We start from the raw sequence: 72,089 nt of genomic DNA, 5'->3' as shown, positions 1-72,089 counted from the left end.
AATTCCATCTTCTGCAAAGGAAAAACAATATTAAACTTTATTATAGTTATCCGATCATAATAGCAACATCGAAATAATACGATAATCAATATATACAATAATAATCTCGCTACGTTAAAACAACGTAGCCTGGAGACGGCATTTCACTTCAATGCAGTCACTCGTTCCTCGCTACTACCGCCTACTGCGATAACGATTGTGGCAAGACTCCACGTCACTACGGTGGCGTCTACCTAGGCATAGTTCCGCCTCACAAACGGCGCATCTTTGCCAGGCCAGCTGAAGCTCGTTCAATACGCGAGGCATCAGCTGTTGAGCCATAGTAAGTTCAATACACGAACCATGACTGATTTTCTCATTCTCCTAGCTCGCCTTAAATATGCTCTCGATGCCCTCTCCTTCGGTTTCCCCCAGCGGTGCCGTGAAGAAGGAATGCGCAAACACGGACACTCCATCAGTCCCCTCCGGTAACAGCAGCTCATCGCCCGCCGAGGCATCACATCGTTACATCCTTACTGAGTTACAGGGTGTTTTATGTAAAAATTTAAAAATTATTTTTGCTCAGCATTTTAAAACTATTCGACGTATCCTTTTCATACTTGGCATAAAGTATAGGTACTGTACACACTACTAAATTATGTTAAACAAACGTTTCTGGCTATTACCAGAGGCGTACGACGGGGGAAAGTGAATGGTTGACCCTTTCCAAATTCTACGCCACTGGCGAAATTGCTATTTTAGTTCAATTTTTGGATTCTCCAATACTTTTTATGAAAATAATATACTCTTCATTCGTAACGATAAAGTCATTAGTTTTCGAGATCTTTGAAGTTAAAAATGAAACGACACGGTTATTTTGATTAATGTATGTATTGTGTCGCTTCATTTTTAATTTCAAATATCTCTTATCGTTACGAATGAAGAGTATATTTTTTTCATAAAAAGTATTGCAAAATCAAAAATGTACACTAAAATAGCAATTTCGTCAGTGGCGTAGAATTTGGAAAGGGTCAACCAGCCACTATCCCCTGTCGTACACCTCTGGTAGTAGCTAGAAACGTCTATTTATCTTAATTTAGAAGGGTTTACAGTACCTACACTTTCTGCCAAGTATGATAAGGATACGCCAAATAGTTTTACTGTGTACAAATAATTTTTAAATTTTAATCATATGAATCATAATATCATAAATTAATCAAAATAACTGTGCCGTTTCATATTTAACTTCAAATATCTCGAAAACTAATGACTTTATCGTTACCAATGAAGAGTATATTATTTACGTATAAAGTATTGGAGAATCTAAAAATATCACAAGAATGGTAATTCCTCCAGTGGTGTAGAATTTGAGAGGGGTCAACCATTCACCATCCCCTGTCGTACGCCTCTGACAGTAGCTAGAAACGTTTTTTTATCGTAATTTGGTAGGGTGTCTAGTAGTCGCACTTTCTGCCAAGTATGAAAAGGATACGTCGAATGGTTTTAAAATGCTGTGCAAATATAGTTTTTAAATTTTTAGATAAAACACCCTGTAACTCAGTAAGGAACCACATTTTATTTAGGTGTTTTAGGTTAAATCTTCGTATTTTGTGCTAAGGTTTCTCCAGTTACTATATGGACAATTATTAATGAAACACCCAGTATAGAACTCTGAGAACTCTTCAGAGCAGAGCGGTATATAGAGTAAAGATAGTGATAATGATATCCCACCTCTGATTAGGAGACGGCACTTAAAGAAGAAGATAGTGAGCCGATGCGTAACCAGGGGGGGTTTTGGGGGTTATAACCCCCCCCCCCCATTGGGATGCACTTTGAGCTTTATACGCTTAACACCATACCCCTCAGAGACCTTCCAGTAGTTGTAACCCCCCCCCCCCTTAGGATCATCCTGGTTACGCCTATGAGTGAGCGTGCAAAACAAAAAAGTAATTTAAATAATCAATAATTTCCCCTTCCTGTTCGTTATTTATTCTTCATATCTTGATGTGTCGTCTTCAAACGAAGGTTGGCTATCACTTCTCTTTTGCAACGTGAAATATCTGTTCAACACTGAGATCAGTCCAATCTCTGATATTCCTCAACCAAAATTTCTTCTTTCTTCCCAAACCTTTTCTTCCCTTTACTCTTCTTGCATGATGATATGTAGCAGGGAGTATTTATCGTTTAGAGGTATGTGGCCCAGATACGATGTTTTCCTTATTTAAATTGTGTTCATAAGCTTTCTACCATGTCCAATTCGTTTTAACACTTCTTCGCTTGAGACTTTTGCAGTCAAAGGAATTTTTAGAATAAGCCCACATAGCCAGATTTCGAATGCCTTCAATTTTTTTACGGATTGGGCTTTCAGAGTCCAAGCTTCTACCCCATATAGTAGTTGCAACCAAACATAATATTTGACGAACCTTTGGTAGAAATTTGATAGCCCTACTCAATTTCATATTTTTCTTGTAAACATGACTTGTATTTTATGAATCCTTTTCGAGCTATTTCTATTCTGACCTTTATCTCCTCATCTTGATCTAACTGTTAGTTTATATTTATAATTGTTCCGAGGTATTTATACTTGTCGACCCTCTCTAACGGTTTACCCTACAATGTTAGATGTTTGTTGTCAACAGAGGTTTTCCAGATCATCATGTATTTGGTTTTATTTATATTTATTGTCAGTCCCTTCTATTTGCTTCCTTTATTAATGATATCTAAAAGAATTTGTATATCGTCTATATTCTCTGTCATAATTTATATCGCCTGCAAATTTTATGTTATTGATGATGCTGACTCCAATCCTTACACCATCATCGGTTCCTTCCCATAGTGCCTCCTGAAAAATTAGTTGGAAGTACCTACACATTGTATTCTTTGTATTCATTGTATAATTTCTACTTGCTTTTTATCACTATCTTCCACCGGTAAGACCCCTGTTTAATTGTAGTATAGATTTTTGATTAAATTAATATCCTTGAGATCTAGGTGTAGGTATGTTATTTCTTCATTTGTTAAAAATATGTGGATATTAAATATAATCCGTAAGATAAGGTGGAAGCTATCGTGCTAAAAACTGAATGGTCCCACATCACGTGGCCGTTAACCCGCCATCACACGCGCTATGAGGGAATCCCTCACCATATTTGTTTATAACTAATGAAATTGTGTAAACTAATACGACAACCTTAAGCACCCAGGAATGCCTTTAGCATGGTTCATGAGAGGGTATGAAAAAGTTATAGAATATTTCAGGCGGTCAGTGTGCTGTGTGATAGTTGAAAGAAGAGACATCCCTCTTCAAGTGAGGGAATTCCTCACTGCGCGTGCAATCACGGTGAAATCACGTTTCTGTTATCTCAAAGAAACTTTACAGGTTTTTATTTAATATTTAGGTAGGTTTAATTAAAATATTATTGTTTGAATTAGGTTGGGAACAGTGGCACACCGAGGGGGGTTTAGGGGTTAAAATCCTACCCAGAGCATATAGAAATATATATAAAAGAAAGTAGGAAAATGTAACTTGTCTTTCACAAATAATACAAAAAACTTTCGGTGCTCAAGCAAACCCCCCTCCCCCACCAGAGGAAAATTCTAGGTGCGCCACTGGTTAAGAACCCATTTTTAAATTTACCTATTCTAACTGGGAAATAAGCCACAGTTTATTCGCGTAAAGAACGTTAATTTCTTCAGTGGCCTGCTGAAATTGAAAATTAAGAAAACTTGCTTTTGATTTATATTATTTTTACTTTTGTTTTGTTAAATTAATAAAAAAAATTGGTTTACGAGACTTTCTATAATATGTGAGTACACACCATTTTATATTTATACATGTTGACATTCATTCTTCCTCGAAATAAGTCGAATTTATGTAGGTGAGGGCGACGCTCATACGCGTGCAACCACGTCACAATAGAAGACGCGTGTAACGGCGGGTTAACGATGCTCTTGGGACACTGAGCGAAATCCCATTGAATATCAGTCTTGTTCCTGTACTCGTAGGTATACTCCTGTATCTATAGGAATCGATCAACGGTCTTCAGCTACTTGAGGGAATAAATATGAATACTCACCAACATAGGGAAGCACGGTGTTTAAATGCCAAAATCTCGACCACTGTAAACCAACCAAGACGAGGACGTAGACTTCATGGAAGACGTCGAAGAGCAAGAAGAAAGACCAGAGGACCCAGAAGACATCATCCCCCCAACATCACCGGAAGAAATACACGAACACATAAGAAACAGTTCACCGAGAAAAGCGCCTGGTCTAGACGAAATATCAAATAGAGCCTTAAAATACCTCCCCAGAAGAGCTATAGTGTCTTTTATAAACATAGTAATCGCGATATTAAGATACAAAATATTCCCAAACAGATGGAAAGAGGCCATGTCATCATGATCCCAAAACCTGGCAAAAACCACACGTTCCCGCAGAACTACAGGCCAATCAGCTTACTCCCAGCGATCAGCAAGATAGTGGAAAGAATCATCCTCAGCAGACTGCAAGCGGAAACAAACAGATTAGAGATAATCCCAGAAGCTCAATTTGGATTCAAAACAGAGCACTCCAGTGAGCTACAAGTACTCAGACTAACTGAGTACATAGCAGCTGGTTTCAACGATAAGCAGTACACTGGAGCAGCATTCCTGGACGTAAGCAAAGCTTTCGACAGAGTATGGCATAAGGGGCTCATATATAAAATGCGAGGCTATGGGTATAGCGGGGCGATGACGAGACTGATCTCTTCGTACTTGGGCGGCCGGAGTTTCAGGGTTCGGATAGGACAAGTCCTGTCCGAGCTCGGGAGCCCGGAGGCTGGAGTACCACAGGGAGCAGTCCTGTCACCCCTGATGTACACAATATACACCGCCGACGTACCTAGAACACCAGGTACCCTTATGAGCCTCTACGCAGACGACACAGCGATAGCGGCCAAACACAGAAACGTAGACATAGCAGTGACCAACCTGCAAACAGCGTTAGAAGACATCGAGGAATGGAGTATAAAGTGGAGATAGCCATCAACTAATCAACTGCGATAAAACGCAAGCGGTACTATATAAGAAAGGTAGACAACAGCCAGAAGAACAACTGACGGTGCAGAACACCCCCATCGAGTAGAAAGACGAAGCCAAATACCTAGGAGTCATCAAGGACAAAGAATTAACCTTCAAGAAACATGTAGAAGCCACAGTCCAAAAAGCCAACATGGCAAGAGCAACACTAAGAGGACTCACAGGAAAGAAAAGCAAAATAAGACTGACAACTAAAATAAGGCTTATAAATAGTATAATACTTCCGATATTAAGGTACGCATCTCTCGCATGGGGACACGTGTGTGATACAACAAAAAAGAAGATACAGGTAGTCCACAACAACAGCCTAAGAGAAGCAGCCAAAGTCCCAAAATACGTAGCCGAACGATTCCTCTTCAGAGAACTACAGCAAGTTAGAGTCACGGAGATAATGACAGACAAAGCCAGGGAAAAATTCGCGGAGCTGGAGCACCATACAAGCCCAATACTGCGAGAGATGCTAAGGTACGACGCTTTCCACCGGTGGAAGCACAAACGTCCTAAACAATAAACAGTGTAAAGTGAGATAAATAAGTAAAATAGTGAAAACAGTGAACGGTTCGTAGCTCGAAAACAATAAGTGCCGAAGAAAAACGTAACACAAACGTAGGTCCAATACCACGATCACCTTAGGGTAAGACAATTATAAAAAATATCCAAAAAACAAATAAGAAAAAAAAAATTTTAGGAAACGCTTTTCTTTAGTTCCGAGTGGCTAAAATTAAAAATATTAAAAAATCTACTAAAAAGCAAAAAATAAAAAAATTGAAAAAATCCAACACATTCGTCAAAGAAAAGCGTGGCGCGTCTTCATCGAATAAACGGTTTTTGCCCCACGCTTTTCTTTAACGAATGTGTTGGATTTTTTCAATTTTTTTTATTTTTTGCTTTTTAGTAGATTTTTTAATATTTTTAATTCTAGTCACTCGGAACTAAAGAAAAGCGTTTCCTAAAAATTTTTTGTCATATTTTTTTATTTTTTACTTTTTAGTCTTACACTATGATTACATATGATGTACAAACATAAAAAGTAGTCGGAATCGGCAAAAAATTTGAAACTTCATTGTTTATTTGTGAAGCATAACGTAAACAATTAACGTAAAAAGTGAAATTATGTATAGTTCATATCATTAGCTACAATCCGTAAAAATTTCAAATTTCTACATTGTAAAAAACAAGAGAATTTAAGCATTTTCCATTACAACCTTTTTTTTATTTAAAAAATTATTAAACATAAACAAATTTTTTTATTGACTATTCGTGTATTGTTCCCGCGAATGCATATGTCTGCAAATTTTCATTCATTTGCATTGAAGAAAAGGCAGGCAAATTAACCTCTAAAGATTTGACGCAAACTATTGAACTAAAGAAAAGCGTTTAAAAAAAAGAAGAATGTGTGTAACTTATTAAATTTAAATTAAAATACATTTTACTGCTGTCAGAAACCAGACAAAAATGTTTATATCAAAAATAATCATTGCTTTTCGCTTAAATTGAATGTTAAAACTTCCAAGAGGCAGGTGGCCGGCGGGAGCTGGCTTGAATATTTAATTTAATCGAAAAGCAATATTTATTTCTGAAATACACATTTTTTCTGTTTACGGGCAACTGTAAAATGTATTCTGAGTTAAATAAATTACATACATTCTTCTTTTTTGTCAAATAATTTAATTAAAAAATTATTTTTGGACACCCTGTACAAATAATTATATAAATTTTTATATTACTGAATAAATAATTGAATGACCTTTCAAATGAGCTATCCCGTGTCCCCTATTCTCATTTAAAAAAATCATCGATTAGTCATCGCTCCCAGATGGATGACGTCACTAGTATGACATATATGCCAAAATATCGTAATTTAAAAATAAAAATCGACCTCTTTCGGGATTTTTCCTTAAAGTCGCCTTTTTACGAAATAACGAATTTATTCCTTTCATTTGCATCGTACTGTATAAACAAATATATGAGAGTTCAAAATTTAAAACTTTATTGTTTATTTATGACTCATAACGTAAAAAGTGAAATTATGTATAGGTTATATCATTAGCTACAATCCGTAAAAGTTTCAAGTTTCTACATTGTAAAAAACAAGAGAATTTAGGCCTTTTTCCATTAAAATCGTTTTTTTCTTATTTAAACAATTAATAAACATAAACAAAAATTTTTTGTTGTCTATTCGTGTATTTCTCGCGAATGCATATGTCTGCAAATTTTCATTCATTTGCATGGAAGAAAAGGTAGTCAAATTAACATTCAAAGATTTGACGCAATCTATTGAACTAAATAAAAGCTTGTAAAAAGGCGTAAGCCACCAAAAAAATCATAAAAAACAAAAAAATCATAAAATTCTTGAGTTCCAAGCCATTGGACTGAGCTCAGTGGGGCTTGGTACAGTGACTTGGGGCCCAAGCAAGCAATTTTAGTACCGCGGATAAGTAATTAGAAGATAAAGGTATAGAGCGCTTCACGCTGGCATAGTTTTTGCATTCGATTAGGGCACCACATGGAATCTTATTACCCAGGATTCCATTGTGAAGAGCAATTGGCTACGATAGTTGTGCCCCCATCACGCATCAGCGTGCTATGGGGGGAAAGGGATGGCCTGGGGCATTGGAGCGAGGTGGGGTGATCCCTGTTTTTACTCGGGTCAAAACAACTCGCCCCAATGAATTGTTACACCCGAATGTACTTTTTCGATAGGATGGACATCTCCCACAGGTCGGGTTATATCAAATTGCTTGCTTGCTTGCTGTAAACCAACCCTACTCAAGGTGAGACAGACATCGCCACGTATAATGCTCGGTCACTCTCTACCATGATACTATAAATAACGTTATTTATGTTCGTCCGCTACAACTTTTCCCATGCGTCACGATTCATTTTCAAACAAATTAAGTAAAAACATAAAGTGAAACGTACGCCAATGTGTGTAGTATATAGTATACAGCATTACAGTATACAAAATGTATACACATGGACGTTCGTTTCACTTTATGTTTTGACTTAATTTGCTTGAAAATGAATCGTGACGCACGGGAAAAGTTATAGCGGACGAACAATATAGTATCATGCTCTCTACTAATCAATACATAAATACAATACATCAAATAGTATGTAATATATTATATTTTATTTAAAATTATCTACAATTTTAGTTTAAAATACGTTAATTTTGACTGACTTCGGTCATCGTTTTCAAAATACAAATATCTCCATCTAATTTACTTACCGTTGCACGTCATCCGCGTCCATAGCCCGTGACGTCACATGATACCAACACGAACTATTTAGGGGGTAGGTGTGTTCTTTTTTAGAATCACTTTGCCGAGTACACTGGCATTTCAGCCACTAGGCATACTTTATTATATACGCGTAGAAATAATATTTAAAGAATTCTATTAATGTTAACTAATAAAATACACAATAATATGTTTCATTTAATTTGTATAAATGGATTATAAAGCGTTTGTATGAAGCACATTTGTTCGGAATACACGGTAACTATAATCGAACGAAGGTGATATTTTGGCATAAATTGGTAACATTTATTTGACAGTTGCGGTGATGACACTTCATATTTGTTTATGGTTTATATTCTTTACCATAAGTATTTGTTTCATTATATTTACTGTTTTTATTATGTACTTTAATGTAAGATTATAACTTAATTCTTGTTTTTTATTTCTAAAGTTTTTTTGTATAATCCACTTCCTCAAAAATTGTGTGACGTATTTGATTTAAAATTAATTCAAGAATTTTTTTGCAATTGGTAACAATGTCAACTTAGACACAGCATAATAAACTAGACGTTGCGTTTTCTATGCTGAGACTTAGATCTCTAACGTAGATAATGAAGATAATGACGTACAACGGTAAGTAAATTAGACGGACTGTAGATAAAAAAGTTAGGTACACGCTTAAACGTCATCAAGTCAGTAACGTCACTATTTAGCATGCACTTTAACTGGGTCGTGGTATTCTTGTTCTCATGATCATTTTTCAGTGCGTCACAGTTTTTCGATTTCTCTCTAATGCATTAAGTTAGATGAGACGGAAAAAGCGGTAGCTCAGTGATTAAACACAAAAATAATGCAGCATTACAATGGTTATATACATAATATGTCTATTCCTAACCTACCTTTGATTCGTTGATATTTAGAATGCGCGTTTTTTCTAGCCAATCAAATACACGTATTACAAACATTTGACAAAAACTTCGTCCATTTTGGCCATTTTTTAGAAGTGTCAAAGAGCAAGTGACGGTTATTATTCAGGTCAGTATTTTGTGTACCTGTCATTTTGAAATTTCGAATTAGACTTCACTTGTGTTTCACAACGTCTTTGTGCATTATTTTGTGTTTTGGTTTAGAATTTAGTTCGTTAAAAGTTAGTCATTGGCGTGAGGAGACTAGAGACATTCGATTTGTACCGAAGAGTGCTAAATATCTCATGAGTAGATAGAATAGCCAACGTGGAGGTAATGAGACTTACGCATAAGGAACGAGAACTAACAAATAAGTAGAAAACTGAGATATATGGGACATGTGATGAGAGATGTATATCTAATACTCCAGGTCATTATGCAAGAAAAAGATCCATAGTAAGGAGACGTAACTCATGGCTGAAGAACCTTATTAGGAACTGGTTTGGATGTAATAACAATTAATTATTTAGAGCCGCTGTTTCAGAAATAAAGATCTCTCTGATGATTGCTAACTTTTGAAGCGGAGACAGCACCTAGAGAAGAAGATAAAAACACAGTTTATGGACAGTTTTGTGTCATTTTTCAATGTTTCCATATTTATAAATTTAATTAACAATATGGTTTACTTTTTAATTTTATTCCCCTTTATAAAAAATACCTACATGTTAACATATTGTGTAAAAATCAAATCTACTAAATTACTAATTAGTTTAATTCCACAAGCTTTTCACCTATGGATTGTGGCCATAGAAAAAAGTGTTGTGTGATTTGGTAGAATGCGATCTTACTCTTTAAAAAATATGTCACGTATTTCAGCGCCATCTCAGCACCTGGTTAAATGGAAGGGTACTACAAATCTGGCCTCCACATAAGTGGTCTGTAGCTTCGACATGATAGGTGTGAAATTTTAAACGTTCTTGTTGTTGATTGGATAGGAAGAGTGGCGTAATCTAGCCTCCATGCTAGGTACATCATAGCCTCCATACGGTACTTCCAATATTTAATATTTTATTCAAATGGACAATAAAGGTACAACACAAACAACTTTTGTTTCTTAATTATTTATTTATTCAATAATGTGACATTTTACATAGAAATATGAGTATTTAATTTGGATTAAATATATGTTTACTCGTTGAATTTTTCCACCGTCTGCACACAACACCTGATGGGAGCCATTAGACCTAACAACAAAACGCGAAATAAAATGTGGATTTTAAAACTGTTGGATAAACAGTACCTACAATCAGAAAATCTCTACCTTACAATCAGAAAAACTTACCTTTAAAAAGGTACTCGATTACAAAATAACAAAAATATCAAAAAACACGACTGAATATCAGCTTTTTATGGTGACACAAACCATCACATAACCGACCATGACCATATCACAGCATAATAAACGAAACCAGCAAGGACACTCCCTGATGCCGCCTTTGAAGTTGAAAAGTACAGGGTCGCCATTTTTCGCGTAGTACATCTCAGTGGTGATGTGATGTGTTGGTTCATCAGTGTTGCCGATGTCACCAACTTTATTACCCGTTAAGAGATTCTTTTTAAATAATTTCTGGAATTTATGCAAAAGATTAACAATACAATCGCCATTCATCGTCAATTCGCTCTGAGCGTTAACAAAGTGTCAAAGCAAAATCGACCGACCTGCTCATGGTGGCGGTTTTTTGAAATTTTATAAGGACGCTTTGTGTATGTTTAAATGAGACATTTAAAAAAATGTCGTGTCACGCTAGTGATATTATGTATTAATATAAACAGAAAATAAAAACGCACTATAAATTCTTCACTTTCCAATATTGATTATCAGTTTGATTTTGTATGCATAACCTCACTATCGCAGTTTATGTCAATAAATATTTATTAACGAAAAAGAAAATATTTTGTTGCACTATAAATTACAGTATAAATTAATAACTAATGAATTCTAACAATTGTATTCGGTTATTATCACTACAAAATAAAATATTCAAGTTTAACAAAATAATCCCATAAGACTCAATGTTAAAACGTCCTTACAAAATCTGACAGCGTATCACGTGACTGTACGTAGAGGGGAGACGCACGGAGCCAATATTTTGTGTTATGTCCCAATTATTGACATAATTCCCACAGGCATACGTATAAAATTATGTTAAAAAATATGAATGTCATAAAGTTGAGTAAATCTGATAATTATGTACAAATCGGCAGCACTGTCGATTTTCTACATTGTCTGGTACTACGCACAAAATGGCCGACGATCTGCGCAGTAATAGTGCGCGAACTTTTCCCGCCTACTAGTGTGTCACTGCTGTTGCGTTTTCTATGCTGTGACCATATAAAAAAATATCTGAACGACAACGAACGAACGAACACGAACACTGAACACAGATTCACAGATAGCGCAGGATTTGTCAAAAGTCATGTTCCACCAATCACAATGCCGACATCAGCGCCTCTGACAAAATGGAAGGAAAATAAATACGATTACATGTTTTTTATTAGAGTGCGCGGGGCATGATTGTGGCATCTGTCAGATTCGTCAATAATTACATGAAATAAGTCTCGACACACCCAATACAGTATATGACGTCATAATTAATGACGCACTGAAAAATGATCATGAGAACAAGAATACACGCTAATTTGAGCCGCGTGTATGCTGTGGTAAATATCTGCGAATCTGCGATATCTGTAAGTATCGCAAGGGTTAGAGTGTGGTTAGAATTTTTCTAATCGCGTTATGTTTACACTTCAATATTGATTAGTAAAAAAATTTCTTATTTTTTATTTGTTAAGTGTTTTATTTTAATTATCTATGGAGTGTGGACAATTATTTAGTTCTTTTCAGCGGCGGCTCGTGGGTCAATCTTCAGGGGGGTCATTTTGGTTTGAAAACTTCAAACTGTTGATTTTTTAAAGTATTTAAAAGATCTTTTAGCATTTATATTTTAGATAAAAAATACAGACTTAGATAAAACTCAATACTATTTACCCTAGTTTTCCGAAAATTAAATTTGTCTTTTTTTAGAGTAAATCTTTTAAAAAATATAGGAAAAATGGTATGAACAGGTTATTGACTGATATATAGATAGGAATATTTATAGTATAATAAATTGTAAATTTATTAAAACGAAACTTACTTTAAATATTTTTATATTTTAAGTCAATTCTTCTATCCTTTAGTTCTGCAAAATAGTCTATGACCTTCTCATTGAACAAGCAGACGGTAACTAACTAAACGTGAGGCCGTCGACTCTACTACAGGTATACGACGGAAAGGTCACTCCCACTCTCGCCCACGAAATTGCTATCTGCCGTCTCTTTTCTATTTTACATGCATTTGTCCATAAGCCATAAGAACTGTATGTAGACAATTTAAAATACGGCCCAGCCACGGGCTTGTGTATAGCGCGAGGCGCGACGTTATTATATCTATTATATTTGTTTTGCCAATGCAGACTGCTGAGAGTATTTCAGAGTGAAGTTTTAGATAAAAGATATTTTTAATAAAATTGGTATTTTTATGAGATTATTTTAGGGGGGTCATTGACCAATTGACCCTAAGGAGGAGCCGCGCTTGGTTCTTTTTAATGAGTTTAACAAAATTCTAAAACAGTATGAAAAAGATAAGATACAAAAATTCGTAATTAAGGGTAGCCGAAGTATTAAGATAAAATATACAGGGCGATTGATTAGTGTGATAAAGCTCTATAGTAATAGATAGCAATAAAAGTTAGTAGCAAAAATTGTAGCAAACTTTGAGCTTCATATTACAAAATTAGTTAGAATGTTACAGAGCGTTCCATAACATATTAGCAGACCAAACTTATGTTTTTAAATGGAACACCCTATATTTTATTTAATGTTCGAAATCTTCTTAACTTCCCTATCACAAAAATATAAAGGTTTATTATGATATACAGGGTATTTAAAAGTTATAACCAATTTTCTATGAAAATCGTAACAAGTTAAGTTTGAAACATCTGAATAGTTCTGCTTCCATTCCCCTAATAACAAATATTTTTCTATCAAACAAACACTAGGGGCCGGTTGTTCGAACGCTAATCAACAATGATCACTATCAAATATTTAATTACTGTCACCAAAACTGTCAATGTCAACTTTTATTGGGTTGCTGAAAACATAATTGATTAAAATTATGGGATTAGTTAATCAATTAACATAACAATTATTAACATAATTGATTAAGTAATTTCATATTATGTTTTCAGCAACCCAAACAAAGTTGACATTGACAGATGGTGACAGTAATTAAATATTTGATAATGATCATTGTTGATTAGCTTTCGAACAACCGGCCCTAACATATCAAAATAGCATGTACCAAAATATATAGTCACTGCGCACGCTAAATAACGACGTCACTGGCTTAATGAAGTTCTATTCGTGTGTACCTAACTTTTTTATTTGCGTACACGTTAGCCTGTACCTAGACACAGCGGATCTGTGGTCACGTTTACCAAAGTCGGGCTGAATAACCCAACTGGTCTACATAGATATGTATAATGGAGAAGATAATTTATGACAGACGACAGACGACATATAGAATATACGTCAACGTCAAACTTTGAAACTTGAATACTTGAAAAACTACTAACCAAAATAACGGAAATATTTTTTGATTTTTGAATTATTCTATTAAACTTTTTGTAAAAATTACTTAGATGCAGTAATAAAAATAAGTTTTTATATGAAATATGTTTAAAAAATTGGACATTAATAAAGGACGCTAACAACAACTAGTTAAAAAATAAAGGGTAAAGTATTATTACTTACAAAAAATAACATGTAATAGTTGTTTTTAGCCAGTATATAATTTGTTTTTAATACATAGTTTATCATAGTTGTTAATTCTTTTTGTGAACAGGAAAAAACCTTAACATTTTAAGTAGTAAAACATAGGAGCTGTTGTAAACCAAAAAGAAGTTTTATTAGGTACTTATTGGGTTCATATTCTGATGATGTTGTTTCATTATATGATGTTTATAAATAATTATATATTTATTATCAAATATAACATGTAATCTTACGATTTTAGCCAAAACTTACATTCAATATGAGAAGATCAAGCAGTCAAAGCTGCATCCCCCTTCGCCTATTTGGTCCATCTACTAGTGCTAGCAATAGAGGACGTAGAGATAGTTCAAAATCCAGGTATGTTTATTGTTTAATAATTTAATCAACAATTTTCTATCTGTCTCTACTGTTACTAACGTGTCTGCCTTGTTCGCTGCAATATTTAATGAAATGTCCTGAGTTGGCCCTGCCTGCATGCAAATGTGGCTTATTAGCGGCAAATTCATTTTTTTCACCAGTCCTTTTGTTGTCTTCAAAGAGTTCACATGTCTGAGTAATAAAAATATATAATACAGTCCATTAGTCAGCAGTTTCATTCATTTCAGAACAAAAGGTTGCGTGGGCAACCTAACATGCCTACATCTGTCTTTACTGTAGACAAGAATTTCAGTAAAGAAGAGGATATTAACCCCTTAGAGCTGGACCATCATATGGCAAGTCGCACCTAAATAGGGATTCGCACGCTTACCGATTGGATTTGTGCATTTCACGAGCTGACTGTATCAGTTAAAATACAGTACCACACTACAATTATTTAAAGGTGGGTTTCCCCGCCTTTAGATTTGAATAAGAACATTCAGATCGTACAAAAATTTCTTAAATATAATGCAGACGGCTGCACCACCTTATATGATGAACACAAGCTCGTGATCCACCTGTGTGCATCACTGTACATCGTGGACAGTCAAGCATGATGCACATGAGTTCATCACCATATGGAAGGGGTTAAGCCAGAGTAATTTACTGGTGTATTTAATTCTTTCTGAAACCTTGATACATTGATAGATTTATTTATTCGTATTTTAGAGCATCGGGCCAAGATGGTTTATCCTCAAACAGACCTACAAGAGCAACATCACTGGATAGAAAATCTTATACAAATATGAAAACGCCCCTAACTAGACAGAAAAGTTTCCAAAGAACCACACCAATATCAGCAAGACCACAGTCAAGTGATAGAAAATCTCATGCTGTAAAACAAACTCCTAGACAAAATTTTCAAACAGCTACACCAAGTTCTATAAGAAGTAACAGTACCTGTAAATCATCAGTAAGTACAAAATTTTCCACCATATTATCTTGGCTGATACAAACCTACATATTTAAAAAAACAGAACTCAAATGGTTAGAGTAAATCACTGTTATTCCAACATTTTTCCTGTGACTTCAGGTGTATCCCAAGGTTCACACCTGGGACAACTAGTATTTAATCTATTGATTATTATCACCACTTGTTTTCCCATACAAAATCTCTCCTTTTCGCTGATGACCTTAAGTGCTTTACAATAATAAGATCTCATGATGATACTCTTGGACTACAATCAGATATTAATAAAAATTATCCCAGTGGTGCTCTCTTAATGGCATGGAATTAAATGTTGGTAAGTGTTATATTATGAGTTGCTGTAGGAATCACCATTTGCTAACACATGACTATACTATTAATGATCAAGCATTGCAATCATGCACACAAATCAGAGACCTAGGCATAATATTAGACTCTTTACTCAGCTTTAAACACCATATTAGTACCGTTGCCCAAAAGTCTATGAAAATTCTTGGTTTCATTAAAAGAACATCTCGTGATTTCACAGATATCAATTCAATGAAAATTTTATATTGCTCACTTGTTAGATATCATCTTGATTATTGTTCCTCTGTGTGGTCTCCATATTATCTAGTCCATAAAAATAAACTTGATAGAGTTCAGCATACCTTTCTCAGATATGTAGCTTTTAAAAAACATATACATTGTTCCTACACGGCAAACAGTCATTGGTCAGAAACCGTCTGCAAACAGTTGGTCAGTGAGAAAACATAATACAGTCACCAGTGCTATCCCCTCTACTCACACTGGTCCGCTATTCGCTGATGGTTTCAAACCGTTTGAAACTGATGCTAGAACAAACCTATTATTTATCAAAAGTAATACTTGCAGTACTTAATATATATCATTATTATTATCTTGTTAACAGACTTATACTTTTTAACGATGTAACTTTAAATACTTTCCTTTCGAATGTGTCGAGTTTGTTTTTGGATTGGTTAGGCAAATGCAAACTGGACAAGGAAACCTACTGACCAACCGAACGGTTCAACTGGCCGTTTATGCCGATGATATTAATATTATGAGTAGAACATTAACAGGAGCACATACCCAGAGTTACATACACAGGAAACATACCCAGAGTTAAAAACACAAACAAAAATGCTAGGTCTGGAAATTAACACAGAAAAAACAAAAATAATGACTCAGACGAGAAGAAATATAGTCCCACAAAACATTATACATGAAGATGACATTGAAACGGTTGGAAAGTTTACATGCCTGGGAGTAGAAATATATGCCGACGGATCAGAAGATGGAGAAATACGGAAGAGAATAACACAGGCAAACACAGCTTATTTTACCTTCTCCCATTACTCTGGGCTAATTAGCAAAATTCATGGAAAAGTTATTTACCAGCAATTTTATTGCTGGAATCGAATTATAAGATCCTATATATTAATAATATAGGTATGCAAAGTCCACAGATAGTGTGCTACTTTTTTTATAAACAAAATGGCGCCGACAAATCGTATTTTTTTCAATTATAGCTCTATAACTCCGAAGATTATAACTTTACAACCAAAACACCTTAATAAAATTCACCGCAATTAAATTCTGCATAGAGATATATTTTTCACGATTTGCTCCGACGAAAATTTTCCTCGGAAAATGCGGGTTTTCCTAACAAAAACTCTAATTTTCAAATAAAGTTTTAGGTAAGTAATTATTAATCAATAATTAAATAACTTAGTAACATCAAAGCTTTCTTGGTATAGATTGTAATTCCAGAAGTCGGTGAAAATTAAACGAATATTTTAGCAACAATTCAATTGTTAATTAACAAATTACGATCGCAATAATAACCAAAATAATCATGATACATTGATCAAACTTATAAAGATGAGATGCTTATTTAATATATTATTGACAAAATATAAATTTTTCTTTTTTTGCATAATCTTTCAATTTTGAAAAAAAAAATAGTTATAATACGCTGGTCTAATTAGTAAAGTACAAAGAAAGGTTATTTACCAGCAATTTTATTGCTGGAATCGAATTATAAAATCCTATATATCATTAATATAGGTATGCAAAGTCCGCATATAGTGTGCTACTTTTTTTATAAACAAAATGGCGCCGACAAATCGTATTTTTTTCAATTATTGCCCTATAACTCCGAAGATTTTAACTTTACACTAAAAACACTCAAATAAAAATTCACCCCAATTTAATTCTGCATAGAGTCATGTTTTTACCGATTTGCTCCGACGAAAATTTTCCTCGGAAAACGTGGGTTTTTCCAACAAAATCTCGAATTTTCAAATAAATTTTTTGGGTCAGTAATTATTTATCAATAATTATATAGTTTGGTGAAATAAAAGCTTTTTTGTTATAGATTATAAATTCAGAAGCCGGTGAAAATAAAACGAATATTTTAGCAACAATTCAATTGTTAATTAACAATTTACAGTCGCAATAACAACCAAAATAATCATGAGACATTGATCAAACTTAGAAAGATTATAAAGGTGTGATGTCTATTTAATATTTTGTCGACAAAATATAAATTTTTCATTTTTTTGCATAATCTTTAAATGTTTAAAAAAAATTGTTATAAACAAATTAAGATTTCTCAGAAATTGTTTATTAGATTCTAATTTAAAAAAATACTTAAAATGCGTATTTCATAGGTCTTGAAAATGAATGCTTTAAAAAAATTTTCCAACCATTTGCAAAAAAGTTATGAAACAGCAAAGTAAATATACCAAATCTCCGTTGTTTATAATTTGTTTTAATTGTTTCAAAGCTTAAAAGTTAGTCTATGGTACAACCTAATTACTCACAAAGAATGTTGAAAATTAGTGCAATGGTTATATTTTAATCAAAGATTAAAAATACTTTTTTTTGTAATTTTTAGCGCAAACGTAGGCCTGATACAGAGTCGGAGCTAAAATGTTCACTCGAAGCGACTGACACGCAGCATGCATTATTTATTAAAAGGGTACATCACGCGGCCAGTCGTCGCTCCGAGTGAAAATTTAAGCTACAGTACTGTGTTACTCTACTTTCGCGCGTGTAAATTACAAAAAAATATATTTATAATCTTTAATTAAAATATAACTATTAAACTGATAATCGATATTTTTTTTGTAAATAATTAGCTTGTACTTTAAACTCACTTCTACGCTTTGAAAGAATTAAAAAATATTATAAACACAGTAGTAATTTTATGTTTACTTTGCTGTTTCATAACTTTTTTATAAATGGTTACAAAAAAGTTTTAAAGCATTTATTTTAAAGATATTTAAAATTCGCATTTTAGCTATTTTTTAAAATTATAATATAAAAAAAACTTTCTGAGAAACGTTAATTTGTTTATAACTATTTTTTTTAACACTTAAAGATTATGCAAAAAAATAAAAAATTCATATTTTGTCGACAAAATATTAAATAGGCATCTCATCTTTATAAGATTTCAAAGCTTGATCAGTTTATCATAATTATTTTGGTTATTATTGCGACCGTAAATTATTAATTAACAATTGAATTGTTGCTAAAATAATCGTTTAATTTTCATCAACTTCTGTAACTATAATCTAAACTAAAAAGGCTTTTAAGTCACCAAATTATTTAATTATTGGTAGATAATTACTTATCTAAAACTTTATTTGAAAATTAAAGATTTTGTTGGGAAAACCCGCATTTTCCGAGGAAAATTTCTCGGAGAAAATTTCTCGGAAAATTTCTCGGAGTAGATCGGGAGAAACGCGTCTCTATGCAGAAATTAATCACGGTGAATTTTTATTTTGGTGTTTTTGTTGTAAAGTTAAAATCTTCGGAGTTATAGAGCAATAATTGAAAAAAAACACGATTTTCGTGCGCCATTTTGTTTATAAAAAAAGTAGCACACTATCTGAGGACTTTGCATACCTATATTATTAATATATAGGATCTTATAATTCGATTCCAGCAATAAAATTGCTGGTAAATAACTTTTCCCAAAAATGGCCTATTCTCCGATAATCAGCCCAGACTACATATATTTCGGTCTAAAATTGTCCACCGAAATACAAAGATGAGAATCCATAAAACTTTAATTCGACCAATAACATGCTATGGCAGTGAAGCCTGGGTCCTGAAAGAAACATCCAAAAACAAACTTGACACATTCGAAAGGAGACTACTGAGGAGAATACTAGGACCTGTGAGGGAAAACGGAATCTTCAGAAGTCGATACAACAACGAACTTTATCAACTTTATAAGGAAGCACCCCTGTAAGACTTCATTAGAATACAAAGATTGCAATGGGCCGGACGTGTGATAAGAATGGGAGACGATAGGCTACCAAAAAGAGCACTGAATGCTAGAATGCAGGGAAAGAGACCGGTTGGAAAGCCAAGAAAGCGCTGGGAAGACACAGTAAACAGCGACACACAAGCCCTTTTAGGAGTCTGTGTATGGAGAAGAACAGCCACAGACCAACAAGGGTGGAGGCAAAAAATAAAGGAGGCCAAGGCTCAATTTGGGCTGTAGTGCCATAGAAGAAGAAGAACTTTAAATACAAGTAATAACTTTAAACACAAAATACTGCAAAAAGAAAGATAAATAAGTGATAAATGTGTCACTGTTCTTGAGCACATACGCAGATTGTTTTGAATAAAGTAATCACATGTACTGTCTTGACAAACGACGCTTTATACAAATCTGATATGGACAAATGTCTTGCACAAGTCGATATGTGACACTGTTTATGTTCAGTGCACCATTGATTTTGGATAATCGTATAATGAAATTAGTGTCATCTAACGATAAATACTTGACCCATAGACGTGACACTTTGTGAGATAGGAGTTTATAGTTTTATTAAACTGTTGGTGCAATAAATCGGATTTTAAATTTTTTTGAGTTATGACAGTTTTGAGCGGAGGTGTGATATGATTCTTTCATCACGACCAAATTTTCCCTCAAGTTCCAAAACCCATTTTGTCGATATAAAATGTAGATTTTCTAAAAATAAATAGGTAATAAAAAAATAAGGTACATTCCATGTCAAATCACTCAGGCAAAAAATTTTGGATTTCCGATTTGTCTGAAAATTGGTATATAGCTTCTGCGGGACGTAAAAATAAGATATTTAAGGTCAATAAATCTTCTTCTTTTTTCTCAAAATGTTATTTTATGCGATTTTACAGTGATTTGGTGTTTATTTAAACAAATTTGCATTTTCTATCGTAAAGTATCAATGAAAAACATAATATTATAATAGAAGGGACTCAAAAATGTCATTACATATATGGCATTATAACAAGTTATTTTGATTCAAAACAAGCTTTTGATCAAATTTTATAGTGTAGAAAATGTTAAAATACCGTTTTTTACATTTTGCTCCATTGCCAAAATACATCATCATCGATTTGGCTGAAAATTTGCCCACAGATAGTAAAAATATAGGACTTTAAGTGGTTAGAAGGATTTGAATTATATTACAATACCAAAAAAATTACATGCAGTAATATCAGACTCAAAAGTATATTAGTCCAATCGGGATACTTTTGACCTTGCATGCCGAGCTGCCCAAAATTTTATTTTTCTAATCTTTAGGGGAATCAATAGTAGTCTAAATTTAAAATCACGAATGAATTCCTCTGTTACGTTAGCCGCCATCTTGATTTTAAAGGAGAACCTGTTTTACTCAATATATCCGCCATTTTTAACTTTTCGACAAAAATTTTAGGAACTGGAATTGTTCCAAATAAATCGTATTTACAATTATTACAATTTCTTTTTAACAGTTTTTGTCGTGAGGTCGATATTTTCGAGTTAATTGTACTTACAGCAGACGCCTATATTTTTGACTATGATATTGCATGTAACTTTTTTGGTATTGTAATATAATTCAAATCCTTCTCACCATTTAAAGTCCTATGTTTTGGCTATCTGTGGGCAAATTTTCAGCTAAATCGATTATGATGTATTTTGGGAATGGAGAAAAATGTAAAAAACGGTATTTTAACGTTTTCTACACTATAAAATTTGATCAAAAACTTGTTTTGAATCAAAGTAACTTTTTATAATACCATATATTGACATTTTTGAGTCCCTTCTATTAAAATATTATGTTTTCCATTGATATTTTACGATAGAAAATGCAATTTTGACAAAATTTGACAAAAAAGACAGTTAACAAAATTATTCGAAATAATTTGCTGGTAGACGCTGTAGTGACATCTATTTAACACAACAACAAATCTAAGACCCAAAAATCTAAAACATCTAACATTGGAACGAAAATTCTTCAAAATTTAGGTTGTCGCCAGAATTTTGGCTATAACTTTAGAGGTCTTAGATTTTCAGATCTTAGACTTCTCATTCTGTTTAAATAGATGTTGCTACAGTGTCTACTACCAGCAAATTATTTCGAATAATTTTGCTTGCTAAGACAGTTGCTTTTCCTTTTGATTCAGAGCAATCTGCAGGCCTCTCTGAAGATCCTAATCAGGTGAAACGTGTGTAAGAGGATGATGATTGCCTCTGAAACAGAATGAAATATCAACTCTCTGTTATTTTCCCTGTTTTACTTATAATTTGAGTACAAGGAATCAAATCAAACTCCGATGGAAGTTTACCTAAATAAATTGACGGGTTGTGGAATGCAATTTTAGCTTCTCCCTAGTCCACTTGATCTATCTTTTGCCTTGCACATCTTAGAACACGCTAATTTAGGTTGTCACCAGAATTTTGTGTCAAGTAAAAATTGTTCAAATGTTCACACAAAAACAATAAGTTTTGCCCTGACTGTAATTGATTGAAGTCATGGTGTTTGTATGGGAAAATCTGCAAGGACCTCAGCCTTGAATGTACAGGATTTTATTATGCATAATTAGGGGTCGACAAGACAAGAATTCTTGTCTTGACAACAACTTCTTGTCTTGTCTTGAGAAAAATTCAAGAAATTTTAAAAAATCTTGTCTTGAGGTTTTCTTGTCATCTTATATCTTGTCTTGACTTAAGAAATTTCAAGATCTTGAAATTTCTGGATTACCCGATCCGGTGTTTCCCGGCGACCTTTTTATTGCGTTGCGTGCTGACACGGCCTCGACTGTCACTGGGGGGGGGGGGAGTCCCCGAACTGCATTTGTGTCCTGACTAACGAAAAATTGATGTGTACTTGCATGCTTAAAACAAGCATTTTGTATAGTTCGCACATACCTATTCGAAACTTAGCTGTCCAGGATTTCATAAAAATTATTGAAACAAATCGAAACAGTTAGACATCGAAAAGGGTTTTGATTATTTGGAGGATGAGATCGAAGTATAAAATGATAGAAATGATACTGCTCTAGATTTCAATTCTTCTGTAAGTAAAATTAAATACCTCTTCTCAAAAAAGATCAAACACTCAGGGCAAATGCAACTTAAACTTAACAGTGCTTGCGAGGCCATAAATTATTGTAAGATGACTATGTCAAAATTAGATGTGCCTACAAAATGGCATTCAACTTTCGAGATGGGGTTTAAGTGTAAAAAATGCTGTAACTACATTTTGCGACATCGAAAATCTAAATAATTGCAAAATATTAGATAAAGAATGGCTTCTGATTTGTAAATTTTGTCAGTATCTGAGAAGTTTTAAAACACTTTCTTCAATACTCGAAGGGGGAAAATATTGCACACTCCCATTAGTGGTAGGTCTGGATCCCGCGTATGAAAAAAAAGTTGATTAATAGCAAGCTGAAAATTTGTTAATAGCTTAAGGGTGTCTAGTCGCATAAACTTTGATATATGGGAACACTGGAACAGGGGCAGTTTTAATTGTGGAACAGGTTAAAAATTTGGAACGGTCACACCACGAAAACGGCACATTTATTTTGCCGACAGAACAGACTAAACCTCTCCGAACAGAGATTAAACTCTCATGCAAACATCAGACTGCTATTTATCACCTGTCATAATTCCTGTCATTTGACATATTCTACATGTTCCACTCATTAAAACGCCCATTTGGTGATAAATAGCAGTCTGATTTTTGCATGAGAGTTTAATCTCTGTTCGAAGAGTTTAAGTCTGTTCTGTCGGACAAAATACATGTGCCGTTTTCGTGATCTGACCGTTCCAAATTTTTAACCTGTTCTTTCCCTGTTCCAGTGTTCCCATATATCAAAGTTTGTCCGACTAGACACCCTTAAACTATTAACAAATTTTCAGCTTGCTATTAATCAACTTTTTTTCATACGCGGGATCCAGACCTATGGCAATTGGGGTAAACTTACTTTTAGACAAACTGGAAATATTTTCAATCTGCGAGAGATAAAATAAAATGAAGTGTTCAATAAATTAAAATATATTATGTTATGTTAAAATAATGTTATCTTTTTCACTAATAAATACGTTTTAGAGTTTTCATTATTAGTCAAGATATTGACATAAAACTTCTTGTCTTGTCTTGAAATCTAAAATTACTTCTTGTCTTGATCTTGTCTTGAAATCAAGACAAAACATTTTCAAAAAGTTGGAGACCCCTATGCATAATATTCATAGTTAAAATTTATAAAATAAAAATGTATACCATTCTAAAATGTATACCAACTACTTCGTCCTTAACTTAAAAGGGCCTAGCCGGGTAAGATGGTGAAAAGTGCCCCCAAGCCGATTCGAATTCCATATAGGCCACTTTTTAGCACATATAGAGGATATCACTTTCTGAAATTTTTAACCCCCTAGGTGGTCACGTGACCCCCCTAGAGCCTAATTAAGCTTTTTATGTTTTTATTTTTTATCTCAGCCGCATCGAGAGCTAGCCAAAAACTTTATTTAAAAAATTTGTAAGTTTAAAAAAGATCTATATGAAAAAATTTTTTTTTTAATTTTTGGCGGGAAATTCGAATTTTTAGAACAATTTTAAACTTTTAAATAAGTCTGAAAAAAAAACTAAGACACTCGTTTTTACGAAAATCAATTATAATGTGTATTTTTGCACAATCTTTCACCCTGAAATTTTTCAGATTTTTAAAATTGGTGAAACGTACCTTTAGAAATGAAAAACCGCATTTTTTCGCTTTTTTCGGGTATTTTTTGAAGAAAATCCAGTATTAAAAATCAGAAAAAAAATTTTGCGCATTTAGCATAATTTTTAGATTGTTCAATACCTTCTATGTAAATAATATATTCTTCATTCTTAACGATAAAATCATTAGTTTAAGAGATTTTTGAAGTTAAAACCGAAGGGATATAATGCATTACTCAAAAAAACTCTGCGTTTCATTTTAACTTCAGATATCTCGAAAACTAACGATTTTATCGTTACGAATTAAGAATATATTATTTTCATACAAAGTATTGGAGAATCGAAAAATTGCACTAAAATAGCAATTCCGCCAGTGACGTAGAATTTAGGAAGGATCAACCAATCATTCTCCCCTGTCGTACGCCTCTGGTAGTAGCCTGAAACATTTGTTTAACATAATTTAGTAGGGTGTATAGTACCTACACTTGCTGCCAAATATGACAAGGATATGTCAAACAATCTTAAAGTACTGGGTACAAATATAATTTTTTAATTGATTAATAAAACACCTTGTAACTAGCCACATTTTATTTAAGTGATTTGGGTATTTGGTTATTGGATCTTAATCTTTTGAGCCCAAGAATCTACTATTAAAATATTTCTAATTATTAATGAAACACCCTGTATATTTATAAACGATATACATAATGAATACATTCTATAATAATATTATAGAACCCACTTAATAGTACGTATTAGTTATAACAGTATTTTAAAAAAGATATTTATTGAAGTTATTTACATAAGTGCAACAATATACATAATATTATAATACATAAATTGAATATACAGTCGACGCCGATGCTAGAAACTGTTACAAATCCTAGCCGGGACCAAGCCACTTGGACATTGTTCTATGTTATACTAGATGATGACGGAACACTATTTGGACACTATTGATTGAGCATTGGAGAGTTACGTCGAAATAATTGTTTGACCTCGTAATCTAAAATTTTTAACTTAATTTAATAACCTATGTTGAAAAAAGTTTTCCATTGCTAACATTAAAAAAAGTACTTACTTATATTTTTTGTAGGGAGCGAAATGGCCCTGTTGCAATAGTTTAATATCGTTTTTGCATTCAATCTTCATCACTGTCTTCATTTATAACAGGTATAACATTGGAATCAAATATGTTTGTTAGTATTTTTGCTGGATTTACAATTTTAGCTAGATATCTTGCATTTGATAAGTAGTAGATGATAGCGGCTACATGTGAGCAACATCCTATTGTTCTGGCACCATTTGCGCAATCGCAATAATGGCGTTTGATTCCACTGGTACCAATTGAATGAGGCTGATAGTGAATGTAACAGTTGTATGTTTTAGCCTTTATATGTCTCGAACGAACTTGAATTTTAATTATGTCTGCAGTTTCTTTCAAGAACTGTAGATCCACTTTATTATCTTCAGTAATTAACTCGGCCAAATATGAAATTGATTGTTTCAGTTGATATGTACCTGTGAAGAAAGTTATTAAATCTTGTTCTGTCATTTCGGGGAAATCTAAAACATCATTGGACTGGAGTGGTTGAAATAAAGTTTTCCGCCTACCCCATCTATTTTCTTCACATTCTTGAAGCAACGTATTCTCTAAACTTTTTATTTTGTTGATTTGTGCAATTATTTCGTTTTTACTTGAAACTTCGGAAACGTATCTCTTTCCAAATGTGTTTATCAAAAAACCCGCTATCTTACAATATAGAGCTGCGTTGGGAATCATCTTGTTATCGAACTGATTATGCAGAAGTTTATACTTTTGGCTTATTACACCATGTACAGCTTCGACAACCCAACGAACCATTGTAACCATACGTGACTCATTGGCTTCTATACTTGTGAGTTGCTTCCTTTTTCCCTTTAATGCAGGCATCAGTGCTTGAAATTGAAGGTTTGACAGTTTTTGTATAACGTCGCGGAACCCTCTATCCAAAAAAAATTTATCTCCTTCCTGCAAAAGCGTTATCAATCCATTTGGGTCATTGAGAATACTCTCAAGAATTTTAGCATCGTTGTCAGTTGCATAGTACGGGCCGAGTATGTCTATGATGTAGCCATTGGTAGTGCAAATTGTAAAAGGTTTACACAGAGGAGCTTTTTTTTGTCCAGAGTATGATTTTCTTTGATATTCATTATTACTGCTTTTCTCGTGACGGAAATATGTGCCATCACATACGAGACCTAGCTGATCGCCCCGAATATCATACAATATTTTGGCAACCGGCGCGGTTTGGTCGATTAAATGTTGTCGATTAGCAGCTTGAATTCCAAAACGAGATGGCAAAACATCTTTCTCAAAAGAACTTAAAATCGATGCAGAAAAATCCGATACTTGTTGAGGGCGCTCAAGTCCAAGTACAGCTGCAATTGTGTTGTTTGAGTTTCCTGATCGTAATTTAAAAAGAAATACGACCAATGCTTGAATTATATTTCTCGATTCCGTATTTCTCAGTGACGTCATCATATCACGTAGCATAATAATATTTTCCCAAGTTAAGCCAGTAAAAATAAGTAAACGCTCTTCGGATAGAGAGCACTCGCCAATTTTGTCTGTTAGTTCTTTGTCTATATCAACTCTCAAGTTTTCAAGAAGCTTTATGACGTCTGATTTTTTAATTGAACTATAATGTGTATATACTTGAATATTATTTATTTCATCTTCAAAAAAGCGTTTTTTTATTAAATGGGTAGAACAACACCGGTTGCCATCAGGAATAAATATTTTCTTGGATGTAAAGACTTGTTTGCGAGCATTAAAGGGTACATTGACAATAATAGTTGATTTTCCACATAAGAAGCAATATTTATGTGTCGAAATAGGACGAGGAAATGGCAATTCTATACACTCTTCTTCTTCTTTAGGATACTCTTCAAGTACGAACTCTGAGACATTGCTAGAAGATTGTGACAAAGTAATCGGTCCTGAACCTTGACTATCAGTTTGTGTACTTTGTGAACATTGTTCTTGTTGCGATGAATCCTGTTGTTCCTTTGGTTTTGGGTTTAAAAATTGAAACGTTGTATAACAAGATTTGCAGATGTAATCACCGAGTGCACTATTTAGATTCAAAACTTGGTTTATTTGATTGGCTAAAGAATCAGACACAATGAATTTTTTATACGACGTAGCTTTTCTTTCATCGGCACCGCATTTGATGCACTTTTTGTATGATTTGCCTTTACTAGTGCTATCAGACATTACTAACCTGAAATAAATAGATTAAAGTTAGTATTAGACTAAAAAATTAGCGCAAATTGAGATTCAATGAAAAATATTATATGAGACCATAAATTATATGCCACCTTATAAACTAATCAACATTTTTTTTCACTTACAATGTAAACAAACACACATTTTCATACAGGACTGCAATAAAGACAAGTCATTCTTTCGTAAAATTATTATAAAGAAAAATTATTTTACCAGTATTTTTTGTGAATGGATAAAACACGTAAACGACTGCTAAACGGCTTGGCTCCACAGACTCCAATTTGCTTTTTAACCACTTTTTGTTTTCAATATTTCAAGTGTCCAGATCTATTACTGAAATTAATTTAAATAAAAACACGAATTGAACTTATTTCAGTAAATGTTGCACAGTAAAAATGTTGAGAATTATTTTTATATAATCTGACTAAATGTCATTTTGGTGTCAATTTTATTCCACTGCTACCTAGATACATACGCGCATCATAGCCTACTGACTTGAGCGGTTGTCGATCCACAACCGGAATCAAGCAGTGTCGAGTGCAGTTATGTTTTGGATGGGTGACCACTTTTAATCTTTGGTATTACATATTTTAAAAATTTTTTTTTGAAAGTAGTAAGTATTAAAATTGGTCTAATGTTTAAACAAAATACAAATAAACTGTTTAGAATATATATATATATATATATATATATATATATATATATATATATATATATATTAAAAACATGAGATGTAGATCCTTGAAACACACTCAGTGATCAAAAGATCCAAGGTTAATGGTTTGACGACCACTCGTACGAAATCAAACAGATGAAATAGAGAATGTGGAAAAATCCCCTTACGAACAAGTTTTTTATATATATATATATATATATATATATATATATATTTCGTTGAAATCATATAATAGAAATATAACTTCTTCAGAAAACTTCGCTCTCCTGAGATGTTGCTATATATTTTGTTTTGATGGATTATATCACGCTGTGAAACTAAGCTGAATACGCCGAAATAATGTAAAGGCTGAACTCTAGAGTTTCATGGGGGCTTTTTTGTAAACATAGCATTATAAGAAATATTTGAAAAATCGATTTTTGATATTTTATGGTATCTATTTGACTATTTGATTGACTCTTAAAATATTATGGTCAAGAGTCCTTTATGTTAAACACGTGAGAAAGTGTTTTCAGAATTTTCAGTGCATTTTATACGAAAAAAAAAATTGAAAAAATTAGTATTTGATTTTTTACAGCATCTACAAACAACCATCTAGTATCTTTACCTAATTCAGAGCAGCAGCACTTCGTGTTAAATTCGCAAAACATTTTTTTTCTGATTTTGTTAGGTTTTCTGAAAAAAAAAAACGCGAAAAAATGAGTTTTTTTATTTTTAAAGCTACTTTTCACCAATTTTAAAAACCTGAAAAAATTCAAGGTAAAATATTGTGCAAAAATACACATTATAATTTATTTTCGTGAGAACGAGTTTCTTAGTTTTTTATAGACTCATTTAAAATTTTCAAATCGTTCTAAAAATTCGAATTTCCCGCTAAAAGTAAAAAACTGTTCGACATATCCTTGTCATACTTGGCAGCAAGTGTAGGTACTATACACCCTACTAAATTATGTTAAACAAATGTTTCAGGCTACTACCAGAGGCGTACGACAGGGGAGAATGATTGGTTGACCCTTCCTAAATTCTACGTCACTGGCGGAATTGCTATTTTAGTGCAATTTTTCGATTCTCCAATACTTTGTATGAAAATAATATATTCTTAATTCGTAACGATAAAATCGTTAGTTTTCGAGATATCTGAAGTTAAAATGAAACGCAGAGTTTTTTTGAGTAATGCATTATATCCCTTCGGTTTTAACTTCAAAAATCTCTTAAACTAATGATTTTATCGTTAAGAATGAAGAATATATTATTTACATAGAAGGTATTGAACAATCTAAAAATTATGCTAAATGCGCAAAATTTTTTTTCTGATTTTTAATACTGGATTTTCTTCAAAAAATACCCGAAAAAAGCGAAAAAATGCGGTTTTTCATTTCTAAAGGTACGTTTCACCAATTTTAAAAATCTGAAAAATTTCAGGGTGAAAGATTGTGCAAAAATACACATTATAATTGATTTTCGTAAAAACGAGTGTCTTAGTTTTTTTTTCAGACTTATTTAAAAGTTTAAAATTGTTCTAAAAATTCGAATTTCCCGCCAAAAATTAAAAAAAAAATTTTTTCATATAGATCTTTTTTAAACTTACAAATTTTTTAAATAAAGTTTTTGGCTAGCTCTCGATGCGGCTGAGATAAAAAATAAAAACATAAAAAGCTTAATTAGGCTCTAGGGGGGTCACGTGACCACCTAGGGGGTTAAAAATTTCAGAAAGTGATATCCTCTATATGTGCTAAAAAGTGGCCTATATGGAATTCGAATCGGCTTGGGGGCACTTTTCACCATCTTACCCGGCTAGGCCCTTTATAGTTTAAATTTTATATTTATATATGTAGCTTTTTTACAGGCCTTTTAGGCCCAGAGCTTTGTTGTTCTCTTTTATTGCTTTCTGTTATTTGTCAACTTCTTCCAGTCTGTTATTCCCTTTTCCTTTTCCTTTAGGTCTTCTACTACCGCCTCTCTCCATCGCTTTCGTGGTCTTCCTCTCTTTCTTTTATAATGTGGTACTCTCCTTGCTATTTTCTTGACCACTCTGTCATCGTTCATTCTTTCTATATGGCCCAGCCACTGCAACCTTCTTGATTTTATTACGCTATCTATTTGTGGTTCTTTGTAAATATTATAAACTTCCCCATTTGTCCTTCTCAAATACCCTTCCTCTGTTCTCTTCCCTCCTAATATTCTTCTGAGTATTTTCCTTTCCCATCTTCTTACTGTTTGTTTTGTTGTTTGGTTGAGTATCCATGTCTCATATCCGTATGTTGCTGGACCACTTGATTTATCTTTTGCCTTGCACATTTTAGAAGACGCTAATTTAGATTATCACCAGAATTTTGTGTAAAATAAAAATTGTTCAAATGTTCACACAAAAACAATAATTTTAGCCCTGACTGTAATTGATTGAAGTCATGGTGTTTTGTATGGGAAAATCTGCAAGGACCTCAGCCTTGAATGTACAATATTTTATCTCCAACCGTCACTAAAGTCATTCATTATTGTACTCATTTGCAGCAGTAAAGTAACACTTTATTGTACTGAAAGAAGAATTTTACTTTACCTGCCGCGATTAATCAAATTAACCGAGATTGAATGTAAGTGGTCGATGACAGTAATCGAATGGCGAGTATTTGAGTGGACTTAAAATTTATTTACTTTAATTATTAAAAATATTGTACGCAATTTGCGATATTATCAATTAAATTTATGTCAAAAAGTGAAATTCTGTAGTATTTTGTAATTATATTCATATAAAATAAACTAAAACTTTACCGATTTGGTAATTATTCATTATTGATAACTATCGATTAAAAATCGAAAGCGGCCATCTTGCAAGTTATCTGTCATCACTGCCATGAAATTATTATGATGTCTAAAATTTAAAAAGTTCTTAAATTGTAAATTGCAAGTAAGTGTTAAAACCAATATTAAATTATGTTGGCACATATTATTTTATATCAATAGAACATATCTTAACCGATTGTCAAATATACCAGCAAACGAGAAGTAAACTCAACCTTCCCAGGGACATATCTGAGCTTCTTAGAGACAATAGAAAGTTTACAAATACCAACAATACCATACGGTTTTTAACGGAAATAGGAATAAAAGACATTTAATTGTATCACAGATTTTTCAGGTATACTTTTTGTTAGTACATATGTATCTACTGTATTGTTATCGTTTATAACCCCAGTGGTTCGGACGACATTAAATTAAAAGAAAATATGTTGGCGATAAAATTTTGTATGCACCACGTCAGTAAAGACTCCTTATCGAACTCGTCTGTTACTCGCCTCGCTCTTTTCGTAATATCAGACTCGTTCGATAAAGATTCACTTTACTGACTTGGTACATAAATAACTATTATTATGCATAATCATAGTTAAAATTTATAGTTTAAATTTTATATTTATCCATATTTAATTTTTATATGAAATTTTCACATTTTAGAAATCTGTTTCAACGTTAAAGGAGAGAAAGACAATTCAAAAATTAAGTACTAATAAGGATTGGGTCCATGCACAGTATCAAAAGGTAATTTTTAATATTATTAAGTTTACATATTATGCTGTACAAGCTTAGTGATCGGTCTTTAGGAGTCGTTAATCTTGATCCAAACACAATATGCTTAGCATTCCAATCTCCTGCCACTATAAATCTTAAGCCAAGAGAGTGGAGGAAATCCGTATGTTCTTCCGATGATACAGCATGACGTGGTGTACTGTATACTGCTGCAATAGTCAATGGCCAGTCAAAAGTTTTCAGTTTTAAGATAGTTCCTTGGATTTTATTAGAAATATAAGACTGTAGGATGAAATATTTAATGGATGACTTGATGATAATTGCTGCTCCTGCATGTGCTCTTCCGTCCGGATGGTTTGCATAGTATATTTTGTAGTAGGGTAGTTTTATTACAGTTTCTTCGGATGCATGGCTTTCTGAGATTAAAAGAATATCGATTTTATTGATATTTAAGAAAGACTCAATTTCAAGAACGTGATTTTTTAATCCGTTGGCGTTCTATACAGCAATTCTTAGTAAAGAAGCCATTATTTAGCCAATTTATTTATTACTGTTGTAAGCATGGTTAGAATCATGCTATTCTGATTTAGTAATTGAGCAAACATGTTCTTAAATTCTCTACCATTTGTCTTTGGTTGTTTAGGGCTTGCGCATAAGAAAGAGCATTATGGTGTAAATTTTGTTGTTGGTCTGGAACCTGAACTTGCGAGGTATTGGAGCAGCTGGATTTTGATTAGCTATTCGATTTCCATTATTTTTGTATCTTACTTTAATTAAACCGTGATAGACAGTACATTCTTTATAATTGGCCGGGTGTTCACCATTGCATAATGCGCATCTTGCAGGAGTGTTTTTAGATTTTCAGCAGCTTTTTGTGTCATGGGATCTTCCGCAATAGGGAACTTGCACATTTTTTTATGACATAATAATGCTCAGTTTTGTATAAAAATGAGATTTTCAAAATTTCTCGCTTCAAAAACTCATAATAACTTAGAAGTACAAATTTAAAGTCTTCTGTATTTTAAAATAGTTCAAACGACCCGTGATGTCACATAGTTTAACTATATGGTTCCGTTTATGGTTATATTTAGGTATATTCTTCCGCTTCTTCTTTAGTTTATTGGCCTCCACCTACTTGGGTATTTGGCCAGCTTGTCGTCGCGGAATAAAGGAAAAATATTTATATTCTAATGACGTTTATCGTATGTCATTGTAATAATATATACCAGTTTATTCAGATTGAAGTTTGATATAGTTATTGAAGGAAAGGAAAGAAGGTTTACTATGGAAAATAAAACCATTTTGTAAAAATACAAATTTTCTATGAATAGTTCAAACACTTGCCCTACTAGTTACACTAGTAAACATATAGCCCGACGACGCGTTTTGGGCTGGCTGGTATAATTTGAATTTTTAATCGTCTTAGGGGCCAAACGAAAAACAAAAAAACTTTTTTATCTTTGATACATGTTTTAAATTATGTTCTGTTGTGATTTATAACATTTTTTCGAATTTAAAATTTTATGCAAATTCCCTATTGTTGGACTTTATTTAGAGATCTTTGTTTACACACTAACAACAAACATTTAAAAACATTGTTATGAAAGAACCTTACCTGTCTGGAGGAAATAGTGGTTTTCTGCAATATGTTTTGCTGTGTCCATAGTCTTGACAACGTGTACACTGTATGATGGTTATTTTTGTTTTTGTGCTACAATTCCGTAAAGGAGGCGCTGAGCCATATACAGTGAGGACGTTTGAGTTGGAATAAATTAATTTTCTCGAGAATGGACGACTCTAGAGAAAAATCCGACCGAAACAGGTTGATTTTTATTTTTAAATTATAATTTTTTGGCATATATATCATACTAGTGACGTCATCCGTCTGGGCGTGATGACGTAATCGATGATTTTTTAAATGAGAATAGGGGTCGTTTGTCTGCTCATTAGAAAGGTCATTCAATTCTCCATTCAATAATATAAACATTAATATAATTATTTATACAGGGAGCCCAATTTCTTTTTTTTATTATTTAAATTGAGACAAAAAGAATAATTTATGTAATTTATTTAATGCAAAATACGTTTTACTGCTCTCAGTAAACATAAAAAATGTTATTTTGAAAAACATTCCTTTTCGCTTAAATTAAATGCCCAAACTGTTAAGGGGCAGGTGGGTGGCAGCTTTAACGTTGAATTTAAGCGAAAAACAATATTTATTTATTAAATAAACATTTTTTTCTGTTTTCGGACAACAGTACAATGTATTTCGAATTAAATAAATTATATACATTCTTCTTTTTGTCTCAATTAATTTAATTAAAAAAAAATTGTTTTTTGAGCACCTTGTATAAATAATTATATGAATGTTTATATTGGTGAATAGAGCATTGAATAACCTTTGGCATGAGCTGTCACACGATCCCTATTCTCACTTAAAAACATCATCGATTACGTCATTACGCCCAAATGGATGACGTTACTAGTATGATATATATGCCAAAAGATATAATTTAAAAATAAAAATCGACCTGTTTCGGGATTTATCTCCAGAGTCGTCTATTCTTGAGAAAATGAATTTATTCCAACTCAAACGTCTTCACTGTATATAGGCGGTGGTTTATGAATAAGTTCATTATTATTTTTGATACTTAAATTATTATTATCAGGATTATTTCCGCTATCATCAGTATGGAGAGTTTGAAATCTGTTGGATATTTTGATTTGTTCTGGATTTTCCTTAGAAGTTTGGCGTCGTAATCTTTTTCATTTGTTACCTACAGTTTGCCATAGGCCTATTCGCGCTGTATACCCCGAACGTACCCAGAGGAAGAACGCCTGCGCATTACAAAATTGGACATTCAATAAGGTCGAATATTGACAACCCTCCGACAACCTAATGCGCAGGCGATCTCCCTCTGGGTAAGTTCAGGATACGTTCAGGGCATACAGCGCGAATAGGCCTCATGAGTGAGTTTTGCTAGCTTGGTTATCATCAGTTTCTTCACAGGAACTCCAGTCTTCAGAATCGTTGGATTCATGGTAGTCATGTTGCATGAGTTGACTTGAACTAGGATTTTGGTTTGTATACAATGAGGGCACTGGTGTATGGTTTTGTGGTTGGTAATAGCCTAGTAGTTGACCTTGTTGCAATAGTGGTAGATGCATATTTCGAATTTTATTGACTCATTCGATTTTGATAAATCTGTGACATCTGTACAGAGTTTGTAGGTTGCATTATGGGTAAGAGTTGTGAGTTTATATTTTGTCTGGGCTCATTTCGGTTGAAAACATTGTACTCATTTAATTTATTTGCATCCAATTTTTAGTTTTAAATTTACTGTGTAAACGTTGTCTAAACAAAAGTTCACATCATTAATTATAATAAGTAACTAATGAAAACAAAAAACACTAATGATAAAGTAAACAAAAACACTGGAGATAAGAGAGCTGCTTTTACGAATCTTTGTCTTTGGATATTCAAATGATATTTCCACAGATTATGAAATATTTTCTGAAATGGCTATTGGTAATTTTGAATAACAAATCAATTCCAATATTTATTTTAGTCATGTCGTCAGGGGGGTACAATGGTCTTCTTTATTCAGATGGACTTCCCAAGTTTTTTTATGTATTTTGACCCGTAGAACACGAATTTTTTGGGTAACGGTTGATCCGGATGTCGATAACATTGTTATAAACAAAGTACTTGAGGAATTACATAACAGCGATTTTTCGCAAAACAAAACATTTTTTTGTATTCTTTGGGTCATTCTAAGCAAAAAATGTTTTTACAAGTTTTTTCGTAGGATGCATAGATTTAGAGATAAACGCTGTTGAACTTTCAAAAAATCGAAAAATTGCAATTTTTAAACCCGAATAACTTTTGATTAAAAAATAAAATAGCAATTCTGCTTACCGCATTTGAAAGTTCAAGTCAAATTCTATCGGTTTTGATTATTTGCATTGCTAAAAATTAATTTTTTTATTGTTAAACAAAGCTATAAACACATAGTGCTTGAGTGATGTTTTCAATTCATTTCTCATTTAAAATCAAATGAGTAGGCGAGCCTACAAACAGGAAATTTCTACGTAACATGTATTAAAACGCATGCATTGGGCACGGGAAACACTATTTGTTTATAGCTTTGTTTGACAATAAAAAAAATTAATTTTTAGCAATGCAAATAATCAAAACCAGTATAATTTGACTTGAACTTTCAAATGCGGTAAGCAGAATTGCTATTTTATTTTTTAATCAAAAGTTATTCGGGTTCAAAAATTGCAATTTTTCGATTTTTTGAAAGTTCAACCGCGTTAATCTCGAAAACTATGCATCCTACGAAAAAACTTGTAAGAAGATTTCTTGCTTAAAATTACCCAAAAAAAATACAAGAAAATGTGTTTTGCGAAAAATCGCTGTTATGTAATTCCTTAAGTTCTTTGTCTATAACAATCTGATCGACATCCGGATCAACTGTTACCCAAAAAATTTGTGTTCTACGGGTCAAAATACATAAAATCGACTTGGGTAAGTCAATCTGAATAAAGGAGGCCGTTGTAACCCCCTGGCGACAGGAATATTTGATGAGCTTTACCTTTTATTCTCTGTTTATTCCATCTCTCTCCTACGAAGTACGGGAATTGTTCAAATACGTTTGAAACATTGTCGCATGTTATTTATAATTTAACTTGATTACCGGTAAATGTGATATTGAACTGCTCTAATAAATTGCGTCGGAATAAAATGTTTGAACTGACATTATAAATACTAAAATTGTATTGTAATAACACTTATAATTTCTTTAGGTAAAATATTATATATCGACTTCCACAAATATTGATCCCACTATTCTGAAACCTGAAAATATTAGGCCTCCGTCGATAAAGGGGTTCATATATCTGGTATCAGTATTGTTCGGTGAGTTGTTTCCTTCTCCTGTAAATATGTCTATGGAAAATTATAAAGAAGTGATTGCAAAAAAGTTAAAGGCCATGCACTATCCTGGATCCATGACAAACTCTGTATTGAAAACAGGTGAGTTTGATTTTTTAAAACGTTTTTATATCCACTCTGAGCTCGTAGATAGAGGGAATAATTAAAAATTCTCGAGCGCCAGTAGTGACAAGTCAGTGAACTTTTACTGGAAATTTGACGTTCTGCATTAAGAGTTGCATATAATTTTTGCGTCATAAACATTTTGAATAAAATTTAAACAATTGAATGAATCGCTTTGAAATTTTTATCACATATTAAGCACCAAAGAACCCTCATTTGACAAAAATTTCAAAGCTGTACACTAATTTTTACAACAGTTATTGAGAAAATATTTTTTTTGCAATTCCGACCTTTTTTCGCAATTATATTGACAATAAATGAGTATATCAAACTTTTTAATACGTCATTTTAAAGCTTTTTCCATAATCTCGAAGATATTTGTACTAAAAAAATCATAAGTTTCACTGTTTTCCGTTGATTTGAAAAAAACGGGAAAATGCCATTTTTTGACAGTTAATTGTTTATAAATAAAAATGGCCGCCAGATCCTACGCAGGAAATAGTTATAATTTGTTCCTATAGGTATTACCTGTCGAAAAAAACGCTTCAGTACCCTGGCTGCTGAAGTGTCACGAACAGGGTACATTTTTGTCTTATTACCCTGGCCTAAGTAATTTGTTGGTTGTTTATTGAAAATTTCCCAATAAAATTTAACATTTTAAAATATTAAATAATTCAACTGTTTCAGTAAACACAATGCATTCATGGCCCCAAGTTATCGGCATGTTTGGATGGTTGATAGATAAAGTGAATCTAGTACATAATGGTCAAATTGACATGTCTAAACTTACACCTGTAGAGAAACAAGAGTGTATTCTAACAAAGGTTAGTTAATATACAGGGTGTCCCGAAAATAGTGCGTTCCTTAAAGGTATAGGTAGAAGGCACAATGTAGAGCAAAAAAGTTTTATAACATTTTTTTCTAAGTTGATCCGTTTGACAAAAAAAAAACGAAAATACATTTTGATATGCAAATTGAAGTCTGGCAACAACGCGCAACTCAAAAATCTAAAGATTAAAAAAGTAGGTTTGTAGGTCAGTTGCATCTGGTAGGTAAAATAATGTAAATATCAACCAAACCCATATCCATTATTTTGCAGGTAGGTACCTACGATGTCAACAACCCCAAAATTCACACCTCAAAGTAAATAAACAAGCGGTTATTAGGTTAAATTTCCACAGTCACAGCTAGTTCTTCTAGGCTACGTTGCCATGTCATTCAAATTTATGAAAATAAAAATTCTCTTATATGGAGAACAATGTAATTTTTTTCTTGGAAACGGTTAACTTTAGAAAAAAATGTTATAGGACTATTTGTTCTAAATTGTGTATTATATCCATACCTTAAAGGAACGCACTATTTTCGGGGACACCCTGTATATTGTAAGGATTTTATCTTCTAATTTTACACTATTTTATTTAGTTTCTAATATATGTAGCTATGTGTGTAATACAGAGACAATGGGAAACCAACAATTCGGTTTCAGAGAAGGATTGGGAACAAGGGAAGCTTTGTTCTCAATGCTAACATTGGGTGCATTCGGACGACCACAGCGGCTGACTGTCAGCAGAAAGCAGCTTAGTGGTTGTATCCAGCGCTAATAGGGAAAGCTTAGTAAATCACCCAGCGGCGCACTTCCAGCGGTGTCGTCTGACAGCTAGCGCTTACTCAGCTGTCCAGCCGCTGTGGTCGTCCGAACGCACCCATTACTTCAACGACCATGGAAAGTACAGAAACCAATTTACGTCTGCTTTATAGATTTTGAGAAGGCGTTTGATAGTGTTCAACATGATAGGCTGTTTGAATATTTAGAAATAATTGAAATAGATGATAAAGATCTGAGACTTTTACAACATCTATATTGGAATCAAAAAGCTTCTATTCTGGTAGATGGCAAAGAAACAAACAAAATTTCGATTCAAAGAGGTGTCAGACAGGGTTGTGTGTTGTTCCCAACTTTGTTTTTACATATACTCAGAAATAATTTTTTACAAAACCTTGGAAGGACAATGTGAAGTTCGAATCGTGGGAGAAACTATTAACCACATCAGATATGCAGACACTGCGATCATGGCTGAAAGTATCGAAGATCTTCAATTCCTTATAGATCGAGTCACTAGAGAATGTTCCAATAACGGACTTAGCATAAATACAACAAAGACAAAGTTACTTGTGGTTAGCAAACAAGACGTCGGCGCTATGCAACTAATTGTCAGTGATGAACGGATAACAAAAGTTAACCATTTTAAATACCTAGGATGTTGGATAAATGAGACACTAAATCCGGATGAAGAAATTAAAACTCGTATAGAAATTGCAAGAGGACCATTTATGAAACTTAGATCTATTCTGAGCAACTCGCAGCTGAATTTACAACTAAGAATCAAGTTCCTAAAATGTTATGTGTATCCTGTATTACTATATATGGATGTGAAACCTGGATCATGAAGGTTAACATGATAAACAAATTGGAAGCCTTCGAGATGTGGTCTTATCGTAGAATGTTCAGAATATCTTGGGTTCAACACATTTCAAACAGAGAACTCCTAAACAGAGTAGGTCAAGGCGAAGGTGACTTCGGGCATATAATGAGAGGTAGTAGATACATGATGCTGCAGTTAATACTCAACGGAAAGATCGACGGAAAAAGAGAAATTGATAGGAAGAATTCATGGCTCCGAAACCTTCGTCAATGGACTGGCTTATCAGCAGATCAACTATTACATGCCGCGCAAGATCGAGAACGATATCTACAAATTGTCATGGAAGTTACCCACGCCTAAAATTTAGGCACTGTACTTAAAGAAAAAGATGTGTGTAATGTAAGCGATATATTATTCGACGCTCTTTAGCAAGATGAGAACAAATGTATTCTTCTGGTTTTTATATCACTTAGGTTACACGAAGAGTTCAAATATCAACTTTCGGTTCAACTTCCGGTCACTTAGGGTGAAAACCTAGCACTTACGAAGTCCAATTCCTTGTTTTTCTGGGCTTTTGTTTTATGTAAATTTGTTTTCTATCATTAACGAATCCTTTTGTTTATAGCTTTGCAGAGATTATATTTTGGAAAGATACCAAAAATTTAATGATACCAAAGATACAACAGAAGACGAAGAGCAGCGGGAAAATTTTATTTCTGCTTTTGCAAATAACATAGGCGTAGATATAAATTCTTATGAGCAACTAAAGAACCAAGTTGAAGAAAAGGAAAGGAATTTGAACAGTCTTATAATTGAAGTACAGGAATTAAAAGTGGTAAAAGAGGTATGTAGTATTAATTATTTTATTTATTTATTTATTTATTTATTACGGGATGTCCCCATTTTTACAAATAACAAAAATATAGTATCCTAACCATAACACAAATACTAAACTAAGTATTAAATAAGTAATAAAAATTGTTAAACAAATGATTATAATTTAAGTAAATTAAATTTTCTGAAAATATTATTAAAATAAAAATCTCTGACAATTAAAATCAAATGAAATGAAGACTCCAAGGTAAAGGTCACTCATCTTCGAATCCTTACATACTCAGTCAGGCTAAATCTTACAAATCTTGTATCCACCAGATCATAAGATTGACTAAAGTCATTTCCCAGTGTCTGAATCCTGTTAATTGGAGAGAATTTGCCATAGTTGGTGTGATAGTGTTTTATAGAAAATACGGGCATGTCTCTAAGAATTCTAGTGCTACATCTAAAGTTGATAAGACTTAATAAATCAGAACAGTCGGTGGTATGATCAAGTAGTTTATAGAGAAAAATTAAATCACATTAAGTTCTGTAGTCTTCTAAGGAACTGATATTTAGCCTTGACCTTAATTCCACTGAAGACATGTTCTTTAAGTTTAATCTATAAGCACAAATCCGGAGAAACTTATTTTGAATTTTTTCAAGGGTGTAAATATTGTTAAAATAGTATGGTGACCATACTATAGAAGCATAAGACAGGATGCTACGGACTAAAGTAAGATATAAAATTCTATATGTAGGTACGGAAAGATCTCGAGAGTTTCTTGTGATAAAACCTAGATTACGGTATGCTTTATTTGACAAATTGTTAATGTGTGGGATAAATGACAAGGAACTGTCAAATAACAGGCCCAAATCTTTTATTTCAGTCACTCTTGATAGAACACTTGTATTAATGTGATAGTCAAACACAACATTATTTTTAGATTTGCTAAAGGATATAACAAAACACTTATCTTTATTTAACTGGAGACAATTGGAAAGTGACCAATTGTGTAGAGAAGTCAAGTCTTCCTGGATCCTTAGACAATCAGACAGATTTGAAACTTTGAAATATAGCTTAAGGTCATCGGCAAATAGCAAAAACTGACAAACTTTTATTATCTCAGAAATATCATTAATAAACAAGTTAAAGAGGAGAGGACCCACATGTGAGCCTTGTGGGACCCCTGAACTGACCAAGATAGGAATCGAAAGTGAACCCTTTATAAAAACAAACTGAACTCTTTCATCAAGATAACTACTCAACCATGAAAGAAACCATTCAGGAAAACCAATACATCTTAATTTAAAGATGAGTAAAGAATGGATCACTGTGTCAAAGGCCTTCGAGAAATCAGTATAAATTTCATTATTTTATAAATTTTATATACAGAGTTGATCAAAAGCATCTTCTTCTTCTACGGCACTACAGCCCAAATTGAGTATTGGCCTCCTTTATTTGTTGCCTCCACCCTTGTATGTCTGTGGCTCTCTTCTCCATACACGGACTCTTAAAAGAGCTTGTGCGTCGCTGTTTACTGTGTTTTCCAGCGCTTTCTTGGCTTTCCAACCGGCCTCTTTCCCTGCATTCTAGCATTCAGTGCTCTTTTTGGTAGCCTATGCCCTCCCATTCTTATCACATGTTCGGCCCATTGCAATCTTTGTATTCTAATGAAGTCTGACAGGGGTGTTTCCTTATAAAATTAATAGAGCTCGTTGTTGTATCGACTTCTGAAGATTCCGTTTTCCCTCACAGGTCCTAGTATTCTCCTCAGTACTTTCCTTTCGAATGTGTTGAGTTTGTTTTTTATTTTTTGGATGTTTCTTTCAGGACCCATGCTTCACTGCCATAGCATGCTATTGGTCGAATTAAGGTTTTATAGATTCTCATCTTTGTATTTCGGTGGACACTTTTAGACCGAAATATATGGGAGAGGGCAAAATAAGCTCTGTTTGCCTGCGTTATTCGCTTCCGTATTTCCCCATCTTCTGATCCGTCGGCATATATTTCTACTCCCAGGTATGTAAACTTTCCAACCGTTTCAATGTCATCTTCATGTATAATTTATTGTGACTATATTTCTTCTCGTCTGTATGATTATTTTTATTTTTTCTGTATTAATTTCTACACGTAGTTTTTTTGTTTGCGTTTTTAACTCTGCGTATGTTTCTTGTGCTCCCGTTGATGCTCTACTCATAATATCAATATCATCGGCATACGCGGCCAGTTAAACCGTTCGGTTGGTCAGCAGGTTTCCTCGTCCAGTTTGCATTTGCCTAACCGCATACTCCAGCATAGAAAAAAGTGTTGTGTGATTTGGTAGAATGCGATCTTACCCTTCAAAAAATATGTCACGTATTTCAGCACCTGGAAAATTGGAAGGATACTACAAATCTGGCCTCCACATAAGTGGTCTGTAGCTTCGACATGATAGGTGTGAAATTTTAAACGTTCTTGCTGTTGATTGGATAGGAAGGGTAGCGTTATCTAGCCTCCACGCTAGGTACACCATAGCCTCCATACGGTACTTCCAATATTTAATATTATTTTATTCAAGTGGACAATAAAGGTAAAACACAAACAACTTTTGTTTCTTAATTATTTATTTATACAATAATGTGACATTTTACATAGAAATATGAGTATTTAATTTCGATTAAATATATGTTTACTTGTTGAATTTATCGGCTGCACACAACAGCTGATCGGCCATTAGACTCAACAACAAAACGCGAAATAAAATGTGTATTTTAAAACTGTTTGATAAACAGTACCTACAATCAGAAAAACTTACCTTTAAAAAGGTACTCGATCATGAAATAACAAAAATATCAAAAAACACGACTGAATATCAGCTTTTTATGGTGACACAAACTAAACACAAACACCAAACACATCAAATAACCGACCATATAAAATAAGTGAACGACAACGAACGAACGAACACGAACACAGATTACAGATTCACAGATAGCGCAGGATTTGTCAAAAGTCATGTTCCACCAATCACAATGCCGACATCAGCGCCTCTGACTAAACGGAAGGAAAATAAATACGATTACATGTTTTTCATTAGAGTTAGCGGGGCATGTACTCCAGTGTCAGGTTAAACAATGTTGGGGCCAGCCCACCTCCCTGCTTCAAGGCTTGCCATGTCTAGGGATTTTTCTCGATTTATGTTTGAAATCTAGGGATTTTTAAAGTGAGACATAATTTTTATATTTATTGCTAGCGCCACCTACTATGCCGTGATTAAACATGTAGAATTCAAATTTAACAATACAGTTTTCTTCAACTTTATTCAACTTTGTTGACGTTTAATGTTGTGTTACAAATTGACAGCTGACGATGACAATTTCTTCTTTTTTTTTGTTGACATTGACAGCTGACAAGCCAATTTCTTCTTTTTTTCGTTCTATCATACACGGAATAGTAAACAATTATATGTTCTGTGCTGGGGAATTGAGTTAGGGATTTCTAGGGGAAATTGAAACTCCCGTCTAGGAAGATCCAGAAATTTCATATGGCAACCCTGTACAGTCCCTGCGAAATTTCACAGTGATCAAAAGCTTGGAAACGCCCACGGTTCTTAGACATTACTACGGTTGCTTAAATCGACTAACCAATGAACATTAAGGGTGAGATTACGTCACGAGAGTTTACTGTCATTTGAATCGTAATATGATTTTTTTTCGAATCCTGAGAAAACCAAGTATTTTAGAAAAATTTAAACGCAGGATGCAAGATTACATTATTACCGAGGGCGGAAAGCCCCTTAGAATAAACAAGCAGATTCTATTGAATGAAATATTTGAAATTAAATATCACACTTCTCTTTTATTTTCATTCCTGTAACTTATTAAAATAAACATTATAGAAGTTTTTAGGGACTTTCAGCCCTCGGTAATAATGTAGTCTTTCATTCTGAGTTTAAATTTTTCAAAAATATTTATTAGTTTTCTCAGGATTCGAAAAAAATGAATACAATTAAAACACATTGAGAATTTTGACATGCGTCAAAGTTTTGCATTAAATCAATGTAAGCTTCCCTAATAATTATTTTACATCAAAAGATATTAGAAACTATTTGAAGAGGATTGAAATCTGTATTGGAAATAACTGTTAAAATTGGTCTACGTAATTAAACATATTCCAAAATTTTGTAAAAATGTAATACATTTTAGTTTTCAGCCCAAACTTAGGCCACACACAATGCAATAATGTTCACATTTTTGAACTGTCAATATTTTCATTTTATCATCTATTATTTAAAAACAATACAGTTGATAAGATACCCTCAGTTGCGGAGAAAGGATTAATAATAAAGATTTTTTTATTCAGTCAATGGTGTGAGCACTGTCAGTTAAATAGTAACGTGTGGCCTTACTTTTACACGCATACCTATTGTGGCAAATGTATCATATTTTTCAAAATTTTTGAATGCAATTAAATCGTAGAACAATTTTAACTTTTGATTTTAATAGATATCTATTTTAATTCTCTACAAGTATTCTCTCATGACTTTTGATGTAGAATAATTAGGGAAGCAGGAATTCAACAATTCAGAACTTTACATTGAGTTTCCTATGGCCCTTTTTACGATTCGCCACCCGGTATAAGATAAAATGTGTACTATTTGTCTTATTATTTCATAATAACACAAATAATACACATATATACACAATAACATACATTCAATGATCGAAAATAATTTAAAAATATGGGAATGTAAACTCTTGTGACGTAAAGTCAAAAATATAAGTCTCCCCACCACCGTCGGACAAGACAACCGTAATAAAGTCTAATAACCGTGGGAATCGCCTAATTAAATGAATGGTCCGGATTATACAAAAATTTGCTATGTTGCCGGATTTACCATTTTTTTATATTATTAGTCACTTTGGTTTTTTAAATACAATAGTCTGTATATTGTAGTATTATTGGAAAACTCACTTCAATACTTCAACCATAGGTAACACTTGGTATTTTATCTAGTCGCGAAATTCTTAAATAATTAAAGTTCCTCAGCGTCAAATAGTTTTGATTCAGTAAATATAAAATACTGCGAATTTGACATTATTTCGTAAAACTAATAATATTTTGACGTTTATTGAAGAGTTTTATAAAATAAATTGTATCAATAACGAAAGCTGACAGTTGTTTTATGTGTTTTTAAAATCTACAATAAAGATGATTTTCAACGAAAAAGAGCGAATTACTCTTTTAATGATGAGGGACTACGGTGATAGAAAAAGATCTTATAGTGATTCCAAGCCATTCTCTTATTATCCATAAGGCGACGGTACAGAAAATTGTTAAGCGCATTGAAGAAACTGGACGATTAAAAGGTATCATTCTAATAACTAGACTAAAATATAAATCGGAGGAACAAAAGGGTTTCCGCCCAAACAGATCTACAATTGACGCTATCTTCATTATGCGACAATTAATTAAGAAATCAGTTGAATTCGACAACCCTATGTTCACATGCTTTGTAGATCTAAAACAGGCATTCGACTATTCGACAGGGGACGATTGAGATACAGGGTGTTGTATTTAAAAAACTAAAATGACTAATGAAAAATGGTAAATCTGGTAACGTTGCAAACATCAAATCTCAAATCTTCATATTGCAAAATATGTCCATCCCTATTTTCTGTATGGAATAATCTTAGAGAACTGTCGTAACAGTATTTTTGCATAATTTGTTTTTCCTGAAACTTAGCAAATGGTTTATATGCGGTACTGCTAGTATAAAATCAACTCAATGATTTTTTTTCAATTTACTTTAAATTTTTCAATTTGTAGAATTTAGAAGAAAGGAAAGCTAGTTTACAAGAAAATTTGGATAGACTTCAAGAAACCGATGCTGCCGAAGATGCAGAATTAGATGTGGGAATAAAACACTACACAAAAATACTGAATGAGTTAATTCAACAAGAAAATGATCTTAACGCAAATATACACAGGCTCGAAGAAAGCATCAAGAAACAGCCATGTACGTACCAAGAAAAGAAGAATCTCATGCATAATATTAAAACGCTGAAAAACGAATTAAATATAATTAAAGAAAAAGTTAAACACGATCAAGATATTAAGCATACTTTTGATACAGAAATCCAGGAGGAACATGAAAAGGTAAAAGTTTTTATTTTTTAAATAAAAATGGGTAGATTTTTTAGATTAGAGAGTGTAGCCAGCACTCGTATCGACGATTTCACCGCTTGTTAGAGGCTCTTCAGAGAATGCATAGGCTGCTATCTCTACTCCAGGTAAAAATTTTCGACATTTATTAGTCTCCCCATTGCAACTGACGTGAAGGTAGTAGGTGCGTAGCGGCATCTGCTAAATGAAAGTCAAAATTTTTCAACCTAATAAAAATATTTTTAAAAGATATTTAATTGAAAAAATTTTTGGATTATTTTCCTGGTGACACCTCCATGGCTTCTAAAAATTGCAAGTCAGATGGATACTGCATTGAAGACAAGAGGGAATTCTAAAAAGTTGCAATTCACAACCCCGTCTACAGTTTGGTAAAGTTCCAACGGAAAATGGATCTAGTTACTCTATAGGAGTAATACTAATTGTAAATTATAGGAGTAATATTAATAACTTAATAATAAAATAAAAATGTATATCATTTTTATTCAGTTGCAATGCGAAGCCAAAACTGTCTTAATTTTTACTTAGGTTAGAGAGCGCGGCCAGCACTCTTATCGACGATTTCACCTCTTGTTAGAGGCTCTTCAGAGAATGCATATGCTTCTATCTACTCCAGGTGGAAATTTTCGACATTTATTAGTCCCCCCCATTGCAACTGACGTGAAGATAGTAGGTGCGTAGCGGCTGTGCGTAGGGGTTGTGAATTGCAACTTTTTAGAATTCCCTCTTGTCTTCAATGTAGTATCCATCTGGCTTGCAATTTTTAGAAGCCATGGAGGTGTCATCAGGAAAATAATCCAAAAATTTTTTCAATTAAATATCTTTTAAAAATATTTTACAAATATTTTTATTAGGTTGAAAAACTTAGACTTTCATTTAGCAGATGCCGCTACGCACCTACTACCTTCACGTCAGTTGCAATGGGGAGACTAATAAATGTCGAAAAATTTTACCTGGAATAGAGATAGCAGCCTATGCATTCTCTGAAGAGCCTCTAACAAGAGGTGAAATCGTCGATAGGAGTGCTGGCCGCGTTCTCTAACCTAAGTAAAAATTAAGACAGTTTTGGCTTCGCATTGCAACTGAATAAAAATGGTATACATTTTTATTTTATATTAGTATTACTCCTATAGAGTAACTAGGTCCATTTTCCGTTGGAACTTTACCAAGCTGTAGAAGGGGTTGTGAATTGCAACTTTTTAGAATTCCCTCTTGTCTTCAATGCAGTATCCATCTGGCTTGCAATTTTTAGAAGCCATGGAGGTTGAAGCGTTTTTACACGTCTGCTCTTATGGGGCAGGGAAAGAACTAACTACTTAGATACTGGGGGTCAGAATGGGGCTAAAGAAGAAGAAGCAGACACATAAAGCCTCGTTGCAAGACGGCAGCTCAATGGTTGTGCGGTGGCTAGGTCGTAGATTCGTTAGGGGGGCGAGGGGTGTTAAGAAGACTAAACTACCATAACAAAATACAAAAGGGTACTTACTCAGACTAGAGGATCTTTCTACTATTTAAAAAAAGGACGCCGTTCGAAATAAATCCCCTGGTTCACATATGGGTACTTACTGGACATATTCCGTACTTACGGGTACCAAATGGGGGACAATCATCATCGATTCCTCGTTTAGGGTTAAACTGGGCTATTATTTACTGCATTCTATGGCTTCTATGCCAAATTTCTTTTCTTCTACTCTAAAACTCATTTCATTTGTATTAGAACCTAGTTAATATTTTTCCAAGAAAGGTTACAGAAATAAAATGGTAGATACACTTACAAAAACGTTTATTTAAAACTTCAAACTTTTACTGTGTTTATTCAAAACTTTACTGTAATTTTACTACAAAAACAATATTTATTTTAACCTTTGAATACGAAGTTATCTATTACAAACATGACTACTAAGATACAAAACTTTTGACTGGTTTTAAACATTACAAACAAAACAATTACAACTAAACTTGTTGGGCAGTATATGTCAAATAAAATTTTACCCACTATTGGGATAAACCGTAATCGTACCCCCTCCTAACTGCCAAAGTGTCATGGCCGCCGCCGGGACCTATTGTGCTGACATTTACAATGTTTACATATAGAAAAGTTTGTTTTTTTCTGCTTATAATGCCGTTTTCTAAAGATATTAGTGAACAAAATCGATTTGCTAACAATATTTAATATATTTTAAATGTGCTAAAATTGGATTCAACAGCAAAAGTCGCATAAATAACATATAAATAACGAATTTGTTTACCTATTACAAATGGGGTTATGTGGTTCTAACTGTTTATTTTGGGAATAAAATGAAAATGATCAATTAAACGACTGGAAAACTGTAAGTATTACAATTAAAACATGTTTATCCTATCACAAGAGTTCACTTCATTTTAAGAAAGCTCACTATTATTATACAATAGACATTTATAAACTGCCATGTACTTTTAAGGTTACTTTTGATCTGTTTTCAAAGCTTATGATTAAATGTTACCTCTTTATTAATTAGATTTGCCAACAAAAGATGCATGATTAAGGCCAAATGCAATTCCTTTGCTAAAGTCATAAAAAAATACCAATACAGTTAATAAAAATATATTAAAAAGGTCTCTCAAAAGACATGAAAATATACAACTCAAAAAACTAGAGAATGTAAGGAAAGCCAGGTTATTGGAAATGGAATTCCTGTTTAATTGAAAGCCTGAAAGTAAACTATCTAAGACTTTTCAGAATCAAATGTGTCAACTTGTAAAAACGATTCTTCTGACATTTTTAGTAAAAACCAGATTATCCTTAAGAAAAATTCTGTTTAAGTGATACTCAAAGTCATATTTTGTGAATGTGTCATCTTTGAATGAAACAATTTTTTTACCTAAACAATTAAATGTATGGATCTAATTAAAAACAATGCTGAATCAAGGACAGTTACAGAAATAGAATCCTTTGAACTTTTAAATGTGATTGTTGATAGTGTCGAGATAGCTACTGCATAGGGATTCGAAAGGGATAGACTTGTTATGAACGCACTTGATCATGTACTTCTTACTGTTACAACGTTGAAACAAAACTTATTTTATGCTTTTTTATCAGTCACTTTTAATTGGACAGCGTTATGCATAACTCGACCAAGTGCCAAAACATAGTTTTGAGATAAATGGCTTCAAAGTTTTTCGTTTCTTGGTTGCTTAATGGTAAGTGGATTAATGTAGCTTGGTTTAATTTTGTTTTTCTTAGTAACCGTTAACATGACAATAACAGGGATTTTTTCCAAGATAGTTTTAGCTATGTGTCACCAGAATCCGCTGTTATCTCCGCTGCATAACGCCGTCCAATTGTGTATCAACTTTACTTGGTACATCGTGCAAAAATTGCTAAAAATGCAAACATTATATTTATTTTCTGTGTTACATTGGATACTATGATTGAATGTCTTCCTCTTTTAGATAGTGAAGTGAAGAACATCTTGAAGTTCCAAGATGAGGTAAATCGAAATAATTGTATGTTAGAAGGACAGAGAATACGAAGAAATGTTATTGCTGCATATTTAGTGTAGTGAAATACAAACTTCAAACATTATAATATATTTTTTGATTTCAAACATTTCATATGATTATGAAAGAACATCTTCCTCTTTAAAACAATGAAGAAGTGAAGAACATAATAAAGTTCCAACGAAAATGATTCCAGATGAGGAAAATCGAAATAATGGTTGTATGTTACGTGTATAGAGAATACGCAGAAATGTTATTGCTGCAAACTTAGTGTAGTGAATTAAAAACTTATTGTCAAATACAAATCAATTTATTTCACACTTTTATAATATATAGTGATATAATTTTATGTGTTCAAATAAAATTATTAATAAATAAAATACAAATGTATATCTTACAATGAATTACAAAATCAAAAATTAATTACAAAAATATCAAAATAAATCTAAAATATTAAAAAGTGACCCATAATTTTTATAGTACCTACATACTTTGGTTGGTACTCTAATAATTTAGAGATCCATTAAAGTTTGTAGATGGAAATTGCAGGTATCTAAAAAATATAATAATATAAAGTAACTCAACAATCTCTTTTTAATTAGGGTAGCAGTTGATAAAGATAACCCATGCTCGGGAAATCAAATGTATCTAAAAAAAAGTTAAGTAACAGCTTTCTAACAAAACAATCTTAGCACTAAACGGAAACAAAGATACTGGTAAGTATTAAAACATTTTTTGAAAAATCTTTCTGAAAGTGAAAATAAAGACTACTCTCTATGGGAACAACTAAAACTGGGCATGCTTTACAAAAAAATGTATCCAGAACAATCTTCTTCTCTATAAGGCAATACTACAACAAGTCTGGATGTACAGGATTTAAATCTGGGGAACTGCCAGTAATACAAATATGCAAAAACTACAAAGATTCCAATCCAAAGTCTTTTATGATGTCCGATTTTTTAGTACCACTACCAAATATCACGCTAAACTGAAAAATTATAGGGTAAAAATCTGTCTGATCGCCCAAACTTTTAAAAGCTGGATGCTTATCTGATCTAGTCCAGAGGCTGGTTTCGGTATTGCAGCTATAAAATACTTAAATAGTAAGCATGGAAATTTTTATTATGGTCCGCCTTGAGGCAAACTAGGGCACTAAAGGGTTAAGAAATGTTACAGATCTCTACACCATTGGGAAGAAGATAGAAGTTACTCATTTGTAAAAAAGTCAGAAATATGGTAATGTAGACTAAATTAATATAAATATGTAAAGAGTTCTCACCCCTGAGTGTAGTTCCCACTGTGTCATTTTTTATATCGGTCATATTGTTATAATGATAACAGATTGCATTAAAGTTAAAATAAAAAAGAATTAAAGAAGTTCATAAAAATATTCTATTTTTGAAAAAATATTTAAGTGCTTAAATGCTTTTTTAGATAAAATATATATAAAATTTATTTTTTCTACAACCGTGTTAAAAATGCAACTTTCAGCACTCCATACAAGAGTCACACAAGAGTTAAAAACGCTACTTTAAGGCACTATAGTTGATTTTTTAACCAAGAGGAGTAAACTAAAAAGACAGATTCACGCCCAGGAAAGTTACTAGAAAAGTCACCAAATTCATCTTCTTTTTTCGTTGATCAAAGCAGCTTTCGATGATAATCCATACATATTATATTATACTAACACATCGCTAAAGAGTTCTAAAAACAACTGTTTTTATATAAAAGTAGACTAAAAATCTAAAAATTAAAGGAATAATGCAGAAAACACAAAAAATTGTCGATATACTTAATTAACCTATAAAATGACAGAAGTGCCAAAATTTCATAAATGTCATTAGGGTCAAAATTTAATAACAGTGGAGTAAACTTGCCTGCTGTTGGACCAATTAGAAACAAGCATTACGGCGCGGTAAATTTGAATCACTCCTTTTGGTTAAAAAACAAACAATAGTGCTTTAAAATTTTTATGGCACTGCAGGTCATATTGACAGTATAGGCAATTTCGATGTAATGTCAAAAAAATATAAAAATGGAATGTCAGTCAAGTTCAAGTAATAGTTATTTATGATATAAGTGTTAAAAGTACACGTTTAAGGCACGCATTGTGAAAGTTTGCAGAATGAGCGATAGCGAGTTCTGCAATTCACATGAGTGCCTTAAAAATGTACTTTTTAACACGCATATCATACAATATTTTTTCTACAAACGTAATTACAGGACAATATCTACAAAAACTTTTGCTTGAACTTGACTGACATTCCATTTTTATATTTTTTTGACATTACATCAAAATTGTCTCTATACGGTCAATACAAATTGCAGTGCCATAAAAATTTTAAAGCACTAGTGCCTTAATGTAGCATTTTTAATGCTCGTATGGAGTGCTAAAAATTGAATTTTTAACACGGTTGTAGAAAAAAGTTTTTGCAGATATTGTCCAGTAATTACGTTTGTAGAAAAAATATTGTATGATATGTGTGTTAAAAAGTACATTTTTAAGGCACTCATGTGAATTGCAGAATTCGCTTCGCTCATTCTGCAAACTTTCACATGCGTGCCTTAAATGTGTACTTTTAACACTTTTAGCCCATACGCCCAAGCATATATTAGTCAAGGGCATAGCGGGCGTATATGTCCGCCGGGGCATATTGGGAGAATTAGGTAGCGGGCGTATACGCCCGCCGTGGCAGTCAGCCTGATAATACATAGGTATTAAACACCCTAAAAAATATGAACTTTTGCATTTAACAATTCAGAGAAAGATCCAAGGCAAATGTGGTTCTGGTAGAATCTCACAATCATAGCTGAACAATCTAAGACCATAGTATGGAAAATCGACTCCATCATCATTAGTTAGAGCTGCTGTCAATAAAGCCACAATAGCGAATATGGTAGCCAATATGATATCCAACAATTGATAACAGTCATGGAACTAAAAAATAAAGAAGGGTTTCATTAAAGATAGAGTTACATATAAATTGCTTATGTTACAAAAAATGTATTATTTCAAAGTGTTTATGGGATAAAATTGGTAAGAGTGACATGATACCTAACAAAAATTTTTTTCAGAAGATTTAACATAAAACTTGTAATTCTCTTATACTAAACTCACAATAAAGATGCAATAGAAATAAACAACCCAAGACATGTTGAATGATACAAATAGCACTCCCGAATCATGATTTACAATGTATAAACTTTGTAAATCATGATTTGAGAGCGCTCCTCATAACATTCATCATGTCTTGTGTTTGTTTCTTTCTAGTGCATTTTTATTGTGATTGTAGTATTATAATTATATATTACTATTTTTATAATAAAAAGATTATAATTTATAAAATGTGATGCTGTATATGATTTCAAATCTTAATCTTTTCTATTACCATACAAAAAAATATTGCCTTTACTCAAAAACATTTCATTTATCATAAAATTTTTAAAAATATATTTAAAAAGTTCATAAATATTAATATTAATTTATACAAAAACATTAAATATTTTAGTTTTACTGGTTTATGGCTGTAAGGTGTCTCTGAATATTTTTCACTCTTTTATAAGATGTTTCGAAAATTTAAATATCTCTGAAAGTTTTTAAATATTTAAAATCAGTTTTCACAAATTTATCATCGGTTAATATTAGACATCTTAAGTTCACAGTGGCACAAACAACTGAAAATATCTTCTGCAAGTGGAAGAAGACTAACAGACATTTTACATACATTAAATGTTTTTATTTTTTTGGTTGGATCTATCTATGTGTACTCAAGCTATCTTCAAGCTAACTTAGAATTGTAAGAATTTTAAGTTTAGCGTGATATTTGGTAGTGGTACTAAAAAATCAGACATCATGAAAGACTTTGGATTGGAATCTTTGTAGTCTTTGCATATTTGTGTTACTGGCAGTTCCCTAGATTTAAATCCTGTACATCCAGACTTGTAGTAGTATTGCCTTATAGAGAAGTTTGTTCTGGATACATTTTTTTGTAAAGCATACCCAGTTTTAGTTGCTCCCATAGAGAGTAGTCTTTATTTTCACTTTCAGAAAGATTTTTCAAAAAATGTTTTAATACTTACCAGTATCTTTGTTTCCATTTCGTGCTAAGATTGTTTTGTTAGAAAGCTGTTACTTAATTTTTTTTAGATACATTTGATTTCCCGAGCAAGGGTCATCTTTATCAACTGCAACCCTAATTGAAAAGAGATTGTTGAGTTACTTTATATATTTTTTAGATACCTGCAATTTCCATCTACAAACTTTAATGGATCTCCAAATTATTAGAGTACCAACCAAAGTATGTAGGTACTATAAAAATTATGGGTCACTTTTTAATATTTTAGATTTATTTTGATATTTTTGTAATTAATTTTTGATTTTGTAATTCATTGTAAGATATACATGATTTGTGTTTATTGTATTTTATTTATTAATATTTTTATTTGAACACATAAAATTATATCACTATATATTATAAAAGTATGAAATAAATTGATTTGTATTTGACAATAAGTTTTTAATTCACTACACTAAGTTTGCAGCAATAACATTTCTTCGTATTCTCTATACACGTAACATACAACCATTATTTCGATTTTCCTCATCTGGAATCATTTTCGTTGGAACTTTATTATGTTCTTCACTTCTTCATTGTTTTAAAGAGGAAGATGTTCTTTCATAATCATATGAAATGTTTGAAATCAAAAAATATATTATAATGTTTGAAGTTTGTATTTCACTACACTAAATATGCAGCAATAACATTTTTTCGTATTCTCTGTCCTTTTAACATACAATTATTTCGATTTACCTCATCTTGGAACTTCAAGATGTTCTTCACTTCACTATCTAAAAGAGGAAGACATTCAATCATAGTATCCAAAGCAACACAGAAAATAAATATAATGTTTGCATTTTTAGCAATTTTTGCACGATGTACCAAGTAAAGTTGATACACAATTAAAAGTGACTGATAAAAAAGCATAAAATAAGTTTTGTTTCAACTTTATAACAGTAAGAAGTACATGATCAAGTGTGTTCATAACAAGTCTATCCCTTTCGAATCCCTATGCAGTAGCTATGTCGACACTTTTAACAATCACATTTAGAAGTTCAAAGGATTCTATTTCTATAACTGTACTTGATTCAGCATTCTTTTTAATTAGATCCATACATTTAATTGTTTAGGTAAAAAATTTGTTTCATTCAAAGATGACACATTCACAACATAATATTTATACATATATATGACTTCGAGTTTCACTTAAAACAGAATTTTTCTTGAGGATAATCTGGTTTTTACTAAAAATGTCAGAATAATCGTTTTTACAAGTTGACACATTTGATTCTGAAAAGTCTTGGATAGTTTACTTTACTGGCTTTCAATTAAACAGGAATTCCATTTCCAATAACCTGGCTTTCTTTACATTCTCTAGTTTTTTGAGTTGTATATTTTCATGTCTTTTGAGAGACCTTTTTAATATATTTTTATTAACTGTATTGGTATTTTTTTTATGACTTTAGCAAAGGAATTGCATTTGGCCTTAATTATGCATCTTTTGTTGGTAAATCTAATTAATAAAGAGGTAACATTTAATCATAAGCTTTGAAAACAGATCAAAAGTAACCTTAAAAGTACATGGCAGTTTATAAATGTCTATTGTATAATAATAGTGAGCTTTCTTAAAATGAAGTGAACTCTTGTGATAGGATAAACATGTTTTAATTGTAATACTTACAGTTTTCCAGTCGTTTAATTGATCATTTTCATTTTATTCCCAAAATAAACAGTTACAACCACATAACCCCATTTGTAATAGGTAAACAAATTCGTTATTTATATGTTATTTATGCGACTTTTGCTGTTGAATCCAATTTTAGCACATTTAAAATATATTAAATATTGTTAGCAAATCGATTTTGTTCACTAATATCTTTAGAAAACGGCATTATAAGCAGAAAAAAACAAACTTTTCTATATGTAAACATTGTAAATGTCAGCACAATAGGTCCCGACGGCGGCCATGACACTTTGGCAGTTAGGAGGGGGTACGATTACGGTCTATCCCAATTTCAACACAAAAATTCGACTTTGACAGATGTCATAAGTCACTGCCATTTTGTTTTACTTACAAACAATTTTCATCATGAAAGCACTATATCTTTATACAAATACTTAAACTTTTTACCAACAAACTTTATATCCATTTGGAATTTTTACAAAATTAAAAAACGTCTCATACCTTTTTATTTTAACAACATCCCATCGTCACCCTTCAATCACTACACGGAGGCGGGGGGTGGGGGGGAACTCATCAGACAAAGAGACTTCGGTGTCCTTGACACGGGGTGCAGGGGAGACAACAGGTACAACTTGAATACAAGAACATATATACTGGAACGGGAACTTAAGGTGAAACAGTAGCGATCAACAGGTAGCGAAAACGCGTTCCAAGATTGCGATTGTAATTTTTAATATTTTTTCGAGATATTTGGCACACATATTCGTAATATAATAAAGAATGGCGGTACAGAGCCCAATTTGAAAAATATATTAATATGTGGAAATTACTCTGTAATTAAATACAATATTAAAAAAACGGGCCTGTACCGCCATTAAGAAGAACAAAAAAATACACTTTCTTCAAATAAACTTTTTTATCCGATGCCTAGATTTTGTATTATTTTGGAACTACTAATGAAATAAAAAAATGTAGTAGTTCCAAAATGACACAAAATCTAGGCATCGGATAAAAAAGTTTATTTGAAGAAAGTGTATTTTTTTGTTCTTCTTAATGGCGGTACAGGCTAACAACTAGGGCTTTTAGAAGAATACAGAACCACCACCATACCGGCTCCAAGCTACGTCGCCACATTTTACTGCGTATGCACCTGATTTCCACTTTAAAAATCCATCACTATGGAGCGGAACCTTAAACGGGGTTTTCTACGGTCACAGAACAATATACCAAACCATTCTTCTGAATAAATTTAGCGACAACAAACAAATTCAAGCAGGCAGGTGTGGCCCGGAGTTCCACGGGAAAGATTTTCACCTTTCAATGGTACTTGTAGAACTGATCTTCTCGGCGGCGAAATACTTCACCCGAGAACCTGTTGCGTATTTAAAAGAGCGATTTTCGCCCTTAATGCTGCAACTTTGCAAGATTCGGACGAAACCATTATTTTTTTTAAGGGAGGGTTGGCATTTTGGACGAGTCCAAACATTTTTCTAAAGGTAAGTACTGTACGTTTCCAATGTTGCACAATACTTCGTAAGACTCTACAATTTTCAAACAGGGGCGGCTTTAAAATACTTATGGTAAATTACTTCTTGAAACAAATTGGAAAAATAGGTATTTTTTTGGGGATTAGGATATTAAATTAATGAATGATATTAATAAAACATTATACGCTCTGAACTTCGCTAGTGGCGCTCCTAGCGGATTACTGGAATTATCTTTCACCGGTAATTTTTAAATTTATTATTTAATTGTTATCGCTTAACATTTACAACGCAAAAAATTAATTAAATTGTAATCGATTTTTTAAGATTTTGCTAATCATTTTGACGTTCTATTGATAAAATATGAATTTCTTACTTCGGATACTTTCACAATTATCGTGTAGATGGCGCTAAGATTTTTAGATAAATTATAATTACATATTACGGAACATTAAGTATATTTAAGGTAAAAATATATACCACAGCTTTGACCAACTAATATTTTTTATAATTAATGTTTTTAATTTTAATTTTACATTAATCACTTTGACATTTATGTCAAATTTCCGGTAAACGTTTACAGACTTGCCACTACTGGCGCTCGAGAATTTGTAAATATCCCCTCTACGTACGAGCTCATAGCGTATAGCGGGAAATCCAACTGCTATAAGGTATCACCAGGAAAATGGTCCAAAAATTTTTTCAATTAAATATCTTTTAAAAATATTTTACCAATATCTTTATTAGGTTGAAAAACTTGGACTTTTTATTTTTTATTCATCGCCCTTCTTCCTTGCAAATTATAGAAGGATAGGGTATAGGATAGTTATAAATGAGAATTTGTTTCCGACCTAAATAATCTTTTAGATTTTTAATTCTTAAATATTAAGGAAAGACCCCACCATCGGCTGACTATGGTTTCTGCTTTTCAGCATCATCAGAGCCGCCTGTTGTGTATCCCGAAGCGAACTCAATCCAAGCTGTCGAAGTGTGCATATAAGTTTTTTTTTGTTTTTTCATCCAAGATTTTTTACAATCCGTTTTACAATGAAAACAATAAGTAAAATTGTTTGTCTTTACAATGACAGAGAGATGCAAGGTCCAGTGACCAAAGCATCACGACACACACACACACACATTAGTTGTTTACCGGTGAGATGCGCACATACACTGATACGCGAGCACGAAAACTAAAACTGGCACAGAACACAATGGCTGGACGCTGTTAAAGGCGTAGCTTCCTCACTGCTGTAGGCTCTGTCAGGATCGGTTAGGTAGGTCCAAGGGATCATATCGCTTCAATCTCTTCGCTTGTTGGTTGTTGAGAAGATTGTGTGCCAGGGTGTTAGGATGTACCCGCAACCTATTTTGATATTGTTCAGAAGATTTTTTGCACTCTTCGGAGACTGATAGTACCTAAAGATCTCTATGTATTGCGTCATTCTGGATGTACCAAGGAGCATTAGCGATTGTTCTTAGAGTTTTGGATTGAAATCTTTGTATTTCGTAATATCAAATTTACTAGCTGATTCCCAGAGCTGCGAACCATATGCCCAAATGGGTTTTATTATCGTTTTGTATATAAGCAGCTTGTTAAAAATCGATAGGTGAGAGTTTTTTTCCCAACATCTAGTAAAGTTTTCTGTATAAAATTCCCAGTTGGAGTCTTTTCGTCCATAAATGTTTGGTCCAAGTTAGTCGTTTGTCAAGGTGAATACCTAGATATTTTTCGTCATCCTTTTGAGGTAAAGGATGTCCATCGAGGTTAACTTGTGGACATGTACCTCTTCTTTTACTCTAATTCTCCAGAGTTTAAGCCATTCATTTGTTTTGTTCAGATGTATTTGCAGTCTCTCTGATGCTATTATTGGATTACCATGAGAGGCCAGGAAAGCAGTATCATCTGCGAATGTTGCAAGTATTAGATCGTTGCTTGTTGGCAAGTCAGCCGTATATATCAGGTATAAGATCGGTCCGAGCACACTACCTTGAGGTACACCAGATAGGATGGGGTAGAGTTTTGTATAGGCTTCACTATATTTTACCAGATATCTCCTTTCTGTAAGGTATGATTGAAGCAGTTTGAAGTAAGGGTAAGGTAGGTTTTTCTTTAATTTGTACAGAAGTCCTCTATGGCATACCTTGTCAAAAGCTTGAGAGGCGTCTAAAAAGGCTGCAGTGCAGTATTGCTTGTTTTCGAGAATAGTTCTTATTGTTGTGTACAGTCTGTGAACTTGTTCTATTGTACTATGTTGATTACGAAATCCGAATTGATGGTCAGGTATGAGACTCTTTTCTTCTAATATTGGTTTGATTTTTCTTAACAAAAGTTTTTCAAACACCTTAGAGATGACTGGGAGTAGACTTATCGGTCGGTATGAGTTGACATCTTTTGGATCTTTTCCAGGTTTTGAATGAGTATAATCTGTGCCACTTTCCATTGCAACGGGAAGTAGTGCAGACTTAACATAGCATTAAAGATCATAGTGATTATTCTGTAACAATCATCGGTTAGTTCCTGAAGGACCTTACCCGTTATGAGATCGAATCCCGGCGCCTTATTAGGTTGTATCTCATTATTTATTATCTGTTTTACTTCTTTAATATTAAACTTGCATATAAGTAAAATATTAAATGTGTACAGACGCGTTAGCGACATCTATCTAGACACAGGGAAAATAAGTCGAGTGCAAAATCCTTGGTAACTATCTGTTGCCTGAGCTTTTTACAAATTTATAAAGACACAGGCCGATAAATAGTGGACATTCTGTTGGAATTTTATCTAGATAAGCGGGCAGGTGATGGATGTATATTGTAGATCCTCCCATGTCCACTATTTATCGGCCTGTGTCTTTATAAATTTGTAAAAAGCTCAGGCAACAGATAGTTACCAAGGATTCTGCGCTCAAACTTATAGAGAATTTTCTCTGTGCTTTAAATATTAATTTATTTGGAAATGGAGTCTCTTGGGTTTCGCCTATATTTTATTAGATGTCGCTACTGTGTCTATTTGTTAATTATTTTATTATAATTGGCATATACGGCAGAAGGATTTGATTCCGATTCATAGCACACTACAGGCTGTTCTGAATAAACCAAGAAGTTGAAATGTACATCAACAGATGGTAGTGGTCTCTGAATGTTATTTCTCTGTTGTTCGTAAGAGTGAATCGCATACCTGTCATGTGGCAATATACACCAACTGACCGTTTACAGTTTACACCATAAACTGTTGACAGTTTTTTATTATTTATATGAATTTAATCAAATTAGTTTGATTTTTTTGGAATTAAAGGAATATTTTGTGGAATAACAATATATTAGAACAAGAAGGAGAATCCAAATATAAAAATAAAAAAAGGTGGAAATAATTTAAAAAAAATTAGGGGATGATACAGGGGTTGAGAGGGTGCCTTTCCCGGCCAGCTTAAATATGACATAATGTCTCCCCCTTCAGGTATTATTTGATGTGTTTTTGCGCTTTTTCTAAAAATCAGTGGTTTAAAAGTTATTTAAGGTGGATAGTTTTATCTGAAGAGCACTGTATAGTTCCTTCAGTATTATTTTGTAAAATTTTACAATTTGTTATTAGGAATTAACAAAATTGTATACAAATTTACCATTTTAATTCCACAATATTGGTTAGAAATTAAATTTATTTGACGTTTCGAGTTCCACTTCGGAAATTTGGCCAAACGGTTGAATTTAGAAAAAATGTTATGACTTTTTTGCTCTACATGTTACCTTCTACCTATACCTTTAAGGAACGCACTATTTCCGGGGACACCCTGTATAAATTGTATGTTATTTTGCAGTTACAATCAAAAATCATCGAATGGAATCGATCGTTAAGGACAGTCTGTATTAAAAAACCCGAGTTTAGGGTTTTACTTTTTAAAGAAATCGGTCTACATAGAACAGAACTTCTTGACGAAATTAAGGAAATTGCCAAAATTAAATCGGAGATGGAAAAGAATATGGTAAAGCAGATAGAGTCGATGGAAATAAATTTAAAACAATGCAACGACGACATTAACAACATGACAAAGGAACTAAGTGTTGTTCAAGGTGAAATTGAATCGCTAATTCAGACCATCAACGAACTGAATGAAAGAACGGCAATCATTGAAAAGGAGACACAAATGGTAAGGCTTGTTCGTTTTTTACTATTGCTTCTACATTAACCCTTTCATTGCATATACGTGTCAGGCTGAGGGTTCAGACAGTGCGCGTGCCACGGATCCTTGACATATGCACATTCAAACTTTCATTGCCAGTAGAATGTGAGTACCTTGGTAAGTCTTCCAAATAAAATGTAGCAGTGAAAGAAATATTTAATAGTTGATTAATAGCAAGCTGAAAAAAAGTTGATTAATAGCAAGCTGATAATTTGTTAATAGCTTAAGGGTGTCTAGTCGGATAAACTTTGATATATGGAAACACTGGAACAGGGGCAGTTTTAATTGTGGAACAGGTTAAAAATTTGGAACGGTCAGACCACGAAAACGGCACATTTATTTTGTCCGACAGAACAGACTTAAACTCTCCGAACAGAGATTAAACTCTCATGCAAATATCAGACTGCTATTTATCACCTGTCATAATTCCTGTCATTTGACATATTCTACATGTTCCACTCATTAAAACGCCCATTTGGTGATAAATAGCAGTCTGATTTTTGTATGAGAGTTTAATCTCTGTTCGGAGAGTTTAAGTCTGTTCTGTCGGACAAAATACATGTGCCGTTTTCATGGTCTGACCGTTCCAAATTTTTAACCTGTTCCACAATTAAAACTTCCCCTGTTACAGTGGTCCCATATATCACAGTTTGTCCGACTAGACACCCTTAAGCTATTAACAAATTTTTAGCTTGCTATTTATCAACTTTTTTTCATACGCGGGATCCAGACCTATAATTTGAGGCTTAGAAATCGAAAAAAGCGACCATGATAGGTCAATCGCAAATTTTGGTCATTCTTTATGTTTTCGAGGTCGCTGAATTCGAATATGAAGATTATTTTAAAACGTTTTTATATACTTGGCTTCGTCCTTGTCACTATCTCCGCAAATTTTGAAATCCATTTTAAACAGAGTTCTAGGCACCTGAAATTTTCAGAATAGCTCAGAACTTGCTAACAATGCAATATTGAACTGCTATTATATGGATAAATCTTCTTCTTCTTCGTGCATCTAGGATTACTCCTGTTTGTCTGCCTCTTATTCTGTTTCAGTTATTGTTGACTGTACATTGTCTTTCCACCTTTTCGGCGGCCTTCCAACGGGTCTTCTGCTATACGGCTTGTTGTTTTTACAGATGTTCTAGCAAACTGAAAATTTGTTAATAGCTTAGGGTGTCTAGTCGGACAAACTTTGATGTACGGGAACACTAGAACAGGGGAAGTTTTAATTGTGGAACAGTTTTAAAATTTGGAACGTCAGATTACGAGCACGTCCCATGTATTTTGTCGGACAGAACATCCAATTGATTTGTAACCCCTTCATTAAACTCTCATGCAAAAATCAGACTGCTATTACTAACCAACATGATTCCTGTCATTCTTTGTGTTCCACTCATTAAAATGCCCAGTTGGTGATAAACACCCGTCTAATTTTTGCATGAGAGTTTAATAAAATGGTAACAAATCAATTGAAAATTCTGTCCGACAAAATACATGGAACGTTTTCGTAGTCTGACGTTCCAAATTTTTAACCTGTTCCACAATTAAAGCTTCCCCTGTTCCAATGTTCCCATACATCAAAGTTTGTCCGATTAGACACCGTTAAGCTATTAACAAATTTTCAGCTTGTTATTAATAAACTTTTTTTGGTACGCGGGATTTAGGTCTATTCGCTAATCTATCTGGTTCCATTCGGTTTACACGTTCGTTCCAGTTTTTCATTATGGATAAATCGATTTTTTTAATTTCAAACTGTTTTAAAAATGTGACTAATGCAATGACATTTTAAAGTGCGTCAACAAATCGATAATTACAAATTGATGGTGGCTTAGTGGTAGATCATTAGACTGCAGATCGAGAGGACCCGAGTTCGAGACTCGTCTGTTGCGTATCTTTTTTTATTTTTTAAATAAATAATTAAAAGTTATTATACTTAAAGTTCATATTTCATAAGTTAATTATTATATATAAACATATATACCATTTTAAATATTTTTTTGGTTTATGAGTTTAAATCCGCTAGAGAAAATATGCCTCTAAAATAGTCGATTGCAAAATTCTTTTATGACAGAAATTGAAACAACAAAATAGTTTATAATTTTATATTGGATCCTAGAAATAATGGAAACGTTTTATTATAAAATTTTCTTCTTTATAGAAGTGTAATTATTTATCTAGAATTGGTGGAATATGTTCAAAAATCAAATATTATGCAAAAATGAGAAAAATCAATTTTGATGATTTTTCAACTTTAACTTGCTGTATCCTTGGTCGCTGCAAATATTTCCTGTTGATTATTTCATTCATAGGAGATTCTGACCAATAGAAAGCTACAGAAATCTGAATTAAATCGATAATTTTTGATAATCTCCCGTCGTTAAGTATATTACGTCAGATGCCCTTCGTTGCTACGAAAAAATACATTCAGTGACATTAATGACAATTAATGTTTTAAAAATTATAAAAGTGATGACTTTCAATCGTCAAATATTTATAAAAACTGTGTGTTTAATGGTACTTACATAAATAAATTACAGTAAAATTTTGGTTTTGAACAGTTTTATTCATGAAATAATCACAACAAATTGCACTCGACCTCTGAAATTAATATAGAATTTCAGAGCTCTTGTGCAATTACTACTGAAAATTTTACTGCATAATCTTTGAACTATGTATTTAGTTAACAATGAGGTTTGTCCAAAATGTTCAAACAAATCAAAAGAGAAAGAAGTTTTTTTTGGAGAATTTCAAGTCGAAATATGCAATAGGAAAAAAGTTATGTGACTAGAGATCGGCATCGGCCGCGCGCTCATTGCGCGCATAGTGTGCAACGCACTCAGTAGCGCGCCAAATCGAAACTCAACCCTATTCTGTAAGCCCGAAGCCCGCTCTTCTTAGTACTTCCTCATTTCTGATTGTACTTCCATGATATTCTAAGCCAGGGGTCACCAATTAGCGGACCGCGGTCCGCATCCGGACCGTGAGCTACTTTTGTGCGGAGTGTCATTAAATTCAGAATATAGCGTTTGGCAATTTTGAAAATGTTTGGCCATGAAATTGTATATTATGTTTGACTCAACTTATGTGTGCGAAGCCGCTATACCAAGAATGAACTTTATTAAAAATCGGTACAGATCTCAGCTAACAGATGAATATCCCAACTCCCCAATGAGAATTAGTTGCACCAAACTCACTCCAAACTTCAGACAGGTTGTACAGTTACGATCATTGAATAGTTTACAGGCTTACGTATCTATAGGCTATCGATTATATTCAAAATAAGATAGCTAAAAGGAACTACAACGTTAACGGGGTTTTATTATTTCATATGGTCAATGGACATCTATATATGAAAAAACCGTGGAGTGCTACCATTTAAAGAGGTGCGTTTTTGAGAAATGGGTGAATTAGTGCCTCGGCACAGGTTACATTAGGGTGAGTTCTATGCACTTTTGGTACAAACATATCTTCATAAAAATTGTTGCTGGTTAAATTTCCTATCTAAATATCACTTTTTAAAGTCAATGATATTTTTTTTTTACAAAAATATATTCAAAAGAAAAAGCACAAAGAAACCCAAAAGAAAGAAATTTTGTTTTTTGTCCCATAACTTTTGTCCACGAGGATATAGGTATAGATATTGCTTTACAGAAAAAAAAACCTACATATTTTTTCTTTAAAATGTTGTTTAGTAGAGGTAATTAGGATTTATAGTTTTCGAAATATGATTTTTCAAAGTTCGCCACTCACAGCAATTTTGGGCAATTTTCTTTGTTATTTCGCAAATATTGTTCTGTAACTTTTTTCTACGTAACTTTAGGTATATGCAATGGTACACGTAATAGGAATAGAAATCAATTACCTTTAAAATGGTCTACTGCGTAACGTTGTACGACTTTTTTTAAAGAGATTATGGTTTTTCAAGCTTTTACACTGTTAACGATTTTTTATAATATAATATAAAAATAAAATAATAGTATTATATAATATATTATATATTATTATAATATTATATTATATATAGTATATATAATATAATATTATATTATATTTTATTATATATTATATAATACCTAATATAAAAAAATATTATTTTTTACATTTTTTACGATTGTTTTTGAAATTTTTCAATATAACTTTTTTTTTCTTGTACATGAATATACTATACAGTGAGCACGTAAAGTTTGGAATAAATTCATTTTCTCGAGAATGGACGATTTTGGAAAAAAATCCCAAACCAGGTCAATTTTTATTTTTAAATTACGACTTATTGGCATATATATCATACTAGTGACGTCACCCATCTGGGCGTGATGACGTCATCGATGATTTTTTTAAATTAAAAAAGGGATCGTGTGATAGCTTATTTGAAAGGTAATTCAATTATCTATCCAGTAATATAAACATTAACATAATTATTTATACAGGGTGTCCAAAAAAATTTTTTTTAATTAAATTTATTGACATAAAAAGAAGAATGTGGGTAATTTATTTAATTCAAAATACATTTTACTGCTATCAGAAAACAGGAAAAAATGTTTATTTGGCAAATAAATATTGTTTTTTGCTTAAATTCAATATTAAAGCCGCCACCCACCAGCCTCGTGACAGTTTGAACATTTAATTTTATCGAAAAGCAATGATTATTTTTCAAATAAACATTTTTTTTCAGTTTTCTGAGAGCAGTAAAATGTATTTTGAATTAAATAAATTACATAAATTCTTCTTTTTATGTCAATTAATTTAATCCAAAAAATTTTTTTTGGATACCCTGTATAAATAATTATGTTAACGTTTATATTACTAAATAGAGAATTGAATAACCTTTCAAATGAGCTATCACACGACCCCTATTCTCATTTGAAAAAATCATCGATGACGTCATCACGCCCAGATGGGTGACGACACTAGTATGATATATATGCCAAAAAGTCCTAACTTAAAAATAAAAATTAACCTGTTTCGAGATTTTTTTCTAAAATCATCCATTCTAATCCAGAAAATGAATTTATTCCAACCTTTACGTGCTCATTGTATATTGCTCAATAAAGAGGGCTTACTTTCTGTTCTTTAAAATGGTGTATCATCTATATTTAAATATGTAATGGAAACCGAGTGATTCTTTGATATTTTTTACGTGTATTATTTAAAATTATTTCTTTTACAAAAATTACATAAACATTAGTCTTAGAAAACATCACTTTAGTTAAAATTATTTAAACGTTGACATTTAAAAAATTTTCAAAATCAAAGTCCATCTCTTCGTTAGCATTAGCTTCAATATCTTCCTCTGACACCTCAGTTATCTTAGAGTTCCCACAATTAGTACCCATGCACATGCACCTTTTGCAGAATATTGAACAACTAATTCCTATCTTCCTACAACCGCAGTTTTTTGTACATCCTTTGGTACATTTACATGCTATTTTTTCAAGCAAAGCTTGTGGTGCAGGAGCTTTGACAGTAAATATTGGAATTAATCCATATTTTGAAGTTTGCCCTGACGAGTCAAGCGGATCCAAAGTATTAGGTACCTATAAAAAAATAAGATTCAATCATAACACACAATCACATAAAAAAGTTATAATGAGGAATGTAAAAAATAATCCTAAAATCAAAAATCGTTGCAAGTACTTATTACATTTTGAAAAATCATATCTTATTCAAAAATAATCCTAAAATTTTTTATAATACACCATTTTAAAGTAAACAGAATAAGCTTTCCTTTTTATTGTATAATATATACCTAAATGTAGAAAAAAAGTTATAATGGGAAAGTTAAAAAATAATCGTAAAAAATAAAAAACTCGTTAAAAGTATAAAATCTTGAAAAAGATAACCTCTTTAAAAGAAGTCGTACAACATTATACAGTAGAACATTTTAAAGATAATTGATTTCTATTCCTCTTACATGTACCATTGCATATGCCTAAAGTTACGTAGAAAAAAGTTACAGAACAATATTTGCGAAATAACAAGGAAAATTGCCCAAAATTGCTGTGAGTGGCGAACTTTGAAAAATCATATTTCGAAAACTATAAATCCTAATGACCTCTACCAAACAACATTTTAAAGAAAAAATATGTAAGTTTTTTTTCTGTGAAGCAATGTCTATACCTATATCCCCGTGGACAAAAGTTATGGGACAAAAAACAGAATTTCTTTCTTTTGGGTTGCTTTGTGCTTTTTCTTTTGAATATATTTTTGTAAAAAAAAGTATCTTTGACTTTAAAAAGTTATATTTAGATAGGAAATTTAATCAGGAACAATTTTTATGTAGACGTGTTTGTACCAAAATTGCATAGAACTCACCCTAATGTAACCTGTGCCCAGGGACTAATTCACCCATTTCTCAAAAACGCACCCCTTTAAATGGTAGCACTCCGCGGTTTTTTTATATATAGAGATTCATTGACCATACTAAATAATAAAACCCCGTTAACGTTGTAGTTCCTTTCTATAGTACATAATCAATAGCCTACTAGGAGCCAATCTTTTTTTAATTTCACCTCGTTTAAACGCACCTTTTACGTCAAAGTGACGTTACCAGTGGTGTACCTAGAATAGGTACACCACTGGTAACGTCACCGTACACCAGTGGTGTACCTAGATTAAAATTAAAAATCAAAATAATATAAATATTATCGAGGCATTAACCTAATTAAAAAAAAATAACAAAATGGTAAGTATACAAAGAAGTTTTTTTTGGAGGTGTTTTGATATCGATTTATTTTATTTTTCAACACGCGAAATTTTTGACAAGTTTTTTTAAATTTTTTGACTTTGACATTTATCTGATCCGTACGACACTGCAACTTTACAGTATTACAATATAAAAATTAAGGTGTAAACTATTCAGTGATCGTAACTGTACATAATAAAAAATGTCTTTTTCTCACTGATAAATTAATTTTGTAAAGAATGACAAATTTTCTGATTCGGTTTTTTTTGTGGATTCCTGTTCAAAAATGTCCCCTTAAACAAATCAGAAGGGGCCCGGGATGCCGGGCAAAACAATATTTTTATACAAATTCAAAATTACTTTTTAGCCCCGAAAATTGTATTTAAAGAAAATGGTCTTTGGTCATTTTTTTCAAGAGTTGATGGTTTTCGAGTTATAAGCGATTTAAAATCTGAAAAATGTTAAAATTGCTACACATTTTCGAGGTTTGAAAACTCATATGTAAATTATTAGTTTTCAGGTTGCCAAGTGCCTAAATTGAAGTTTATAAATTCAATTTCAAGATTCTAACGAGTAATCGGGACTTACTTCAATATAGACCGTTGTTTTTTAATTGTTAATTATGCGAGTCCACTCGACTTTTATGGTGCGTCTCTGTCGCACTTATTATACATATTATACGTACTTATGCAAAAAATGACCAACAATTACTTCACATTTATTAAAATTTTATAATTTATTATTAACATATTTTTTTCTTGATGATTTATTTATTTATTCAATTAATTATTGCCAATGTGCTAATTAAATACGCCAATAAAAACAAATAGTCGAAATTGAAATTAACCCCGATAACTCATCAGAATCTTGAAATTGAATGTTTAAACTTCAATTTAGGCACTTGACAACCGCAAAAATAATAATGTACACATGAATTTTCAAGCTTCGAAAATCCTTATTTTCGCATTTTTCAGTTTATAAATCGCTTAAAACTTGAAATCTATCAAGTTTTGAGAAAAATGACAGAAAATCTTTTTTGTTTAAGATGAGCCAAAAATGCTAAAAACATATATGTTCGGGAGAAAAAAATGTGATGTTTTGGATTTATTAAAAACCTGTTAAAACAATTTCTGCCTAAAAATTTCGCACTGCACCCTTCTGATTTGTTTACCGAATTGGAACAACCAGACAAGCAGTGTTAACTCCGGACCCCGGAAGTGTCATAGGTTTTCGAAACGGACCCTCAGGAAATATAATTGCTAACCCCTGTTCTAAGCATTCGGCGCAGGCACCATATTTCAAAAACTTCCAAGTTTGTTAATGCATCTTCTGACCTTTAACATCTATGTTTCCATTTCGTACAAGAGAACAGGCCAAACACGACACCTTAGCATGTTGCATCTCAGGTTGAAATCCAACTGGCGACCAGTCAGAAATTTACGAAATCTCAAAAAAAACATTACTGGCTTGTTCTACTCTGCTCTTTATTTCAGTCTCAGGGTCCCAACTATCATTTAGTAGACAACTTAAATATTCACACTACCCGAATTGTTCGATTTCTTTTCCAGATGTTTTTGCTTTTGCGTAAAAATTTATAAACAATTAAATTGTTTATAACAATTTTTTGACCACTCGGATCGAAATCCACCCGCTCGAAAGCAGAACTAGAAAGGCCACGTTGAGCTCTATCTGGCGCCTAGATTAACTGTAATAAATATTTCGTGAAGAGAAGTATCCATTCTCAAATGTGGTCTATGGTAAGGAAGTACAAAACTCAAAGAAGTACCACAAAATGTATATATTAATAAAATGGTCATATAAGGACGCGTTTCGGTTCTTCACGAGCCATCATCAGCTTAAAAATACAGGAGCAAAGACAAAACTGACCAGACCAGGAAGGAGAAAGAATCTATTAGATATAGACCTATAGAACCATAAAAATGTAATCTAGTAGATTCTTCCTCCTTCCTGGTCTGGTCAGTTTTCTATAGAACCATAAAAATGTAATCTAGTAGATTCTTTCTCCTTCCTGGTCTGGTCAGTTTTGTCTTTGCTCCTGTATTTTTAAGCTGATGATGGCTCGTGAAGAGCCGAAACGCGTCCTTATATGACCATTTTATTAATATATACATTTTGTGGTACTTCTTTGAGTTTTGTACTTCCGTAATAAATATTATTTATTCTAAAAACAAAATTATTTTTCAATCATTTCATTATTTATTCTGACATTTTTTCACTTTTAGCAATTAGAAAAATGGGAACATGACAAACAGACGTTACTCTCACATTTAAGAAATTCTGATGAACAAAGAGAACTAGAGATGACTGAAGAAAATAATGAACAACTGTCACAGAAGCAAAAAGAATTAGTAGATTCCCTGGAAAAATTCAAAGTAATGGCTGTCGACTTCTTTCTTCAGATTTACAGGCAAGTTAACAGGCATATGGGTGAACTGAAAAAAATCGTGGAGAAAGTCAAAAATCAAGTAGAAGCGGCGGCAAAAAAAGAATTAGAGGAAAGAGAACAGTTAAATGAGTTTTTAGAAAGTTTACAAGAGAATAATTAGTTTAGGAAATATTATTATTATTAGAAAATAAAGTTTTACTATTTACTATATATAGACTTTTTTATTTTAGAATTCATATACAGTATGTCTGCGTAACTTGGAACCATTTTTCTTGGAACTTGGAACTTGGAACTTTTTTATTATCAATACTAGTGATTTTATCCGTCGCCAGTCAATCCCTCCCTATTTTATCGTATCTCCCTCCAATTTTTCTGACTCCTTCCTATTTATTTGGCACCTTTGATTTTCTGTTGTATCTTGGTCAAATTTTAAAGGTATTAAAAAGAGGGTCTAGGACGTTTCATCGCCGCCAGTTCATCGCCGCCGTTTCGATGCCGCCCGTTCATCGCCAGTCAGTTAATCGCTAACTGATATATTTCCGAATTTTCGACAGTTCTTCTTCTTCTTGTAGTGCCTATCCGTTTCGGATGTTGGCGACCATCATGGCAATCTGCACTTTCCACACTGCTGCTCTGAAAAGATTTGTAGTGGTTGTGTTGAACCACGTTCGTAGATTTCTCAGCCAGGAAATCCTTCGCCTTCCTGGTCCACGCTTTCCCTCTACTTTTCCCTGCAAGACCAGTTGCAGCAGTCCATATCTCTCACTGTTCCTCATGATGTGACCGAGGTATTCGATTTTGGCTGTTTTTATTTTGATTAACAGCTCTTTTTCTTTTTTCATTCTCAGCAAAACACCCTCATTAGTAATGTGGTCGGTATAAGATATCTTCAGGATTCGACGATAAAGCCACATCTCAAAAGCCTCAATTTTCTTGCAGGTGGCGTCTGTGAGAGTCCACGACTCAACTCCGTACAATAGTATAGGAAATATATAACATCGTAGTAATCTGACTTTTATGGGTATCGACAAATCATGACATTTGAACAACTTTGCCATTTTTTGAAATGCAGATCTTGCTTTCTCTATCCTACATTTGATTTCTATAGAATGGTCCCAATTTTCATTGACATTCGTACCAAGGTAGGTGTATGTTTTTACTCTTTCTATTTGTTGACCATTCACACTGATTCGTCCAAATTGCTGTTCATTCTTAGAGATCATCATACATTTGGTTTTCTTAGTGTTTAGTGAAAGTCCGTATCTCTGACTGACTTCTGCGATTCTGCTCATTAACTCCTGTAGGGCTTCAGAACTGTCAGCGAATACCACAGTGTCGTCTGCGTATCTTATGTTATTGATACATTCTCCGTTAATTCTAATTCCGGCTTCAACATCATCCAATGCTTCTTGAAAGATTTCCTCAGAGTAGATGTTAAACAGCAGTGGGGATAGTATACATCCCTGACGGACCCCACGTTTGATTTTGATATCGTCGGATTCTCCTGCCTCTGTCCGGATAGATGATGTTTGATTCCAGTACAGATTGCTGATAATCCTTAAATCACAGGTGTTTATTCCAATATTGGTTAATATCTCCATCAGCTTGTCGTGCTTTACTGTATCGAACGCTTTATGGTAATCAATGAAACATACATAAATATCGCAATTCACGTCTCTACATCGTTGAAATAGCACTTGTATACTAAATAGAGCCTCTCTTGTACCCACTGCATTTCGAAAACCAAACTGTGTTCGGCTGATTTTTTC

The 72,089-nt window shown here is 32.8% G+C and overlaps 1 protein-coding gene across 2 annotated transcripts; it reads left to right on the top strand.

The window, feature by feature from the left end:
* Positions 1–13,853: 13,853 nt before the first annotated feature.
* LOC114335543 (kinetochore protein NDC80 homolog) lies at positions 13,854–70,530 on the top strand. Of its 2 annotated transcripts, none has more exons than XM_028285792.2 (10): positions 13,854–14,042; positions 14,324–14,439; positions 15,169–15,412; positions 31,815–31,898; positions 36,696–36,924; positions 37,633–37,769; positions 39,994–40,212; positions 45,994–46,323; positions 60,869–61,198; positions 70,157–70,530. In XM_028285792.2, the coding sequence occupies exons 2-10, from the start codon at positions 14,342–14,344 to the stop codon at positions 70,478–70,480; spliced, it is 1,995 nt and encodes a 664-aa protein (XP_028141593.1). In that variant the 5' UTR covers positions 13,854–14,042; positions 14,324–14,341; the 3' UTR covers positions 70,481–70,530. The 2 variants fall into 2 exon arrangements, with proteins under 2 accessions (XP_028141593.1, XP_028141594.1); XM_028285793.2 differs by lacking the exon at positions 13,854–14,042 and adding an exon at positions 14,088–14,220.
* The last annotated feature ends 1,559 nt before the right edge of the window (positions 70,531–72,089 follow it).

The sequence above is a fragment of the Diabrotica virgifera genome, chromosome 8 (genome assembly GCF_917563875.1).
Source record: "Diabrotica virgifera virgifera chromosome 8, PGI_DIABVI_V3a".
Lineage (NCBI taxonomy): Eukaryota > Metazoa > Arthropoda > Insecta > Coleoptera > Chrysomelidae > Diabrotica > Diabrotica virgifera.
Note: the sequence above shows the minus strand (reverse complement) of the source record. Positions and strands in the feature narration are given on the sequence as shown.

Coding starts and splice junctions, on each gene's coding strand:
- LOC114335543 (XM_028285792.2), top strand. CDS start 14,342: ATGAGAAGATCAAGCAGTCAAAGCTGCATCCCCCTTCGCCTATTTGGT. Junction 40,213..45,993: donor AATTAAAAGTGGTAAAAGAG/GTATGTAGTATT, acceptor TTCAATTTGTAG/AATTTAGAAGAAAGGAAAGC. Junction 46,324..60,868: donor TCCAGGAGGAACATGAAAAG/GTAAAAGTTTTT, acceptor GTTATTTTGCAG/TTACAATCAAAAATCATCGA.